General features: G+C 36.4%; 4 protein-coding genes across 5 annotated transcripts; all 4 read right to left on the bottom strand.

Annotated features, from left to right (window-relative positions):
* Nucleotides 1–39,281: 39,281 nt before the first annotated feature.
* LOC132307755 (G-type lectin S-receptor-like serine/threonine-protein kinase At4g27290) lies at nt 39,282–43,800 on the bottom strand. Of its 2 annotated transcripts, none has more exons than XM_059805602.1 (7): nt 42,002–43,798; nt 41,574–41,690; nt 41,253–41,377; nt 40,957–41,167; nt 40,586–40,823; nt 40,360–40,510; nt 39,282–40,253 (listed from the first exon to the last, which is right to left on the bottom strand). In XM_059805602.1, the coding sequence occupies exons 1-7, from the start codon at nt 43,290–43,292 to the stop codon at nt 39,948–39,950; spliced, it is 2,439 nt and encodes an 812-aa protein (XP_059661585.1). In that variant the 5' UTR covers nt 43,293–43,798; the 3' UTR covers nt 39,282–39,947. The 2 variants fall into 2 exon arrangements, with proteins under 2 accessions (XP_059661585.1, XP_059661586.1); XM_059805603.1 differs by having other exon boundaries at nt 40,086–40,253; nt 40,347–40,510; nt 42,002–43,800.
* Nucleotides 43,801–54,758: 10,958 nt separating this feature from the next.
* On the bottom strand, nt 54,759–56,377 carry LOC132309767 (uncharacterized). The gene is made up of 2 exons (XM_059808049.1): nt 54,902–56,377; nt 54,759–54,812 (listed from the first exon to the last, which is right to left on the bottom strand). The coding sequence occupies exons 1-2, from the start codon at nt 56,375–56,377 to the stop codon at nt 54,759–54,761; spliced, it is 1,530 nt and encodes a 509-aa protein (XP_059664032.1).
* Nucleotides 56,378–59,370: 2,993 nt separating this feature from the next.
* LOC132309766 (G-type lectin S-receptor-like serine/threonine-protein kinase SD1-1) lies at nt 59,371–61,337 on the bottom strand. The gene is made up of 7 exons (XM_059808048.1): nt 61,334–61,337; nt 61,023–61,139; nt 60,665–60,789; nt 60,522–60,582; nt 59,999–60,236; nt 59,772–59,922; nt 59,371–59,676 (listed from the first exon to the last, which is right to left on the bottom strand). The coding sequence occupies exons 1-7, from the start codon at nt 61,335–61,337 to the stop codon at nt 59,371–59,373; spliced, it is 1,002 nt and encodes a 333-aa protein (XP_059664031.1).
* On the bottom strand, nt 61,247–62,734 carry LOC132307756 (G-type lectin S-receptor-like serine/threonine-protein kinase At4g27290). The gene has a single exon (XM_059805605.1). The coding sequence runs from the start codon at nt 62,731–62,733 to the stop codon at nt 61,378–61,380; it is 1,356 nt and encodes a 451-aa protein (XP_059661588.1). The 5' UTR covers nt 62,734; the 3' UTR covers nt 61,247–61,377.
* Nucleotides 62,735–72,089: the final 9,355 nt, after the last annotated feature.

Raw genomic sequence — 72,089 nt, 5'->3', positions numbered from 1 at the left:
GATATTAGTGATTATCTTGCCATGTTCTTTAACATATATTAAATTTGGAATTAAATTGAAATCTAGAGAATTTAATTATTTTTATTTAATTAAATTCTAATCTAATTACTCCATGGATTTAATTGTATTTTGGAAGTTGTTTTTATGTTTAAATCATGGGCTTAGACTTGTTGTATATTCTCTTGGTTACGTTTTGAGCATTGGATAACATTGTTGTTACATGTATATTCATGAGAACTTGTTTTCCTTATTGAATATATTGTTGCCTTGTGTAATGAGTTGTATACCTTGTATTTGACATCTTTCATGCCATAGTAGTTGGGGACTTAGAGCATGTATTGTATGTGTTTTCAAATTCAGTTGTGCATGGTAGATAGTTGATATCTTGTATATACATGTCGATATATACGTTGTTGCATAACTTGTTGATTTTGGAAACTTGAGGATGTCGTTGTTTGGTTACGGCTAGGACTTAGGTCTAGTACGGGGGATTGTCCCTCTACAGTCTAGTGCACACTTAGGGAGGTTACCCATGGGCTAGTAATCCTAAAGTAACCATGGTGTCGGCCTGATCCGGTGTGACGTCCAAGTATCCACCTTATTTGATTTCGCATTTCATTTCAAGTTGATAACTAGATGATGTTATAACTTGTTGTTCATTATTTGATTTCCTATTCTAAGTTCAAGATGGTAACTTTAAGAATTTATGCTTTACGCGTTCTATTGGAAGTTCCAATGTTGGTTAAATTGCATCAAAATTATGATTTGTGTTTTATTGTTCTGATGTAGCCTATGACGATTCTTTAGACTCATTTGGAACATAAAAGCTACGTGGCATGAACCACTTTAGTGGATTTCGTATCTTGGATTTCAAGTGAATGATTTTGAGGATCTATATCTTATTGCGTTGTATAACATGCTTCTATATTGTTCAATTGCATAAATATTGTAGTTTATGCTAGAAATGAGCTATGATAGCTTAGGATGCTACCTGAGTCTCACCTTAACATAGACGTTAGGTGGCATGACCCCTTTTGAATTGTTTCAAGTTAATGTAAAAATCTATAAGAATATTGAGTCGATGCATGTTCATTCTCTACCGGTAAACTTGTTTACTCACCCTGAAGTTACCGGGGGTTTTGTTAGGTACGGATGCCTTGGTGTAGGATGCACAAGATCCCGGGATTGTTGCGATGAATTAAAGTTCCTTAAGTGTATTCTTGTTCATAACTCTTGTAAAGGTTGGCTTGAAATGCCACTTGTAGTCTTTTTGTCAAAATGTGTATATTTGATTCATATATGTAATGTGTACATAAGTACACCTTTTGTACTGTATTTGACATGCATGAGATGAGGCCGGAGGCCAATGGCATTTATATTGCGTCCAATGTAAATTTTAACTTCATGAAATACTATAAAAATATTGAAAAATTCATGCATGGGGTGTCATTTTGAGTTTCCGCTTGTTTTAGCATGCTCTGGATGCTTGAATGAGGTTAGGGAATGTTTTGAAACTTGTCTGGGTCAATTAGGAAGCATCTTTAGCCTTAGAACTCAGCCCGCACACCGTCAAACAAGGCCCGAGGGGGAACCTGGCGGGGGCCCGCGAGGGACCAGCAGGGCCCCGCACATTTCCCATGGTTCTGCCCATTTGGGCGGGCGCCGGCGGGCTTTAGGCAGGCGCCCGCCTTGCTTCGGGGCTCTGCACCTCCAACTTCGAGTCATTGTATCTCCCTTGTTTTAACTCCGAATTGGTCCGTTCTTGAGTCTAAATTGACCATTTCAAAATAAGCTTTCCAATGGTACCAATTAAAGCTTTAGATTCTATTTGTAACTTAACTTATTCATGTTTTAGTAAGATAGTGTCTGAATATGGTTCGAACCGGGATAGGGTTTCCCTTTTTTCGACTTCAGGACTTGATATCTTTGTCATCCGGACTCCGAATCATGCGATTCTTGAGTACATTTTAATTCATTTTTTGTTGTCTTTCCAATGGTGTAAATTTGGGTTTTAGATTCTTTTCATAGCTTGAGATATCATTGTTTTAGTGAGAGGGTGCCAGTTTTGGTTCAAGTCGGGATAGGGTTCATTTGGGATTTCACTTCCCTTGGCCTTGGTACTTCATGCGAAGTTACCAAAGAATGTTTTTGGATGTTTTTGATCTCATTTGACTTGTTGGAAGTCAAATTCCTTCCTCTTAAGGTAAAATGATCATTTTACCCTTGGTCCTTCTTTCGGTAGGGTTTTAATACCATTATCTCCGTTTTGCTTCCGTTGAGTCTCAAAACTTTTTGAAAGTCCATTCTTGTGTCCTAGGGATAACATACATCTCTATGGACTTGTTTTTGTTTTGCTTTCGCATTCTGGATCCGCTTTGGGTCATCACATGATACACTGGATTGAAAAATTCAGGGTCGTCACATCTTGTGTCTTTTCTTCTTAGAATGATGGTTAGGGACTTGATAGGTGCATTGACCTGTGATTTTCTTGTCTTGCCTTGGATAGCTCTTACAAGCTTAGGTTGGGGTATGAATGGTTTCGTGTAATTAATTGCATTGCATTGGTGCAATTAATTACTCTCCCTGGTCCTTGGAGACTTGGGATTTTGCGTTTAGAGGTCCAGTAGGATCCTGTAGAGTTCTCATCAAACTCATCGACATCTTGAGTTGATTTCTTTTGTTGGTGTCTCGTAATGGTTAGTATTGGGACTACCCATTACATCGTTGTTTGTTTTGTGTGGCGTTAGGATTCTATCTTGTGTTTGAACCAGTCTTAGGAAAGACTTCCAGGCCTTTTGTTTTTGGAACCTTAGTGTTCATTCTGGGGAGATGATTCCCTTCCTCACGAAGAGAGATCGGACTCATCCGGGTTTTCAGATTCCTTTTTGTGAGTTATCCTTCTGAGAGGCATTCCATTCCTTCTAGCTTTTGATTTTGTGGAATTGTTATTTGTATAGTCATTCTTACATGTTTATATGCCTTGTTGTTTTGAGCATACCTTAGAAACATGTTAGGGGATGTGACTATTTGGTAGTTGTGTAATGATATAGATGATGTGTTTACTATTTACTATATCTGCTTGTCATACTAGCATCATAGGTGATGTGTAGCCTGTCTCTGATGCTTGACCCCTGTGTGATAAGTAGCCTATTTGATTGCCCTTGTACACTATGTGTTTAGTTGTATGGTGCGTGGACTTTTATTTACATTTAGTATACTTGTACCTAGTATGCTTGCACGTTGTATACTTCATTTCGTTTTGGTTTAGTATACTTGAGCCTGTATACTTGTCTACCCTGGATTTAGTACTGCTTAGTATACTTGTGGATGTATACTTGTACGTATATATATATATATTGCGTTTCTGTTTCGATTTTGCTTAGTATCCTTGTGTACACTTGCATATGTATATATGTTTCATGACTAATTGCTTTATTAGTTCATTTTTTTAATTATTATTTTTATCATTCTGTACTATACTTGGGGTTGTATGACCTTGGTTGTTGGGATTATGTGCGTGAGCTTGATCCGATGTCTTGATTCCTAGGCGTAGCCTTGTAGTAGGTTAGTTTTAGGATGACGTGGAGGATTTTGGGTGTATTGTCTTGTTGGGAGTCGTTATGGCTAGGGCGATGATCATATTATTTGATTTTGTAAAGTCTAATCCATTAGCTTGAGGGCATAGACTTGTCAGGCTTTGGATTCATGACTGATATGGTTGACAACGATGTTTTGAGACTTGGGGTTGTCAGTTTTTCCAGTATTGAGGATTTAAGGCCTTAAGCGTAGCGATGCCTATGACATTGTTGTCAGAGTTTTGGATTGGCCAGAATGGTCCGGCCGGACATTTTGGACCATATCTCAACTCTCACAAAATACTTGGTTTCTGTGGTGCTTTTGGTAATGATTATTTGACATTGATGTCATTAATATCAATAGGTTTCATAGGTAAGCTTGTTGGGGACAGGTGACGAATTAGGGCTTTATACTATCATGCTACCGTACAAGTTATGTGTGGTAGGTGAGTACTAGTTGCCATCGATGCTACCTTGCATTACCTAGCTAGTAATGTAAGTGTGGGCGGGCGCTTGATGCTATCGATGCTACTGCACCTTGGGTACATTGTGGGTGGGTTCTAGTCAGTATTCGTGTTGCCATGTTGCTTCTGGTTATGTTCCTTGTTTAGTTATGTAGTTGCCTTGATCTCATTTAGGTGGTTGATATTGGGTTGGTATGTCAATTCGTTGGAGAGGTGTCTCACGATTTGTGGTTTCGTGTCTTTTCGTTGATCTTGAGACCTTTAGAGTTGTCCTTAGGTACTTTATGATCTGTTCCTTGGTGTGACCTTGTGTATGGTCCTTGTTCGGTTCTTCTGGGAGTTTTCCTGATTTCGGGGATGAAATCTCTTTAAGGAGGGTAGGTTGTAATGACCCGATCATTTCCTTCCTTTCTTTTTTCCTCAAAATTTTACGGATGAATTTTTTTCGTTAAAATCTCTTTTTTAAGTTTGGTTTCTCGTCATTTAGTGTCGTTTTGAGTGCTCGGAAATGGTTTCTAAGACTCTTCCCTTTGGATTGACAACTTCCTTCGAGGACCGAGTCATTTCCACATTTTTTATTTTTTGACATTATTCACTTTTCGTCATTTTCCCTGTTTTGTCCTCTTCCCTATTTTGTCTTTTCCCCGTTTGTCACTTGGTTGGCATAATCTTACTCCTTGTGTTCGGAGTTGGTTTTTGACTTCACGTATCTTCATTCTAAGTGGTTTCCACGAAATATGTATCTTTACTTTTGCAGTAAAGTACTCTAATTGCTCCTGGTGCCCATAGAGGCATGGATGCACAGTTCTTCAGAATCTTTTTTCTTTTCTTTGGATGTTTTTCATAAATATCTTTTGAAGATATTTTATTTTAGGGGTATCTAAGAAAATATCTTTTGGAAGATATTTTCATTCCAGGGCAGTTTTGCAGTTAACCCTTTTTTTTAGGGGCTATTGTGCAATTAACGAAAGTTATTACAAAATACCTTGTTTTGAGCCTGGATCCTCGTACAGGATTCATTTTCACATTCCGTCAAGTCGTGTACTCAAAGAATTTCCTTCAGGTCATTTTTCTCCAGTTTCAGGGTTTTTGGACCCGGTTGCCGCTGAACTTCTTTATGGCATATCTCACTGCTCGGGACTCGATTTTTGACGTTATTTCTTCTGTTGTTCATATTTTCTCATTTTGAATCTTTTTCGTTCATAGAGTTTTGCCGTTTGAGCATGTCTGCTCAAATTTCACTTTTCCGGACCCGGCGGGACCCTTTTGGGGCACTTTTAGGGTTTTTCTATAAATAGGAGGTCTTAAGAGAAAAACTCAGATTTTTCGCTCTCTCTCCTCTCTCTTAGCCGGCAGCCATGGTAGCCAAGGGGCTGCCACCCTTCTCTCTTCTTTTCTAGCCACTTCCCTTGGATAAAAAGGTGTAGTGCCTTAGTGTTTTATGCTCGCCTTGACGATGCGCATCTTTCCCCCTTATTAGAACCCATTTTTGATCATATTCTGAGTTTGGGTTTGAAGGCAAGTTGTGATTTTCATGGGGCTTCCTTGGGATTCATGTTCATCGTGTTGTCCACGACAAAACCTAGGAGTTTCGTCGGATTCGGAGCGGTTTCAATTCGGTGAGGATTTGAGATTTCATCTCAAAATGAGGTAAGGGATGTCTTAGGGTTATATTAATGTTGTATTTATTGTTATATGAGCATATACAACTTGTAAGCATGCCGTTGTTCAAGTTTTAGAATTTAATTTAATTATTTTCTATGATTAAGATTTAATTCACATGGATGTATGTAGCTTAGAATTAAATTGTGGCATGCTAGTAATTTAGGCCTTGGTATACTTGTTGACATAAATTAAATTGGGAGCATTTGAATGAGAATTACAAAATTTATTTAGTATTTATTTTTTATAAAAGATTAATTTACATAGTTGTATCAAGCATGAAATCAGCTTGTAATATGATATTAAAGTAGGCCTTGGTGAGTTCTTCAACATATATTAAATTGAGGACATTTGGATATATTTGGAAATCTAAAGTAAAATTAATTAATTAGCTTAATTAATTTTATTTTAACTGTTGTAGTCACTTAAATTGATTTTGGGTATGATATATGTGAAGACCATGTTATAAGCTTTAACATAAATTAATTTGAGCCAATTTGGAATTAACTTGAAGTCTAAAGACTTTTCATGTTAGGTTGACAATCTCTTGAAATATAATATGTTTAATAACCTTGTGAGCATGCTACTAACTTGTTGTAGAATCAGTGTTTGTCGTCTCTAAAGATGGCAATTTGACTTAGCATGATATGTGATATCATTGTCTTGAATAGCTTATTTAAATATATCTTGTGTAGGTATATAGCTTGATATAATATTACAATTGTTTACCTTGGAACCTAGTTACTAAATTGAAGCTTATTTAGTACTTATGGCTTAGAATGGTAATGTGGTTCAATTGTTGTAAAACATTTTTACTTTATGTATAAATTATATATTGGAGACTTAACGTGTCATATGCTATCTAGACTTGAATTCTAGGACATGGTTTATGTTATTTGTGTATGGAAGATGATTTTATGCATTATTGGATTTGATATAAGCTTTGTTTACTTATTGATTTTGGTATAAGTTTTGAACTTACTGATTTTGGAAAGTTGGTAAGGACATATTCCATGTGATGGCTAGGGTTTGGCTCTAGTACGGAGACAAGAGTCTTCTAAGTCATAAGTGCGCACTAGGTAGTACCTTGTGGGTCGTAATTGCCCGAAATAACTTTTATATCTGCGCACTAGGTAGTGCTTTGTGGGTCGTAATTACTCGGAAACACTTACTTGGTCTAGAGACCGCATGTCTTAGTCTGTCCATTATTTGATTTCGTATTTAATTTCAAGTTGTTAATCATGGATTACTTGTAGCTTGAGAATTGATACTTACTTTGGATATTTGGATCCTATTTAATATACTTGAACTTGTATACTTGCTCTGTGAGTTTATATTTCATTTAGTATGCTTGTGCCATGTATACTTGTTTTAGGCGTTTCTCTTTTAGCTATGTATACTTGTGTTTGTATACTTAATTTACGAGATTTTCATATAAAATGTATACTTGTGTAAGTATGCTTAGACATTGCATGACTTGTCTTAATATGATTTAGTATACTTAGAAATGTATGTTTGTATGTTGTATAACATGTTTTAACATTATTTAGTATACTTAAGCATGTATACTTGTATGCCGTTGTTCACTTTAAATTTCATAAGTAGCCTAGGGTGTTCCCTGAGTCTCATTTTGACATAGACATTAGATGGCATGAGCCCCTTTGACATGTTTCACCTTAAGGTGATATAATTGTAAAATGCTAGGTCGACGCATGCTCATCTCCTACGAGTAGCTTTATGTTACTCAACCACGTAGTGGGGACATTTTTCAGGTACAGGGACCTTGATTTGGGATGGACACTATGCCATGGAAGTTTCGCAAACTTCAAGTATCATTTTGTGGCTTTGCATGACAAAACTTGTAATTTTGTTCTAAATATGTAATTGGTACATAAGTAAACTTTTTGTAATGTATTTGACATGTATGACATGAGGCTAAGGGCCAAGCATATTTATAATTGCACTTGTATGTAATTGGTGCCATATTTTGCTTGAAAAATGTATTTTTATCAACTTTGATGGTTTGGTATGTCAAATCTTGTAAATGAATTGTAATAAGGCCATGGGCCATTGTAGAATGTCTAAAATATCATATTACACTTACGTGTATGTTCACACCATCACTGTAGCATATAATGCAATTTGATCATGCATTAGGAGATTCATTTGAGACTTAGGAATTTCTCTCCATTTTTGGTGCATAGCAGGTTCATTCTTCACATTTTCAACGTGTTTCGGTCGACCGGTGGCATGTTTCGGTCGACCGATGCTCTTTTGGTTTTAGTTGTACAGTAAAAAGTCCAATTCCAGTAGCCATTTTTCATCTCGAGCCACAAACCGGTTGACCAGTTTGTCATTTTGGTCGACCGAAATGAAGGCTCATTTTTCTCCTTTTTCCTGGCTTACTTCGGCCGACCGAAACTCCATTTCGGTCGACCGAAATGGGGCTGCCTTGTGGGTTTTGTTTGGTTTGTTGCCTAGACATGTTAACTTTGTTTGTTTATTCCCACAAGACCTTGTTTATCTTGTTTGAGCCAGTCTATGGCACACATGGTCTAGTTTGAACTAGATCTTGCTCCTTTGGTTTTTATTGGTACCATAGGGTACCAAGTGACCCCTTTTCATTCTAGCTTTCACTTCCAATTATTCCTTTGGGTTCCGTGACCTCATGGATGGTCATCTTAGGGTCTTAGAGGTGTGTTATGCCTTGAGAGACTATTATCTTGTTTCTTTTGCTTCCACATCTGGATCCATTATCGGGTCAATCTTCGGTTCATCACAGCACACTGGGTTGAAAAATCTAGGGTCGCGACAAGGCCGGAAAAGAAAATAAAAAGGAAAACAAATAAAATATAAAATAAATATATATAAGTCGGCTATCTCAACCACGTGATTTCATATTTATACATAAAGCCCTAAAATTATATTAATTAGATTAACCCTATATACATATATACCCATATATATATGTATAACCTTCCATGGGTAAAAACTGTACCCAATTTCACTATCCAAATAGTCCGTTGATCCTATCCAAGCCCAACTCCGATTAAAATAAAAATAATACAATTAATTTAATATTTAATTTCCACATAAGCACACAATTCACTTAAAACAAATAAATCAAGTTAAACAAATAATTATAATCCACATAATCAATTTAAACCTGTAACATGAAACCACATAAACACATAGCCACGTAAACAACTAAAAATGCACAAGAAATAAAAATTTAAATTTCAATTATATCCTTTTGAAAATTAGTGGTATTACAATTACTATTATCCATCTCCATACTCCTTAAAACAAAAAATAAAATAAAATAATTAAAATCATTCAACCCTAACACAAAATTACTGTAAAACAACACATCATCCAAGCAAGTTAATTACTAAATTAATTAAGATATAACATTTAAGCACACAATTTATTTAAACCATTAAGCAATTAGCCAAGTAATCAAATAAACTCATACCCACATAAGCAGATAGCCACATAATCAATTAAAAATGCACCAGAAATAAAAATTAAATCCCAATTATATCCTTTTGAAAATTAGGGGTATTACATTCTTCCCCTCTAATAAAAAAATTCCGTCCTCGGAATTCAGGAAACTCTAAATCTTTTCTTTTAAATTCATTTACGTTCTGTTGTGGACTATGCCTGTGTGTATGGGCTCCACGTAATTCCAAATCCTCGTAAAAAATTTATGGTTCCTATATTGAAGAAACACAAAAATATACTACACGAAGGTTGTATTGAACAACAACTAATCCTTACCCAATATGGATGCAAGGGTACAAAACCACATTCCTCCAAGTTTCATAGGATATAGCACAAAATTCCTATGCATCCAGCACGAACAAGTTGATAACGCTAATTGATAAGCTACTGCCTCAATTTATAAACACAATCTGTGAAAATTTAATTTAACACGGAAAAACTAACCTTCCTCCAAAAAAAAAAAAAAAAAAAAAAAAAAAAAAATACATTACTTCCAATATGAAAGACATCCCAAACAACCGTTTCCTGATAGGAAAACTCTAGTGTACATGTTTAACTATTTATAACATCCTACTACCGCCTCCAAACCGTGCATAGTCCATTATAAATGAGAGTATATCTCTCCGATGTATCCTTTAATGAAGTCAAGGTCAGCTTATACAACCCTTGCTTTCATTTCAAACCAACAGGTGAGAGGTCTGCACTAAATAACATACAAAACCACAAACATTGTTACACTAACCTCCTTGTGCCAATAATATGACACACAACAATCTGTAACTCTAAGTAACCACTTCCAGTTATTCATGGAAACCTAGGATATATGTCCCAAGCATATCCTCCATGATCAAATATAAGTTCTTGATCAAATCCTCCATCTAGAGATATAAAGCAAAACTGCTGCTCCAAAATCCTCATAAAGTTCATTCTAAATTGCACTGTTCATCCAGTATAATGGACATCCACATGCTATAACACTACTATCAGTGCGATGTAAAACTGATATAAAGCTCCAAAGTGAACACTACTCAAATATTGTCCATAAGAGAACCTGCTCAATTCACCATTCTTTAACCTATATGGAATCAAAATTCCAATTTAATGTCGATAATTCCTACCGACCCTCCAGTCCTGATTAGTCCTACTCCCAATTTGAGATAGGAAGTGGCAAAAACCTTTAATAATATCTGATTATGAATTTTCCACCTTCCTAACAGGTGTTACTCTTAGAGACAGTTATGTAAATGTCCCTATCCATACCGGCTCACCAAAACTAACATTGGATGTCTTAATATAACTTATAACCATTTGAGTGCACTGTGAGAAATTTACAAATTTGATATCCCAGTCACTCCAATATCATTCACAGAATCTACGAATCCTCCTCTAGTGCCTTAAGCTCTATCTAAGTAAGGTAGCACCGCCTTCAAGGTCAGCTCCGATATTCTAAGTTAACCTCCTTAATTTCCTTGGTAATAGTAAGTGTTATTATTACACAAGCTAAAAACTTCAACTGCTAACTCAACAACTAACCGAAAGATTTAAATATCATAATAGTTGTTGAGAGCGTCCACTTCCATATTCCCTTCCACCAGACAGAACTTAATGCAAAGTGTGAATCACCACTTCTATCCACCTAAGATGCCTCGTGATCCGTTCCATTCATATGAACTGATATCTTTCCAATTCAAAATAGACAAAAATGAAACTGATTTAATTTATCAGTCAACCCATATTCCAACCAAAATCCTGACCCTTGTATAAAGTCAGCAATCTCTCAACTAAATCTGTGGAAAAAAAATACTCTGTCATTTTCACTTCAGTATAGGAAATGGCTACAAAGGGTCCGGTGATCTCTGATGGTCCATCTCGACTATCTAATAAATATTAGACTAGGAGACTAAATCACTATATCCCTCCTCCTACCTATCATCCAAACATCTACGTCATATCGTGAAACATCATGTTTCCACCAAGATGAGACAAAAACTAAGAGTTGTGAAACTCAGTCATTGCATTCTCCTTTCAATTTGCACACAGAAAGTACTGTTAGTCTGGTACCACCAGCTTTCATCTGCACCCATTGTTTAAATTAGAGCATCATCAAAAGCTAATTTTGTAACTGAATCTATGCACCACTGACCCGTGATAAACTTATTGATATTGGAAAAGTTAATCGGTAATTCTATTTATCAAAAGTCAACTAGTTATAACCTTTCCACACACACTGTGCACCTTTTTCTTTATTAAATAGGTGATCAGTCTCCTCATCATGTCTTGACACACCCTACTTCTTTAATACAAGTAGGTGTCAATCAGACATCTTATCTAACTTCAAATGAATATAGAACTTTTCCATCATCCAAAAAAGTCATCAATTTCCTAGCAATAACTATTTGTTGCGAACTGTGACCTAGAAAAATTCTTCATATTATTTGTGCAAATGAAAAGACTTAGTTTTCCTCTCTTATGTGCAACACCGGTAACGCCTCCGACTAACACCCTTGTGAATAGTGTCTTAGTTAAGAATAGACTGATAAAGATTTAGTCAGTCTACTATCCACTCTCGGCGTCATTCCAATAAGTACCTAAACCAGTACGAAACCCTCCTTCCGTCTTGGTGTCCACTTCTGAAATCTCTAAAAAGATGTTCTGCCACTCCAACACCTCTGATAAACCATCGTGGTGTTATCGTGGACTTTATTTACCACTACTTCACGAATATCTAATAATTAACAACCACCCTTATTATGGCATTGTAATATGCTATGAATCCAAACCTAGCATAAAAGATATCAAACTAATCGTACTAGATTATTTGACTCGTAGGGATGGTTTAACTATCCCATCCCAAATAACATACCATAATGACACATGTCCAGGTTTAATAGATTGACTAAAATTATGTATATCTACCAAATCTTATTACCACATGCTCACAATCCAAGCGTAACCAGCGTTATTACTCCATATTATTTAAAACAGTAGTTGACTGATCACATGCTTGTGTCCCCAACTAAACCACATACCTAATCCTGAACAATAAATAAAAATAAAACATGTATGATACACAATAAAACAAAATAATAATAATAATAATAATCCTACTTAAGACATTATTCTTTCTAGAAAAGAAAGTCTCCTCTAACATCAATCTTACCAGATTATTTCACAATTTCCTTTTATAGTTTCGTAGATAATCATCCAACCTCGAAACAGATCCTTTAATCATAGCTTAAAAGCAACATATGTTTGCCTAAGCAAATACCAAGAGCTTAACCTCCATCTTCCCTATACACAGAAAGTAAACTGTCTAACTTAGCTTTATAAAGCAAATTAGAATGTCACAACATAATACCAATACCTTCCTGAATGTGATACAAAATCAAACGTTTCATTCTAATAAGAACTCCATCCGATCCCCAAACTCCTAAAGAATACATTTTATATATCTCTTTTAAAGATAATACGAAAGCTGAACTATTTGTAGATTGATCAACCCCAAACTCTACTAATATTATTCGCTATACTAGCAAATAAGATCATCCTCGATCAATCATTCATCTTCTAGATTCAGTACCCTCTTTCTTGGATACGCTGAAATTTCCTCCATTAAGATCCTTGTCGGACTCTTACACCTCGCTTGTCTCCTTTTTTAGAACAACTAAAGTCGTGTTGGCCCCGATGTGCAGTGACCTAACATGTACACCTAATTCCTTCTTGGCTTATACTTTAAGGTAGTGCCAACCAGAACTACACCTTCAATCCTTACTTCTGCCTTCAGGCAAATGATCGATAACGTACTCCTTTACTTCTTTGGGTTTTTCTCGCTTTCACCTTGGACCTCATCCTCTTCCTACTGTCAACCATTCCGTAACTACGGAATATAATTGACATCAACTCCTACTAACAAACTGTAAATATAGGATAACGAATCCTAATATGGGCTCTAAGTTTTAAGAGACGCAATACGGAAATCATATAATGAAAGACACTCATAAGGACACTTGAACCTGGATGGCTCTAATACCAACTGTGATACCGCCCAGATTTCTGGATCCGGGTTGGCAAGGCCCATGCCCCGAATACCCGAGGATATAAAAAACAAAAGGTAATAATCAAACACAGAATACAACAAATGAAAACAAGAATAACTAGAATGTTGATCAGAAACAAAAATGATAAATAACACCTCATAATAAATTTCCATTAATAAATTCTACAGATACAAGAAAATCCTCCAATTATACAACTCGAGAATCCATAAAATGTGAACCCCTGGAAAACCAAAACTGAACAATCAACGGCCTACAACAAGATATGAAAATAAAAAGGAAACTCCTATATAGACAACCCAGAAGAATGATGTAGACGATCTCTGCTCAGCTTGAACAATCCTAACTCCTAACAAATACCTGAAAAATGATGGTGGGTCAGGCCCACAAACAAGTTCTACTCTACTACAGTACGAGCAGAGACCCGATACACAGATACATCCTAGATAACTTAATAATAGCTATATAGTTCATAATTATATATATATATATATCCACACTAAAGGACTCTCACTGGACTACAAAGGAGGTCTCAACCTGAATAGAATACAACAAGCAAAACACACCTGAAGTGGGCATGAGTACCTACACCTAACAAGGTACACTGCTACCTATCATAGCCAGTTATGCATCCCAATGCATATACGCTCCCTAACCATCAATCCTGAGACTCATACTCATATTGTGGTACCATAATCATATATATGTAAATTCTATCCCATCCATCCATAACTAATCTAGTTAGTCAGTAAACTTATTCAGTTGATCTGACTTAAATATAAGTAGCAAGTAATTCAGTTAGTCATTGATCGACGGATCGATTACAATTATAAATCAACCCATTTTGCAATAGCACAAATCATTGTAAAATAGGGCTATTGGTCAGGTAAGTCGAACCACTAGGATTGCTAGTTTATGGCAACTTAGGTGTCTAGAGTCATTTTTAGAATGATAAAGGGGGGTTATAGAGGATTTATTGGATTGTCACTAAGATTATGAATTGAAAAGTGTATAAAACATTAATGCTAAGAAGTAAAGAGGCAAAAATAATTAAAAAAGGAACTAGGGAAGTGAATCCACAACCCATCAACAAGCATGTTGGGACATGATTTACTTGGGGAAATATATATATATAACCATGGAATGCAACAACATAACATTGATACATTATCTTCAAGAAATATATGAAAACAAGATACAAGAATAACCTATCAAGGCACTACATGTTTTGGTCACCTAAACTAGGATGCAACCTTAGACAAGATCACCAAGCCATAGATTATCAAGCCTCTATTCTCATAATAAAAGCACATGAAATAGAAATCAAGAAGAATCTATCAAAGGAAAGCCCTAAGTAATAGATTATCAACATTCCCAAATATCATGCCAATAAAAACACTTCCATGAACTCATCTCCATTGTCACTATGAAAATGTAGCAATATAATCATGAGAGAAAAATAATCCAAGACAAGATATTTGACTCAAAATGATCATTTATAGATAATGAGATTCATTATATCATATGAAGTGCTCTAGTTCATGGAAAAGTTACATACATATATTATACCCCAAATATAAATTAAAACATAGCAACGCTTACAAAATGAGGCTTCATCACCTACCTAGATAGGGATTAGTTACCCATAGGAGCAATGAAGGGAGAGGAAGAGATGAAGAAGAACTCCATTTTTGCCCTCCAACAAGCTAGAACTCCAAATCCCTCAAGAATACTACTTTCCCTCTCTATAATTTAACAAAAATTATAAGATATATCCAAAATAATGAGCTTTTTCTCTATATACACTCAAAACCTACTCCCCATACCTAAAATCCCGAGCTCTCCCATCTGCATGAAGCTAGACCACATAAAAGAAGGATAAGGGGACCAAGATGCTAAAATTCAGGGGCAGTTAAACTGCCTACTGCAGATCGGCGGGTGCCCACGAGGCGCTGGCGGGCGCCCGCGGGGGCTTCCAAATTCGAAGAAGGCACTGGCGTATTTGGTGGGCGCACGCGGTGGCTAGCGGGGGCTCCCACGGGCGCTGATCAAGGGCCCGCGAAAGTTAGCAGAGAGTAGGGGGGACTGGCGGGCGCCCGCCGGAGCTAGCCATTTGCAGCTTTAAACCAAGGCTTCTCATAAGCCTTTCCGAGCCGGAGCACTAACGTGGCTTCCACTATGAACACTAAGCCACGAACTTCACAAAAACGGCGACTGAAGAGGTTAGGTCCCGAAGATGACTCCCAGACACGGCGCACGTATTTCAACAGAAAGTTGTCAAAACCGCTTTTTTGATCATTCTCGGGAAAAATACCTAAAATTAGAAAGAAATACACAACTGAATTAAAATTATACATTATCCTCTAATAATGGACTTAACTAATGCAAGAAAGGGCGCTTGAATATGTAATATTCGGCACTTATCACACCCCCAAACTTACATTTTGCTAATCCCTTAGCAAAACAAGGCAAAGAGCTTAATGCAAATGATGACTAATGAAATACTAACACATGCATCAATCATGAAACAAAAATATCGACGAAGCTCAACTATGATTTGGTACACAGAAAATTTTGAAGATAAACATTAGGCAGACTACCTTGCATATATGAAGCCTTAATACAAAATGACAAAACAAGTTCAACTTAAATGCATCAATCATCAAGGTCTATATAAACACTTCAATTGTCATCTCTTAAATAACATGAACTCTAACTTCAGTGAAAGTGAGCCAGCTTCCTAATATGTGGCTTTTATCCACTTTTTCCAATCTCAAGAACACATTTTCACATCCTTAAATCTCCTTCTAAATGAGGTCTCCAAGGCATAACTTTATTAACTGAACAACTTTTGTTGCTTATTGACAATTTTATTGATCAACTCAAAAGATCACCTACTATGGTCATGCAATGTCGATAATTCATTAAGCTTTCTAACCAACCCATGTAGCAAGTGTTGGGCCAACAACTCCCAAGCTAGATGGCTTTAGGGCGCTAAGTGTAAAGACACTCCTAGGGCTTAATAACTCGAATTGGAAAGGCTACGAATTTTGACGAACCATCTTTATTTATTTTTGAACAATCGTGCAATGTCTAAGTTCTTTAAGCTTTTTAACCAACCCATGTAACAAGTGTTAAGCCAACAACTCCCAAGCCAGATGGCTTTAGGGTGCTAAATGTAGAAACACTCTTAGGGCTTAATAACTCGAGTTAGAAAGGCTACGAACTTCGACTTGTCATTGATTTTTTTATTATTATTATTATGCCAAGGATATCCATTCATTAGGGTCATTCATTCAGATCACTGAGTCCTGATCAGGGTCAATTTGGGTTGCAAACCTCACAATTAGGTTTCCGGTGTGCAAATGTGCAATGTGAAGTATAACAAAGTATGAAATCCGACGAAAATTTAATTAAAGTTTTTATACAAACTGATTATGAATCAACATGTTTAATTCAAAAGTTTCTTCATACACAAAGTATTAAGCACATGCTTCAACCTTCAAAAAGCTCCCTTTAAACAATATGATTTTATTAACTTACAAGCATAAAAAAAATGAGCAAAAATATCAAAACTACAACAACATGCTCATGCACTGTAATACCCCGTATTTTATTAAAAAGTTTAGTTTATTTAAATTCATTTATGTGTGGATTTCTTTACCTATTATCGTGCATGCTACATTATTATATTAAGTTCATTTAATGGTGCATGTAAATTAATTGTATATGTTAAAATAGTAAATTTATTCATTTAATTGTGCATGTATTATTATTAACAATTTTATTTGTTGATTATGTTTAATTAAGCAATATTAGTTAATTAAAGTATTATATTTATGTTATAAAGTATTATGATGATATAATGTATTCTTATGTAGTAATAATAATAATTATAATAGTTATTATTAATAATAATAATATAATAATATTAACTATAATAGTTTATTAATAATAATAATAATAGTAATAATAATAATAATAGTTATAATAATAATAATAGTATTAAATCATAAGTCATGATGAAATTAGAGATTAGGATAGGATTTCATTAATATTTATAGGTAGGACTTGAAGCCATATGGTTGGGAATGTGGTGAGTTTAATGTAAATTTAGATATTTGTAATATTTAAATTATATAAGTTATTTATATATAGAAGTTAGCCCTTTAGTTGAGGATTCACATAAGTTGAAGAAGGAAATAATAAAAATGAGTTCTTGTATAAGACCGAAAGGAAAAGAGAGAAAGAAAGGAGCCTGGATCGGTGTAGGGAATTTACCCGATTACGCGCAACCGGCGGATTTATTTTAAATCCAAAAAGACAAGTTATTATCTACTTTTCCCCTTTGAGTCCATAAATTATTCATTACATTTATTCGGCTATTTTTGAGGTTAGAAACCATGCTAGGACAATGAGAAATTAATTATTTAATTTATTAAAATAATGAGATATAAATTATTTAAGGGTTAAATAATTTATTATTAGCCTAGGTAATTATTTGAAACTTAGGAAGTTGTTATTTAAGGCTTTAGAATTTTTTCTAGAATTTTTGGGCAATTTTCAGAATTTTTCTATATTTTTCGGCGACCCTCAGGCGAGTTTTCCGGTCGCCGGCAATGGGGGAGATGACCGAAGTGATCCGGTGTGATGCGGCGCACCATAAGAGGGTGTGCGCTCGCATCTTGGGCCTTAGATGAAGCTGATTGATCCGGTGCATCGCGGTCCATGTTACCGCGGTACACCCGGATCTATGAGCATAGGATTGAGTGATGAGAGGGTGAGATGATTCAATGTAGCGCGCCCATAGTAGGATGATGCAGCCAACGAATTAGGACGAGCCACGTCATCAGGATGCATTAGTGCGGGCGTGGGAGGGCGTGCGCGCGCGTGGCTGATGCCAGACGCGCGTGGAGGCGCGTGGGAGAGTGGGGAAGGTTGGGCTGCGCGTGGGGAGGCTCTGGGAGGCGCGTGAGGGCGCGTGTGGGGTCTCTACAGCTACTGGAAATTACCAGAATACCCCTAGGGCCTGTTTTGTAAATTCCAGAATCTTAAACTTGGATTTTTAGGTACTGTGTTGATATTTACGGGTTTAACGGGCCACGAAATTATTATTTTAATACCTGTTACTTATTCTTATGACCGATTAATCTTTTCTAAGCATTTATTGGCTCGTTCACAGTACGGATACTAATGTGATTTATTTAACGACATTGTTAAATATAAATAGTGTTATTATCTTATTAAATGGTATCAAACATTACTGTTAAATTAAATAAAGCCATGGTTTTCGTCAGATAAATTATCCATGATATCTTATGGGATGTTTATACTATTAAATGATATATAAACCATGATTATTATGCTATGTGCATTTCAGGAAATAAATGGACTGTTTAATTATGTCGCATTTATATTATATGGATGTGTTGCCATATAGAACCATATGAGCTGGCTAATAAGTTTAGACTCATTTATACCTTATGCATTCGTTGCTATAGACAGATGTGTGGCTGTCGGGGTATGTGGTTTAATATTATTGGCATGTGTTGCCTAATTGACATGCTCAGTATATTTAGTAATATTATTGGCATGTGTTGCCTAATTTGTATGCTCGGTATATTCATCAGTACTTTGAGAGGTGTTATCACTGTGTAGTTCATTATAGTCTGTGTTGTCAGTACCGTGCACCATGTATAATAGCTGATTTCCCGGGTAGGGAAAGGCGACACTTAACCACCTAGTGTGAGTCTAAGTGATCACCGTCTATTCTGGTTGAGGTCCTGTTATACATTGGATAGTTCCCTTAGGATGTATACAGATATAGTACTCATCCGATTCATAATGATTAATTTATTTGATTCTCTGATTTGGGTCATAGTAGAGAGGACTTGCTCGTGGGGTTGACCCACCATTGTTGTTATTTCAGGATACGGTCAGTACCCGTTCCAAGGTTGAGGTTAGCAGTGAGGGACCACCATCCGAACTCATCTACTCTTACGATCCAGTTCAGGGTAGAAGTTTTATGTATTACTTCAGTTTCAGTTTTTATTTACTTTTGACGTTGAACTCTCAGGGTTATATTTAGGGATCCTTGACATAGGATTTCCAAGTTGTAATGGAGTACTGTATTAAATAAAGGATGGATGGATGTTGTATTATTTAGTGTTCCTTTCCTGTCTAAATTTTTTTATTATCATCACTTTGTATTCCATGCTTATATATTGCCAATTGTTTTTGATATCCCTCGTTTTTCATGTATAAGCCTGATCAACTTATGCGTGGAAAATGTGGGGGTGTTACATGCACCAAAAATGTAATAGCATGCACATGCACCCCCAAACTTGAATGTCACATTGTCCCCAATGTGAGAAGATAAGGGACAAGCAAAGAGAATGAACAAAAGGGGAAAGGAACAATAGTACCAAGTTGAGAGGATTGGAGTGGCGGTGCAAATATAGGCCAGCTCGTGAATTCCAGGAGCATGCCCCCAAACTTGGTTTCAAAAACCTGTCAAAAAATATCTATACAAGGCAAGAATCATATGAATCCAAATTCGATGAAAATAACTGCAATTTATTCGACTAAAAACTATAAGCCATGCAAAGTAGCAAAAGTGATGCAGTTATAAGTGCAAAAGAAAAACTGAAAAACAAATGCCAAACGCGACCCAAAATAAGTCTAAAAATTACTCCTGAAAAGGGAAATAAGACAAAAAAACATGAAATCACTCCACCATTGGAGTAGAGGAGGAAGCACTAGGTGGGCCAGGTGCACGGTCAATCAATGACTGGAGCATAGCCTGCAGAATCTCTTGATTCTCCTGAGTCTTCTGGACGGCACCCTCTATAGCATCAAAGCGCAAGGAAAAGGCTTCAAGACGAGCATTCAAGGTAAGATAATCGGCGTGAGTCATGACATCTGGTGGTGATACAAAAGGAGCAGCTGGAGAAGCGGGGGCATCAGGAGTAAGAGGAGCAGGAGCCACAGGGGGGGCCGGAGCACCCCAATCCAACTCGTCACCAATGCGGGCGTGACGGGACGTCTGAAGCTGAGCTGTGCTGGACTTCCAGACCCTAAGGTTAAAGTTCAACACATCTTTTTCTTTCTGCTCACCATGGGGAGCTCGGAACCCCGCATTTTTAAGCAACCTTGTAATAAGGTATGGAAATAGGAATGCCCAGGTGGTGGTGGTGCGCGACCGAACCAAGATTAATTCATTGTATATTTTTAGCAATTGGTCCCAGACAAGCTGTGGGACACAAAACCAACACTCCTTTTCAGTATAGTAGAGGGTTTTTAGAAAATCCCCCTTACACTAGGAATGGCCTGGCACCTGTAGGACGTTCTTGGCCAGAACCGAATCAAGAAACCACAGCCGGCATGGTAAGAAAGATTTATTGGTGCTTGTGGTTCTGTTGCCGGTGAATTGACCATGACAAATTTCTCCCACAATGTCCGCTAAGGTAAGCTGATCGGGACCTTCAACATAAAGGGCGAGGCCCGCCTCATCCACCGGTGAAACCAAGGGGCAATCCATAGCCATAGCAAGGTTATCGAGGTCAAATTCATAATTATAGCCATCAATGGTGGTTTTGAGTTTGTCCGGTTCCTCACATGAGTGGAACATGTTGGCGTAGAACAGACGGACCACACACGGGTAGTAAGAATGAGCGCGCGGTTTGAAAAGAGAGGCGAGGCCACGGACCCTCAATTCACGGACGGACCATGCGGTCTCCAAATTGTTCTCGAAAGTATTTGCAATGTCAAATCTGGCTTCAGTTTCAATTGGCCATTCAGCCCAATTTGGGGTCGGAGGAGCATTAGAAGGGCCCTCAGATGAGCGAGCACGCTTGGAAATAACCCTAGGAGCCATTGAAATGAAGAAAACTGGTTCGGGAATTTCTACGAACACCTGGCATGTAGCAGAATTGGGCAGAGAGCAAAAGTAAGGTTAGAAATGCAAAAACCCCAAAATTTTAACCTGTAATGGACATTCAATCACAACTCAACAATCACCAATCCCTCAGAACAAGAATCCCATCCTCCTTAGTGCAAAAATTGAAAGAAAAAGAAAGGTAGAAACACTTACCCAAAGTGTAGGACTCAATCCCCTCAAGCTTGAATGATGGATGATGAGGATAGAGATTGGAAGATGATGATGGGTGAGATGAATGAATGAGAGGATTGGGGAGGAATTGGGAGAGAGAGTGGGATGGTTTGAAGGTTTGAGAGGGATGGGGGCGAGAGTAGAGAGGGAGAAGGGTTGAGGGAGAATAAAAGAGGGAAAAATGGGATTGAAAGCCCATTTAAAACCCTACCAGCAAAGGCGGCGGGCGTCCGCGGACGCGCGGCGGGCGCCCGAGGAACAGATGACCGGGGCCCGCGCGGCTTGGCGGGGCCCCGCGGAGGTTGGTTTGCCACTGCCCACTTTGGCGGGCGCCCACGATGGTGCGGCAGGCGCCTGCGGGGCCTCTCTGTAGCTGCCTTGTGCAGTTTAAGCTTTGGCCTACAAAGGCCAGGCCAGGGTCGAAGAATACCGGATTTGAAAATTTAAGTGTCTAAGGCTCCGTGACACCTCGTAGAACTTGCGGAATAAGAATTGAAGCGCATTTTCAAAAATGCTAGACTTGAGGTCCGAATCTCCCGTTATCTTTGGATTTGTCGAGAAAATTACCGAAATGACCTTGTAAAAGTCCAAAAATTTCACCGAGACCTTAAAATGACTAAGAAAACCGCATGTGACTTTTGGAATGCAATTTGAGACAATTCTGTAAGAGGTCACATTTTAGCTAAACTTAGCGAATTCCCAGAATATTTGTGAAACGAGGCACTTGGAAGAAGAGAGCCCGAAAAGTGGAAGAATTTCTTCCATGAATGCTAAATTTGTTGTCGATAGCTAGATGAACCAGGCGTTGCATGGAGCACTAATCCTCGTAGATTGGGTCCGTCAATAGGACTTTTTCAACTTTTTGAAAAGGGACTATGCCACCTATCGCTAGATAGTTGACAATATCCACATACCAAGGGAGACTGGAATGGGAAATCTGAAAAAGTTGCTCATCCGGAAAGGAATCAAGGACTGCAGCAAATTCAGAAGATTTTTCAATAAGTAAACGAGAGAAATGGTTTGTGACAACATTGTCAGTCCCTTTTTTGTCCCGGATTTCAATGTCAAACTCTTGAAGTAAGAGTATCCATCGAATTAGACAGGGTTTGGTCTCTTTTTTAGCGAGTAAATGCCTAAGAGCGGCATGATCCGAGAAGACAATAACCTTGGATCCAATAAGATAGGAACGGAATTTATTCAAGGCATACACTACAACTAGCAATTCTTTTTTAGTGGTGGTGTAATTTAACTGAGCATCGGAGAGAGTCTTGCTAGCATAATAGATGACGTATGGAAGTTTTCTGCCTGTTGGCCCAAAACCGCGCCTAATGCATAGTCAGATGCATCACACATGATCTCAAATGGAAGAGACCAATTAGGCGATTTCATAATTGGGGCAGATGAGAGAAGAGTGCGTAGTTTCACGAAAGCTTCCATACAAGCTTCATCAAAATTGAATGGAACATCCTTGGTAAGAAGATTACACAAGGGCCGAGAGATTTTACTAAAATCTTTGATGAAGCGATGATAGAAGCCGGCATGTCCAAGGAAGGAACGGATTTGACAGACCGAATTTGGAGGAGGGAGATTAGAGATTAACTCCACTTTGGCTTTGTTAACCTCAATTCCCCTTTTTGAAAAGACATGTCCTAAAACAATGCCTTCTTGGACCATAAAGTGACTTTTCTCCCAACTTAGAATGAGATTTGTTTCCTTGCACCTTTGAAGTACAAGAGATAGATTTTGGAGACACAAGTCAAAGGAGGATCCAAAGACGGAGAAATCATCCATGAATACTTCTAAGAATTTTTCAACCATATCAGAAAATATGGACATCATGTATCTTTGGAACGTGGCCGGTGCATTACATAGCCCAAAAGGCATGCGTCTATAAGCAAAGGTTCCGAAGGGGCATGTGAATGTGGTATTCTCTTGATCTTGCGGATCAATTGCCACTTGGTTATAGCCGGAATAACCATCAAGGAAACAATAAAAGCTTTGGCCGGCTAACCTCTCTAGGATTTGATCAATGAATAGGAGTGGAAAATGATCCTTCCTAGTGGTAAAGTTAAGTTTCCGATAGTCAATGCAAACACGCCACCCGGTGGTGGTGCGTTGTGGCACAAGCTCTCCCGCGGAATTTTCAACGACGGTGAGGCCGGATTTCTTAGGAACCACTTAAGTGGGACTCACCCATTTGCTATCGGAGATAAGGTAGATGATTCTTGCATCCAATATCTTGATCACTTCTTTCATGACCACTTCCTTCATGTTGGGATTCAACCGGCGCTGCACCTCTCTAGAAGGTTTAGCGTCCTCCTCCATATGGATACGATGCATGCAAATAGAAGGGTCGATTCCTTTCAATTCAGCCACTGCCCAGCCAATAGCTTCTTTGTGCTCTTGTAGCACCGCTAAAAGGCTAATTTCTTGATCCTTTAAAAGGTCAGAAGCAATGATGACCGGAAGAGTTTGATTTGTACCAAGAAATATATACTTGAGGTGAGCTGAGAGCGGCTTGAGTTCAAGTTATGGAGGAGACTCCAAGGAAGGGACCGGAGGAGTAGAAGAAAGTTGAGGAAGTGGTTCTTTTGGAATTTTCCAAAGAGGAGTATCCATGACAGCATTAATGTCAATCAAGGAATTTACTTCTTGAATTGATTGGTCAATATCAAAGTTTGAGAAGTCGAAATGAGACATGCAAGTTTCCAAAGGATCTTTGCTTAAAATGAAGGGGAGAGATTCTTCGACCACTTCATCTACCACATCGATAAGGAAACAATCATCCTCATCGGAAGGAAGTTGAGTTGCATGGAAGATGTGGAGTTTGACTTGCATATTTCCAAAGGCGATATCCATCACCCCAGTTCGGCAATTAATTGAAGCGTTAGCCATAGCTAAAAATAGCCTACCGAGGATAACGGGAATATACTTCTTTGGGTCATGGACCGGTTCCGTGTCGAGAACTACAAAGTCTGCCGGAAAGTAGAATTTGTCCACTTTGATAATGACATCCTCAAGAATGCATCGTGGGTGCTTGACCGATCTATCGGCAAGCTGCAAGACCACGGAGGTTGGCTTTGGATCTCTCAACCCAAGCTGTAAGTAAACTGAATATGGAATCAAATTTACACTAGCTCCTAAGTCAAGGAGAGCCCTTTCTATCTTGTTATCGCCAATGACACACGAGATAGTTGGAGTGCCCGGATCTTTATACTTTGGAAGAGCACTGTGTTGAATGATTGCACTCATATTTTCAGTTAATCTCACCTTCTTTGGCAAATAATTTTAGGAAGTGCGCTTTTGAGTGCACAAATCCTTGAAAAATTTTGCATAGGGAGGGATTTGCTTTATAGCATCCAAGAGAGGCAAGTTGATTTTTACTTGCTTGAAAACTTCCCACATGTCTTGAATTTTTCAATTCTTGTTCCTAATATGTGTCGACTCTTGGAGACGTTGAGGAAATTGAGCTTTAGGCTCATAAGAAGTTTCCACATTTGGGGTGACAAGCTTGGGATTTTCATGAGTACGATTTTCATGAGACGTTAATCACGTGCATCCCTCGAGGATTTTCAAATGGTTGAGCAGGAAGTTTACACTTGTCTTTTTGGAGCAATTGATTCATGGAGTTAGCTATTTGGCCCACTTGATTCTCAAGCTTAGCTATGGACTGGGTATGAGAATGAACCATTTGGAAAGTGGGTTGTAAAGATGTTAAGAGTTGTTTGTTGGAATCCATCATTTGCTTATTCAATGATTCTATCATTTGCTTGTTTGCAGCCACGATCTCATCAGTTGGGAACACATGGGGTTAATTGGAGACATTTGGATTGTATGGAGGACGGTGGCTTGAGGAGGCCTGAAATTGCCTATTTTGAAATTGAGAAGAGGGCTGATTTTGTTGCCCTTGATTTTGAAAATTTGAATTTTGTGGGCTTGTTGCCTCCACGAAAAATTCGGATGATCTCTCCAGCCAGGATTGTAAGTATTGGAATATGGATTATTTCCAGGCCTCGGGAACATTGCATTTACTTGCTTTTGATTGGAATTAGGAAATTATTCCGGTATGGGACTATTTTTTGAGAGATGGAATGGACTAGTACATGATGCACAAACTGCACTTGCCAAATTTTGAGACAAAGAGGGGGAGAGATGTGGTGTCATCAATTGATAGAATTTATGAGCTATGGCATCCACCTGGGAGGATTCCTCCCTCAGTGTTTTTGGTCGACAAGGGTTGGTGCTCTTTGTATTGGTTGAGGTTGGACCACTACGAGAGTTATGTTGCAATGAGTTTTCACTCAAATTTTCAAGTAAGGTCCATGCCTCATCCGCACTTTTAGAATGAACATCCCTCCACAAGATAAGTCAACCATGAACCTATATGGGTTGGTTAACTCAGCATAGAAGGCTTGCACCAATTGCCATTTTGGAATTAAGTGGTGCGGACATTTCCTTAAGAGGTCTTGAAATCGCTCCCAAGTCTCATGGAGTTGTTCCCCCTCGCTTTGTGAAAAGCTAAGAATGGAACGCCTCATTAAATTGGTTTTACTCACTAGATAATATTTCTTTAAGAATTCTTGCTACAGTTGAGCCCATGTGGTGATGGAATTTACAGCAAGGGAGTTCAACCAATATTTTTCCCGTTCTTTTAATGAGAATGGGAAGAGATGCAATTGGAGAGCATTATCAGGAAAGGCCCTCAACTTGATGGTAGAGCATATTTCAAAGAATTCGTCAAGGTGCTTATAAGGGTCCTTATTTTCAAAGCCATGAAAAGATGGAAGCATTTGGATGGTGCTAGATTTGATTTCATATTGAGCGGCCTCAATATTTGGCATCACTATGCAAGAGGGAGAAACATAAGTGGTAGGGATGAAGTGGTCCCTAAGAGTCATGGGAACCACATTTGGAATTTCGACCCTATCATTATTAATCCCCTCATTTCTGACATTTCCTACATTTTCATCCATTGTGTTAAATTCAGTTTCAAGCTCTCTTATACGAGAAGATTCCCTAAGGGTTCGTCTAAGAGTTCTTTCAAGAGAATTTATATCAACTGGCGATTTAAGAGTTGGTAAGGAGAGTGATCTACGGCCAAACATCAACAACACACCCCACAATCAATACAATAAATCATCACCATCAACTCCACATACGATGTTCCCTTTCTCCTCAATTATCAAGGCAGAAATTAAATGGCCACAACAAGGACCGATGCTTTGCAATTGAAAATAAACAAGAAAATAGCCTCAACAAGGGCTTCACATACACGATATTAACAATTTCAAAACTAGAAGGCCAAGAGACTTACCTGGAGTCCTCTAGACTTACAATTTTGCTAGCGTTCCCTCGGCAAGCATCAAGTCCCTAGAATCTCACAAACAACTTTTAACACCAAGATGGTCAAAACCACACAAGAAATATTCACAAATCACAATATTGACAATCAAACCAAAATTAACCCTAGAACTTCAGTTGCTAAACCGTGTGCAAGTCCCCGGCAACGGCGCCAAAAATTGATCAACAGATCGATTACAATTATAAATCAACCCATTTTGCAATAGCACAAATCATTGTAAAATAGGGCTATTGGTCGGGTAAGTCGAACCACTGGGACTACTAGTTTATGGCAACTTAAGTGTCTAGAGTCATTTTTAGAATGATAAAGGGGGGTTATAGAGGATTTGTTGGATTGTCACTAAGATTATGAATTGAAAATGCATAAAACATTAATGCTAAGAAGTAAAGAGGCAAAGACAATTAAAAAGAGAACTAGGGAAGTGAATCCACTACCCATCAATAAGCATGCTGGGACATGATTTACTTGGGGAAATATATATATATAACCATGGAATGCAACAACATAACATTGATACATTATCTTCAAGAAATATATGAAAACAAGATACAAGAATAACCTATCAAGGCACTACATGTTTTGGTCACCTAAACTAGGATGCAACCTTAGACATAATCACCAAGCCATAGATTATCAAGCCCCTATTCTTATAATAAAAGCACATAAAATAGAAATCAAGAAGAATCTATCAAAGGAAAGCCCTAAGCAATATATTATCAACATTCCTAAATATCATGCCAATAAAAACACTTCCATGAACTCATCTCCATTGTCACTATGAAAATGTAGCAATATAATCATGAGATGAAAAAAATCTAAGACAAGATATTTGACTCAAAATGATCATTTATAGATAATGAGATTCATTACATCATATGAAGTGCTCTAGTTTATAGAAAAGTTACATACATACATTATACCCCAAATATAAATCAAAACATAGCAATGCTTACAAAATGGGGCTTCATCACCTCCCTAGATAGGGATTAGTTACCCATAGGAGCAATGAAGGGAGAGGAAGAGATGAAGAAGAACTCCATTTTTGCCCTCTAAAAAGCTAGAACTCCAAACCCCTCAAGAATACTACTTTCCCTCTCTAGAACTTAACAAAAATTATGAGATATATCCAAAAGAATGAGCTTTTTCTCTATATATACTCAAAACCTACTCCCCATACCCAAAATCCCGAGCTCTCCCCTCTGCATGAAGCTAGACCACACAAAAGAAGGACAAGGGGACCAAGATACTGAAATTCAGGGGCAGTTGAACTGCCTACTGCAGATCGGCGGGCGCCCGCGGGGGCTTGCAAATTCGAAGAAGGCGTTGGCGTGTTTGGCGGGCGCCAGCGGTGGCTCGCGGGGGCTCCCAAAAGCGCTGATCAAGGGCCTGCACAAGTTGGCAGAGAGTAGGCGGGACTGGCGGGTGCCCGCGGTGGCGCGGTAGGCGCCCACAGGAGCTTACCATTTGCAGCTTTAAACCAAGGCTTCTTGTAAGCCTTTCCGAGCCGGAGCACTGATGCGGCTTCCACTATGAACACTAAGCCACGAACTTCACAAAAACGGCGACTGAAGAGGTTAGGTCCCGAAGATGACTCCCCGACACGGCGCACGTATTTCAACATAAAGTTGTCAAAACCGCTTCTTTGATCATTCTCGGGAAAAATACCTGAAATTAGAAAGAAATACACAACTGAATTAAAATTGTACATTATCCTCTAATAATGGACTTAACTAATGCAAGAAAGGGTGCTTGAATATGTAATATTCAAGCGCTTATCAGTCATTTAACTTGTTCAGCTGATCTAAATTAAATATAAGTAGCAAGTAATCCAGTTAGTCATTCAACTTGTTCAGCTGATCTGACTTAAATATAAGTAGGATTTAATTTTATAATCCATTCCCTTATTTCAGAATAGGTAGGAGTTAGCGTTGTGATCTAATCCATACTTAATATGCCACCATCTCATACCAGTGCATATAATCCACACATCCAATAATTGATACAATAAATGATAAATTTAGACATCAATTAAAATCCAGAGCATGATATAATGATAATAAAAAATATAAACTAAGCACATTATATTAAATTATTTAAGAATATATCCATGTCATTCAACTTAACTTGCTAGTACAAACGACAAGTAATTAAATCCTCCAAAACATTGACACCATGTAAATCAGTATATAACTTCATGATGTCCAATTTTAGTATAATAGCATAAAGTAACAAATTCTGGGATTCCAATATGTTTGTTTAAATTATTTAAAACCCCTTATCAAAATCCAGAACCACATTTCAGCCCCTAGAGTTCAAAAATTTCCAGAATTACACCCGTAGGTGTATTTTAGCAAGGGAGCCGGATCCCTACTAATGGGAGCCAGCTCTCCCTCATGGAGAGCCGGCTCTCTCTCTTACAGAGAGACGTGGGCTGAAAATAAAGGGAGCCAGCTCCATCCCTTTGAGAGCCGGCTCTGTCCCAGCTTCCAATCATCTTATTCGCCTCTGGTGATGTCTAAACCTCTCTATAATTCTTTGTTAATGTTCTAGGGTTCCATCTATGTCCCAAATTATCCCAGAACACATAGAAACACAGTATACATCATTAATAACAATTACAATTACAACCAATGAAACAATTAATACAATAAATCAGTTTCAGGTAACAATATATCATACTGTTAAAACTCTAAGTTAATATACATACAAGTTCAGTTTTAAAGACTGATTTAATCCTAAAGATTATTTAGGTATGTACAGAACACAGGTCTAAGGGAAGGAACAAGAAATAGAACTTGCCTCTAGGTTTCGGATTGAAACCTTAATCTCTACTTCCTAACTTTTCTGGTGATCCTTGGCTGAAGTCAAAGCCTCCTACTGCTCTGGTTCCAACCCCCAAACCGCCCTCAATCTACCTCCTTGGTCCTACCTACAATCTTTGGCCAAAACCCTAGATTCCTCTCTTGGTTTCTCTCTTTTTCTCTCTCTGTTCTCTTTTCTTTTCTAAGTATACTATATCACGTATAAAAATATTTCAGCCTCCCTAGACCTATACTATTGTATATTTATACATACAACCAAAAAAAACCCTAATCCTAGTTTAACCCTAAGTCTGCCAACTTAAGAATAAAAAAAAAAAAAAAACGTAACATAAAATAAAAAGGAAAATAAATAACAAAAATAAAATAAAATAAGTAATACATATATATATATATATATAAGCTACCGAACTTACATGATTTATACATATGTGTATAAAACAAGCTATATATATATATATATATATATATATATATATATTTAATGACTATTAACATATTATCATTAATATTAATTATTTAACAATAATGATAATACTAATAAATTATCCTCCTATACATATATACTCATATATATATGTACAACCATCTATGGGTAATATTCGCACCCACTACACCTCTTATCCAAGTAGTCTGTGAGACCCAGTTGTTTGGTCCATTACTTCTATCCATCTCCATACTCCTTAAAACATAAAATAAAATAAAATAATTAACATCATTCAACCCTAACACAAAATTACTATAAAGCAACACATCATCCAAGCAAGTTAATTACTAAATTAATTAAGACATAACATTTAAGCACATAATTTATTTAAATCATTAAGCAATTAGCCAAGTAGTCAAATAAACTCATACCCATATAAGCACATAGTCACATAATCAATTAAAAATGCACAAGAAATAAAAATTAAATCCTAATTATATCCTTTTGAAAATTAGGGGTATTACAAAGATTAACTTCTAAAAGTGGATCTTGCACTTCGGCCTTAAAATCATCGAGCTTCATTGGTGCTACCTTCAAGTCTATCAGCTGGATAGCATCCAATTTGTCTTCAATATCTTCCATAATCTCTGAAACATTGGTAGAAAATGATGTACTGGCACTTGCAGCCCTTTCCAACTGTAGTTCAGCTAGGTATGCTTTCAACCTTACAAGGCAGCAATTAATCGCCTGGCCAAGTATTCTATCTTCTTTAGGTTTCTCTTCCATAAAAACTTTTGTTTGAAATACAACATTGGACACCGGCCTTGGGTAGAATTGTTAGCCTTGGTGTTCCTTAGAAAAGCTCCCTTATATTCTCTTCGGTGAGAGTTCTACTCATTGTGGCCTTCCTTGGACGACCCTTGCTATCCTTTCTAATAAATCTGATTGGAACGAATTCTTCGCTATATAACTAAGCATCTGCATGGTATACCCTTGCCACAAATGGCCGGTTATCAACCTACACCACTTTTACCTTATCTCCATCCCAAAATATCAGCATTTGATGGAGTGAAGATGGAATGCAAAACTTTAGCTGAATCCATTTACGGCCTAAAAGCAAATTATAGGCCGTTATGGATTCAATGACGAAAAAGGCTGTGATTGAAGTCCTATCTCCCACCGTTAATTCCCACGGTAAAATTCCTTGTGTCTTCACTATTCCTCCCGTGAATCCACTAATGGATACATTAGTTGGAATGATGTCTTTAGGTAACTTTCCAAGCATGCGCATGACATTAACTAGAACAACGTTCAATACTGAACCATTATCTACCAGAACTCTTTCCAAAGGTCTCCCTTCCACCAGTACCTTGATATATAGAGGCTTGAGCTGCTGAGTCATGCTATATGGTGGCTTTTCTAGAATGATCTTCTTTAGTTTCGTGGGGTTGTTTTCTTCAATCGTAACTCCCTTTAATTTCTGAAGATGCTTAACTTTATCTTCAAAAACCTCTTCTATATGGATATTATTGTTTGGTTCCATTATGAATGGTTTGGAACTAGATTATCCAGGGCTTTCCATGAGAGGACTTATGTCTACTACATCTCCTTCTATTGAAGTTGGCTGATTTGGCTATGGCTCAAAGAATAAAGGAAGAACCACTACCATATTGCAAGTAAACTCACCCAGAAGGCTGCCAAAACAAATCTTCTTGCTGCTGCTGGAACTGTTGGAGATTTCCATGTCTGATTTCTCTTTTGTTGGAGGGTTGTCTATCATCAGGGAATTTCCCACTTCTGAATTAAGATCTAGTAAAATCATTAGAATCTCTTTCCTTTCCTTTGGCTAGAAGTTTTGATAAATCTAATGGCTTGGTATTTTTCTTTGGCCCATTGGACCAACCATGGTCTTTCTCCCATAATTTTCTTCTGTCAGCCCTTTTCCTTTACTGCCTTCGCTTTTGTATGCAAGTTAAATAGGAATCATCATGAACAGGAAAGTTGGGATGATCAAGCCTCTTCCACCTTTCATTTTGCGAGGTGGAAGGCTTAACCACTCTTGGATGGAGATGCTCATTCCTCTTTTTGATCCATACTTCGGAGGCTAATCTTGGCCTAGAAAATATGTCACCTTCAGAGGTTCTGCCTTGCCACCTGTTACTTTTATACCTTCTACTAGGATGAGGGATTGCCTCATAAGGAACCCTACTCCTTTCCAAACTCCTTGGAAGGAATTTTGGTTTCCTTGCCAATGACCTTCTTTCTGTATAGACTCGGTTTTCCTTTTCTAGAATGGTTACAGTAACTGTGTTTTCCATATTTTGGAAAGTTAGCCAGTCATGAACCTTCCTTTTCTGACCTCGGTCATCATTAGAAAGCTTCTCCTTCTGCTTCTCTTTTGGAAAATCTCTATGGTAACCTTCATTCTGAATTTTACACTTGGGGCAACAACCTTGCTGGATTAAGGCAATCTGAGCCTCTCGGAGCTGCCTTTCCAACTCAGCCACTGTTCTCTCCTTGGATGCTGCTACCCTAGGAGTTTTCAACTTTCCACTAACCACTGGACCTATCAAGTCCACCTTCTTTTTGGGATGTTCCGGGACCATAGAAGCAACATTTATTGCAACGACCTTGGGGAAAGGATTTCTATCAACACCCATCATCTCTGATTTTTCTGGACACTTCAGCCTGCCATCTTTAATTACTTTTTGAACAATATTACAAAAAACTACACAATTATTAGTGCAATGGCTCCACGCATTGTGGAATTTGCAATACTCTTTCTCGGCCATTTCAGAGGCTGTTGGCATCTTGTGGCCTGCTGTGAAGATCAGTCGCTTGTCAGCCATGAGCAAATTAAAGATTTGCTCGGCTTTAGAAATGTCAAAAGAGTAACTCCTAGAAGAGTCTGCCCTTTTCCACTTGGAATCAGAGGTGGCCTGCAAGCTAGTCGTGGCTGATTTTGGTTTTGCCAAAGCCTCACAAGTATAGGCCTTTTTTATGTTGAGCTCAGCTATATTAACTTCCAAATCTCCCTCTGTTTCAGTGGCAAATACCTTATAGTTAGGATCACGATAGTAAGTACCCTTGGAAAAAGACTTATAGTCTTACTCTTCACGAAGGAGGTGTTCGTACTTAGCCACCCTGCTAGCCAAATCGAATAAATCATAGAATTGCACTCTTTCAAACTACTTACGAAGTTCAAATTCCAAGCCATTAACGTCCATTTTGACATACTCTTCCGGTGACAAGGACAAATTGCATTTGTATTTAGCCCTTCTAAATCTAGAAAGGAAACTGATCACTGACTCTCCAGGTAACTGATAAAGTTTGGAAAGATCTATCATGGACACCTCAGGCTCGATACTATAAAACTGAGTATGGAACAAATCCTTAAATTGTTGCCAACTTTGGATGGAGTTGGCTGGCAAGTTAGAATACCACCTGAAAGCATAGTCGGTCAGTGTATTTAGAAATAAATGTACCTTCAGCCATGGATTGGCTGCTGCTTCTCCACATTGGATAGTGAAATGGATGATATGTTTCAATGTGGACTGTTCACCCTCTCCATTGAATGTTATAAATTCTAGAATTCTAAAATTCCTTGGATACTCAACTTCGTCAATGAACTCTGAATAAGGCTTTTTATAGGCTGGTCTTCCACCCTTTCGAGTTAGGCTAAATTCCTGTTGGATGAATTATACTAATTGGCCTTTATCAAGTGCCATGGGCTGTGGAAGGTTGTTATATGGCCTCACTTGAGGTTGGCTGACCCCTTGATGCCCCCTACCCACCGGTAGTGGGTTGGCGTCAAGAAGGTCATTCCTCCCATAGTTTCTTTCTCCTTGGCCCGAAAGTGGTTCCTTGGAAAAGGTTGCCCCTCAACTGCTATTGGCATGGCCACATGAGGCCTTGGAGGTGCAGGTGCAGCTGGCTGAATGCTCATAGGTGGAACATTCTGTTGTGTTTGAGGAATGTGGAATGATGGTCAGGCTGATCATGCCAAGTCTGCGGTGGAAATGCCACAGTTGGAAAGTTCTGAACTTGCTGAGTGGCTGGCATGGGCACTAATTAGGGAATGGTCATCTGTGCCACATGAGTAATCATAGGTGCAGCTGGAATGTACGTTTGTGCCATTGAAAGGGACTGCATCTGCTGCAGAGTTAGAAGGAATGAACCTGCATGTTGTTGAGAGGGACTGCCTTCAACAAAAGTAGCCGGCCTACCGACTTGGAAAGCCGACTATTGAGTCTTTTCAAAATTACTTTGCCGACAGGCCATTACTTGTGCCAGGCTTCCAAAGGACCGCTCCAACATAGACTTAAATCTATAGGAGATTTGGTCCACCATTTCAGTTAGCTTCTGCTCGTTAACAAGAACGGCTTTTGCATGATCTTGGCTAGCCTTAGATTGGTCTTGTGCAACTCTGGCTAAGTCTTTGGTGATTCTTGTTTGGTCTTACGCAAACCTATATTGTTGTATGGCTATCATATAGATGTTATCCATGATGGGACCATTTGTCATTGTTTGGGCAAACTTTTCCACCATGTCACTTTCATCAAGTGCAAATCGTGAACCTTCAGCTGAAAGTTCACTGGTTTGCAACTCTTCAATCTCAGCAGGGTCTTAGACAGACTTGCCTTACTTTCTTCCACCAGCCATTGAACAACTATCTAGATGTCCCGCCGGGCATACCAACAATGTTCAGCTCGTAGGGAAGTGCCGGTTCCATCTTCCAGATGCATGGAATATGGATAGCGGAATGGAATAGTGTGGTGTACGGGCGGGCTAAGAACTACAGTAGTTCCAAAGTAGAAATCTAAATAGTAATCCAATTGGAAAGTTGTAGGGATCAGGCAATTGTACGAAGGTCTAGAATGACCACCTTCGAAGGGTCTTTTTTGCCTTTGAATAAGGACTTCAAACTATTCTATGGCTAATGGAAATGAAGAAGGTATTGAAGGTGCAAAGCTGTAAATTAAAGTCATTTAAAGTGCAGGACTGAAAATTAGGAAAATTGAAGTACATGACTAGAAATTTAGAGACATGAAAATGCAGTGCTCGGCTGGAAGAAACGGAAAGAGTACTGGACTTAACTCAAGCATTATGAGAATTCATTGTATGGAATGAATGCTATATAGAATAGCAAAGTGTTGGACTCAACTTAAAAGAAATGTAAATTCATTATGGAATGGAAAGTACATGAATAGCAAAGATGCTTAATTGATGTGTTGTGTGCTGGGCAGGTAAGCTTTGCAAACTATCCTTAAATGCTCTATTTATAGAGCTCTTCCATGCATGCAATAGCTGAGATGTGGCAACTTCAGCAACTTCCACATGGACAGATTTCGGATTGCCAAGTGCCCCATGTTCTCTTGGCAGTTGTAACTTCTTCCTTCCATCTTCTCCTCTTTTGTCGCAGACTTCTTCCATCTATATATCTTCTAAGCATGATTCCAGAACACGTTCTCCAAAATTCCCATATTTATGTATACTCCTAGAGTTAAATTTCCACTTGTCCTTTTAATAAGTCAACATTTGTCCTATGATTTCTCATTCTCTTCTTTCAGATACGATTTAGTTGAACTCATCACCCATATTCTCTGACAACTGTTTTAGTTAGTGGTAGCAATTGCATGCAATACCGCCACTTTCAACTGATATACCTTTGTTTTGCCAAGTGTCCCACGATCCTTGTAATCCCTTCTTTCTTTAGAGTCCTTCTCTCCCCCTAATTCCATATACCATGCACATATATGGAAGTTATTTTAAGATCCACGTTTCCCTCATTTGACTGAACTTTCCTACTTAAGTCTTCCATAAACATCGTGGCCTCCTAAATTTCAGCGTCTTCCTCACGTCGTGGGTTGGCATCCTTAATTCCTGTAACTTCCCTTCTTCTACTACAATTCCATATATATCATATATAAGGATGTTACTTGTAGACCCACGTTCCCTTATTCTTTGGATAACTTCCTTCCAGTTGGGCTTTCCTGTTTGGTTTCATGGCGTCATGCTCTCTGAATATCAGCGACTTCTTTACATCGTGGGTTTAATCGGATACATATATATATATATATATATATATATATATATATATATATATATATATATAATAGATTAAACCCTATGCCTGGCTTAATTTTAGCAACGAAGTTTGACTAGGTTTAGACAACCCGCTGAAGATTCCTAAAAAGAAGGAGAAAATATAAGCGTTCACATTCTCCTTTTCTGACTTGGTCAACTTTACAAATTTTGGTAACTCTTCAAGGGTTTTGAAGATATGTGATTTGCCCACAAAATTCACCCATTAATTCTTTAAAAGAAATAGTATCTTATGGTAAGTTCCATAAAACTCGCCATGTGTCGAGAGCTAATTGGTTGAATTTATCTTGAATAATTGCATGAGATTGCATATATGGTAGTATTTCCATAGAATAATTCATTCATTACAAATAGGAATTTGTAGGCCATCACTTTAAAGATGGCAAGTCATAATAGGACTCACCTCTTTTCTTTTAGGATAGAAAACTCTATATGGTAGGATTGTACTGGCCTACTTGTCTTTGATTGCTACGTAAAATTAAATAGCTTTACTACTCCAATAATAACTTATTAGAGTTGCGATCCAGCATGGTAAGTTCCATTGGAACTCGCCACATATCGCTTTTCCATTGGGCCAAAAATAATGGAGTAAACAGTTTTTGTGCAATATGCAAAAGATAACTAACTAATAAATAAAAATCTATCAGCACCAACAAATAATTATGTGTGCCTGCGTGCAATGTACATATTCAATATTATTAGGAAAAAAAAAAATTCAAATAGAGTAAGCTAGAAGAAGAAGAAGAAGAAAAAAAAAAAAAGAATAATTATATGAAGTTGGTGTATTGTAATTGTGAAGTCCATGAGCTTAGAATTTGATTTCCAAGTACTAATAGGCTTTTATTTTTGGGTCATATTTGTCCAAGTACAACGGGCTTTTATTTTTGGGCCATGTTCAAATTTTGAGGCCCCCCAAATTTGGTGGGCCAAGCTAGGTTGGCCCTGTATGTACACGCCAAACAAAAGCTTGGACTATTTTATTTTTTGGTGTAGTTCTGTTCACCTTTTTTCTTATTAGACCAATTTCATACGGCGTTTATGATTTATGCAACAGAGTCCTCCGCCTATTTTTAAAATGATAACTGATGTAAAGCTTATATGGATGGAAATGTCATGCAGATCAAAATAAAAGACTAGAACTTCCATGGCAAAAGCGATTTGAAATGGCAATGGGCATATCAAAGGTACTTCTCTACCTTCACCAGGACTCAAGATTAAGAATCATTCATAGGGATCTCAAAGCCAGCAACATTTTACTAAATGATGAACGTCCCAAGATTTCAGACTTTGGGACAGTAAGAAGTTTTGGGAGAGATGAAATTGAAGCCAAAACAAAGTGAGTAATCAGAACATAGTTTGGCTCTATTCCATCTCCATTGAATTCTCGGCGAATCCTGACACGCCTGCACCTTCCACTTGAAACGGACGGAATTTTTGTGGTCAAACAACATGGATTGTTTCATTTTTGAAATCAATTTTCCTGAAAAGTTAGCTTTGATTGCTGCTATTCACCCATTGCAGAGAATTAGACAGTGAGAAAGTGGTTGGGGTTGACATATTATTCTCACATCAAATTGACTATTCAACTGGAGGATTTTCTTATTTGTTTTAGAGTTAATATTAAGAATTAAATTAACTTTGTGTCTAGAAGATAAACCTACCTTCCTGAAAATATGATGGAATTAACCCTACAAGCGGAGTTATCGTGGAATGGTAAATGTGTGCCTCAGCATTCCATGTTCCAAGTCCCTACCGGTGTAATTATTGGTGTAATTTCTGATGAGACAGTGAATGTGTGTTATTTACTATCATAATATCTTTTTTATAATAATAAATAGTGAAATCTCTTCTCTTCATGGACATAGGTCAGGTGGAACCGACCTCTGTAAAATATTGTTTTTGCTTGTGTATTTGTATTTTTCTTGTTGTGTGGTGTTCGAATCTTCATTTTGTTTGTCTTGTTTACGTTATTGGAATGAATGAGGGATTAAGACCAATTACCTAACAATAAAGACCAATTAGTTTTTCTATAATTATCAGGTTGCTTGTTGGCTGATAAGGTTCCTTGTTTATTATATACTACTTCTGTGGATATGTTATGAAGCATTGTGTATGAAAATTTTGGCACATAAATTCCTCCCAAGTGTTTTCAATTACTTAAATTCCATGTCACCCAATTCTATGGATATCCACCTCCTATCATTAAGGTATTCAGACTTGATACCAAGTTCAAGGAGTCTAATCATCAGAAGGGTCCTCTTTGGGATGAAATCTCTAGGTATACATACATGCATATATATATATATATATATATATATATATATATATATATATACCCCCACCTCATGAAGTGTATATGTGTTAGGTGGTGAAGAACTGAGTTGTTTGATCAGTTCCTAGAAAATTGAAGCAATACCCATTACTAGTTGGCTTAATTTGTGGTAGGAGAATATGAGTTATCGGTGGGCTTTCTTGCTCGTTTTCTGGAATATACTTGAGCCCAATTTATGTTTTTCACTAATTTTGTGCTAGAAATTATAACATTGAAGTAGGGTGGCAAATTGGTTCATGAGTAGTGACCTACTAATCTGTTCATATTCGATCATTTAAAATGAACTTGTATTAACTATTTTAAAATATGAATCAAAATAAGTTATCCATATTCAACATATTTTTATAAAGGATTAAACTGATTAAATATGGGTATATATTTCACCCATTAAATTTGACCTAAATTCATCTATTTTCTCTCTAATTTTCTTTCATTTGATTCCAAAATCTTTCTCCACTTCTAAAATTCTCTCTCTAAAATTCTCTCTCTCATCCTCTTTCTCCCTCTAAAATTCACTTTGTGGGTGTAGTGGTTCCATGCCCATCACCCAATTGAATACGTGTAGTACTATTTCTATACGCGGAGTAATAGATAGAGAAATAGTACTACACGTGATGTGATCACCATTTTCTTACTAGACTAAATTGAAACCTGCCGTCAATTTGTCAACCAATTCCCATGGCTTAAATTTAATTCCGTCAGAAAGGTAGGTCATCTTCTAGAAACAATGTTGACCTGAATTCTTAATTCTAAAACAAATACTCCCTCCCTCACAATTATCTATGTGAACAACTTTTATGATACAGAAGGAATAAATAAGGGAAAATTACATATAAATGGATTCAAAGTTTCATATTTACTTAGAGACTGAGTCAAAGTTTCATATTTCTCTAAAATGGATTGCTGAGGTGGTACATGATTTTTTACTGTTTAAAAAATTGTGGTGCCTAAAATGCCCTTCCCTAATAAAAAAGTAGTACCTTCAGTTCAAAAAAGTAGTACCTTCAGTTCAAAAAAGTAGTACCTTCGGAGAAAAAGTAGTACCTTCGCGAGTGTTTAAAAAACATGGTACCTGGACGCCAAAAAGTAGTACCTTCAGTTCAAAAAAGTAGTACCTTCGAAGAAAAAGTAGTACCTTCGCGGAAGGGTATTTTAGGCATCACAATTTCTAAACAGTAAAAAACCATGTGCCACCTCAGCAATCCATTTTAGAGAAATATGGAACTTTGACTCAGCCTCTAAGTAAATATGGAACTTTAACTCCATTTATATGTAATTTTCCCAATAAATAATTCCTCTAATTGTATATGTATATTTAATTTAATGTGAAATGGCAAAGTAATCTCTCCAATAAAAAAAAAATAAAATTAAAAATGAGAATATGTCAACCCTCTTCTCACAAGAATGTGATTTCAAAAATAAAATATTCCATATACATACATTACAATCTTTCTTCTTCTTTTTCCCCTTCTTGTACACCAATATGTAATAGTCACAAATTCTATCTGGCAAAAAAAAAAAAAAAAAACCTTCTATCTGGCTTCCATTGTTGTTACTGTCAATTCATTTTCAGTATGACAACTCTCACCTGTTGATGTCTCTGCATCAATGGAACTTCTTTCTACAAAGAAACCAGGTTGTTTGGGTTGAAGCAATGCTACACCTTCATTACCCAACATGAAAACAATTGATGACATTGTTGGTCTGTCTTTGGGCAATTTCTGAACACATAGTAGTCCCACTTGAATACATCTTAGTACTTGAGATTCAATGTATGAATTTTCCAAACATGTATCCACTAGTTCCAGGGCTTTTTGTTCATTCCACAGCAACCAAGCCTATAACAATCACAATCCTCAAACTTGGTAATTCACATAAAAAGCTAGAGAGAAAAATGAAATAAAATAAGAATATAATATAACATATTTCACCATAGATATTTACATGTCCCAAAAGCGAATGATAGTGATCAGGATGATGAAATCTCCTGTTCCTCTTGCCACTCACTATCTCCAGTAAAAGCACACCTAAACTAAATACATCAGATTTTACTGAAAATTTTCCATCAATGGCATACTCCGGCGACATGTAACCACTGCATAAAATTATCAAATTTAAGCATTTGACAATCTTGAACAAGTACTATATGATAATTGTTTGCAAAACTTACTATGTTCCAATTACTCGCTTTGTTTTGGCTTCAATTTCATCTCTCCCAAAACTTCTTGCTATCCCAAAGTCTGAAATTTTGGGGCTTAGCTCATCATCTAGTAAAATGTTGCTGGCTTTGAGATCCCTATGAATGATTCTTAATCTTGAGTCCTGGTGAAGATAGAGAAGTCCCCTTGATATGCCAATGCAAATTTCAAATCGCTTTTCCCATGCAAGCTCTAGTCTTCTATTCTTATCTGCACAACATTTTTATCCATAAAAGTTCTAAATCAGTTCACTTTTATGATAGAACAGAGGAATCTGCTGCATAGATGCATAAACTACACTATGAAATTGGTCTAATAAAATAAATGGTCAAGAGAACTAGACCAAAAATGAAATAATCCAAGCTTTTGTTCCTCATGTACTCATATACTAGCATCCTCTCTTCTCCTTCAATGCAACTGCCCAATAGCCTAACCAGATTCCGGTGTTGAAGTCTGGAAATCAAAATAACTTCATTTTTGAATTCTTGTACACCTTGTCCAGAATTATTCAAAAGCCTCTTGACTGCTATTTCTTGTCCACTTGTTAGTATACCCTACAATTTTTTGTGAAAATAAGTATTAACATGATGAGATCCACCTTTTTTATTACATATTGAACTAAAGATTTACTTATTAAACCTTATAAACAGGACCAAAACCACCCTCTCCGATCATATTTGTGGAAGAGAAGTTCTTAGTGGCATTTGCAATAGTGGCCAGATCAAAAAATGGTAACTCAATGTCTTCATTCTTAGTTTTCATACCTGCAAAATCAAAATTGTTATAGATGCAACTATATAACTGCTGTCATTCAAATAACCGTCTAGTACACTTAGAAGGAATGAAACCATATAAAATGTTCAAAATGTCCCATCCAAGGCATCACTTGTCTAATATTCATGTGACAATAACTACCTTAAAATGTATAGATAATCATACCAGAGAGAGGAGGTGGTATACCTATTTTCTTTCTCCTCGTCTTAATTATACACCAAGTTAACAAGCTGAGGACAACCACCCCAGAAACTGTTGATACCACTACAATCAGCACCAGTGTCTTCTCCTTCTGATTATGCTCTAAATTTATGACAAAGTTAGTTCATCATTAGTCGTAAACCCTCATTTGTTGGGCATGCCTTCCGAAAAGCATAAATAAAGGAAATTCTAGAAATGAATCCTAAACATTTCATTTCAAGACTGTCACCGTACAATGAAAAGAGATTATTGAAATCTATGTCCTAATATATATAATGAAATGTGACCTATGTGCTGATATTTGAGCAAACAAACTGGTTAAGTATTAGTAAGAGAATTTAAGGGGCTGACATCTAAAAGAGTAATAGCAGAATGTGAATATTATTATATAGTATAGCAACATGTATGCTTACTGAGTTCCGAAGCTGGCATTCGAATGTAGATATCTTGGTCGCCATTTCTGTCACTGAACTCTCGAATATCAACTAAATTGTCAAACCACATCAAACAGCCACTCCCTCCTCCCCTGATATCTGAATTAGCATAAGCTGTACAAGAACAATTCTTCAAGCACTCTGCCTTACACTCCTTAAGGTTCAGACTCTCCTTCAGCCAAAACTCTAACAGGTCTGGCAATTTCACATTTTTGAGTTTCAAAAATCCATCCCCGTTGTGGCAATCCAGTGATGTCCTCCTCACGCATCCGCTGGACCAATCAAGCTGATCCCATTCTTCCTGTGATTTTGGAATGAACCCCTCCAAGCACTCACATATTGGCCTATTGTTAATTCTGCAAATACCGTTGGCACCACAGTGTCCATAACCATCACAAGGATCGTTCTGTACTGTATACATAATAGCCCATTCAGAGCTCCCTTCATTCAGGATGAAGCGTTGAACAATACCAGTTTGATTCAGTGTAAGTCTTGTAAAATACGAGTCATTGCTAGACTCGTAAATATAATACACCTCATCTGCATTGAATATAAAACTATGTTTAAAAACCGTGCTTGACCGCCAACCAGTACCACTAAATCGAACTCCATTCCATGGCCCAGAGCGGAACATCTTCTCTGATGATCCCTTCCAAAGAACAACCTGAGGAATCCCAGTAATTTCAACTCCATAAGTAAAGTCTCCAGGAGATGGGTCAGTGGCATCTCTCCATGATGTCAAGTATCTATTTAGGCCGGTCTTTAAGTTCCATCCGAGCTTCATGCCAGGTAAAAGTGTGTCTGATGGGAAATCAAAGCTTTGCCATATGTAGCTACTTTCTGTATCAGCATCAGTACTCTTCTTTTTGAGGACAAGGTTTCCAGAATTTAGTAGCTGTGCAACGGATGAACTTTGCACAGTTGTTGAAGAATTTGAGGACCAGTTGACATCCTTTGTGGCATTGAATAGCACGAGATTTCCGTCGTTGCTGATAGTTAAATTTCCATATGAATCTGTAATTGGGTTTTCCCTGTTTGCTACCCACACCACAGTTTGTGGAGAAATTTTGTAGTACCATATTCCCAAGAACAGGAGGTTCTTGGAACCACTGGGAGAAAAGAAGCCCAGTTCGAAGCTTTGGCCTGAGGATACTAAACTCTCACCAATGGTGATTGATTGATATGGAGTTAAAGTATCAGCTGCAGTGGAGAATTCTAAGACGGAGAATGAGATTAGTGAGTAAAAGATGATGAAAGGAAAGATATCCATTGCCAATCTCACCCAAGAAATGGTGACTATGTCTTGGCCATCATCAGAACAATATTGGAAATAGCCACATTAGAAACATCCACATTTGTGGGCACTGAAGTCCATGTGGGCCAGGTAAAGGAGTAAAAGAAATTACGAAAAGTCCATGTGGGCCTGACTATGTTTGATCATCTCACACCGTCAGCATTTACTACATTAACTACGGTAATAAGTGGTCATGGATGTATGTGAAAAATGCGTATGAAATGACAACTGTACTCCTGAATTTGATAAGATTTAAAAATAAATAAATAAAATATCTTGCAAATTAAATCACTGTTGTAAGGCTTGAGTAGATAATAGAGGTCCACGGCCAGAACCAGTCCCACCACCAACAGTGAAGACCAGAAACCCTAGAAGCCCACAGTGCAGTTATCTTTAGGCTTTCTTATGTGATCAAAGATACAAATGCACAATCTCTTTACCGATTGTCCATCACCAATCATCAAAAGAAATGTTGGTGCAGCTGATCGCTGGACATTGAAAGACACACTTACACCAATCTCAAGGGCATACTCCATGAAGAAAGCTCACAAACAAAAACAAGCAATACTACAAATTCTGTTCAAAAAGGGGATTGTGACACCTTGTGAGCTAACAAAATTGATGGGTTACGGCGGCAGCGGTGGGTAGTGGAGGTGGTGTTTGTAGGCGGAGACAGTGGAGATGGGTAGACCCTGCTCAACAAAATCAATGGAAGGGGTAAGAGAAAACAAGATTAATTTACAAATTTAGAGAAAACAAGGTATATAGCCATTAGCCTGGAAGGGAAAGGGCAAGGGCAAAACCGTCAAGGAGATTTTGGGTATCATTGTAATTTTAGTATATTACAATTTCTTTTTCTTTTTTATCAGCAAGAAACAAGTCGACCTTCTTTGAAATGCGAGAAAGTGCACTTACTCCCCCAAAAGTTTCATCAAGTTAGAATGAGAAACCCTAAAAATAACACATTGGCTACCACCAAATTTTGAGAGAAGAACCCTCTTTACCTAAATCGAGGAATTGACTGAGAGTAATGATTTTCAATGCACCCCATGAATGGTGCACCGTCACGACCGTCCAAATTCGCGAACACTAACAACGTGCCCGGTGCACTCAGCCGTCAACTACGAATACACACTGGCTTTGACAATGAAATAAGTTGTTTTTCAACTAATAAATTCCATTATTTGAGGTCCCCTTTTATGGGTAGAGAGCGACTCCGCATTTTATTTAGTTGATTCATGATAATCTTAGTTTATTAATTATTATTATTATTATTTTTTAGTGTCATTTGGAACATGAAAGGAGATCTTCAAATCCCAAAAGATAATGTATTATAAGATAATGACAATAAAAAACAACTATGGATATATAATAAATTGAAACCTGCCGTCAATTTCTTAACAAATTCCCACTGCCTAAAGTTGATTCCCATGAATTTTTCATTCTAAAACAAATTAAAAATTCAAGGAAAGTTTTCAAATATGAATAATAAGAGATGAGAATATGCAAAAAAATAAATAAATAAATAAATAAAAACCCTCACACACACAACAAGTGCATTACGATGTCATTCAATTAATGGGTAAAATAATAATTTTGATTGTTATATATATTTCTTTTGTTTTGGCAAGAAATTTCACGCACCACTCACAAATCTACTTTACTCATTTGGAGACTTGAATTATTACCACCCACTTCTAAAAATAAAGGAGATATTATTAAAGCTCTCAATATTTGTCACATATATTTCACACAGCAAGTTATTGTATATTCCGTTAGTTTAGGGATATTTTACAATTCAAGGGTTATTTACAGACTGGTAATATAGTTCGGAGAGTTGTATAACTTATATGCAATTTACTTTTATTAGCAAATATATATATATACATATATATAATATTTTTTTTATTAGTAAGAAACACACACCCAATTCAGACACTCACTTTTATATATATATTGTGAAGAAATAATTCAATTAATCAAATCTAATAATTTTTTCTTTATAAATACTTTACGATTTTGAAAGAGAGAATTTTAAATCACAACATAGATTAGAAGACATGTTCGGCAAATTCAAACATTCATAATGGAAAAAAGTAAGAAGGTTATCGTGATTTAAGATAATCGTATAATAAATTAATCTCAATAGTTTGAAAAAAAAAAAAAAAAAAAAAAAAAAAAAAAAAAAAAAACAGATAATATTGTCATTCATATAAACAACAGGGCACCAAGGGTTGGATTGTGAGATTTCGAATCTTTAAAGAAACAAAGTAAATATGTGAATAGTTTGGGTGAGTTTCTTATAAATGGGAAAAAAATAAACATCAAGGCTAACATTAATTTTGATGCAAGTAATTAGATTCAGCCCGTGAAGATCCATTCTCACGGCCTTTGGGCTTTGGTAGAGCGATAAGTTGTTTTTCAACCATAGCCCATTCCTCTAACAACAAAGCCAGGCCCATTTTCCAAAGCCACTCTTTTTTCTCTCACACTCACTCTTTATGTTTAAAAGACAAGGAGATCGAGGTGCTTTCTAATGGAAGTATGAAAATGGTTGAGGTCTACAGAGACACCTCTGTCGAGTGGAAGCCATCCCACACCAGAGCGGACAGACTCTCAAATCATCGCGGTTGGCTGGCACTACCAATTGGTACTTTTTTTTATTTTTTTCAATTAGCAGACTCAGTAGTTCTACTCACATTATTTACTTAATGATTTATGTTGTTTTTTGGTTGGCGACATTGATTAATTGTTGGCTTAGAATATACATGGAAACACCAATTCAGAGTTTCGTCCCTATTATATTGAAATTGATTATTTTGCTGGTTCATTACTATAGATTTCGTTGTGATTGCTGCCTTGAAAATAGTCTAACATTTTAATTTTGTGTTAATTCTGGAATTACTAAATAAATTGATCCGTAGCAGACCTTTCTTTCATATGTTTCTTTTCTTTTCTTTTCTTGATCTTCCATGTTATATATATATATATATATATATATATATATATATATATATATACTAGAAAATCGTACATGCAATTGCACGTAATTAAAACTAATATGTATAATGATAAAATTAAAATTAAAAAAAAAAAAAAAAACAAATATGTATATATAAATAAATAAATTAAAATGAATGAGTTGTATCATTACAAAAGTATTGCATATAAAGTTAATTAAGAAATAACGAGGTGGTACAATATACAATATATACATAGTCAACAAAATAAAAATAAAAATTCATAAATTTGTTGTCAAAGCATGCAAAAAAAAAAAGGAATTTTTTTCCCCCTCAAATACACATATTCACACTGCCCTTTCTTTATTAAACCAATACAATCTTTCAAAAATAGTTGGTTTCTCAGTGTTTAGGATTTACACAATTTCAAGCAAATTAAACTAATCATGTGATATGTGTTCTACGTGACCACATAAAAAAATAATATATTTTTTACTTTAACATAAAATGAATCAAATATTATGAGAAATACCAATTGATGTGACTTTAGAAGAATGAATTTGGTAGTGCCTCCTTGAGAGATTGACCGTTTCCTTTTTAAGTGGAGGTTTGTTTCAAACTTTTTAAATATTGTTACTGAAGGTTTAAATTTGCAACCTAGCTCACATACAATATTAAGAAAAATAGATGTATCCGTGTCAACTAAACTATGATCACTAATACTCTCTTAATTTGCTGCTAAGAAGACTTAAGAAAAGTCATGAATTAGAATTTTATACATTAACTTTTTTTAAAAAAAATGTATGGCCTTTCTAGAGATTCTATTGATTGTAGGTTCTTAATAAAAAGATAAGAAACATAAGGAAAAACGAAACAGAATAGGAACAAATTAAATTTGCAACCCAGTTTACATATGATATCAAGAAAAATAAATTAAATAATGTCTCTGTGTGAACTAAACCTTGAACACTAATAATCTGTTTGGTTATTCAAAAGATCAAGTCGAAAAAAGATGGATTTGAAGTTTTCTAACCTTCCAAAAAATTAGAGGTTTGAGAAATTTGATGCACAAAGAAATGCTGTTTCTTCGTGAAAATGTTGCATTACTTGTCACTGCACTTGCAAGGCTGAGTAGGGCTATGAGGAGATAATTTTGAATTCCCATTACAATTACAGTTTACTTTTTGGTATGATACCAATGTTAGCTCAGTTGCGAGTAAAGGGAAGCACAAGCTGTGCTTTATAGAGAGCAGCACAAGCTAGGATGGAAAAGATGATCTCATGATCTTGTTACATCTAATAGTAGAAAATATAAAATATATTAAGTTGTGTTTTTATATAAAATCTACATGTCTAACTGAATGGTATAGGCTGCTGACAGATCGAACCTCATCCATGATGGAATTGACAGAGGCACTCCAAAAAGGGAACCATGGAATCTAAGCTTTCTATGGAGTTAACATAAAACTGACCCTTCTAGTATGTTTTGATAATGTAAAAAAACTATGAGAGATTTCCATAAAGAGGGAAAAGCCACAGCTTACTGCTTACACTATTAAAAAACGGACCCATATGAGCAGTCTTATTCATATTCATTGATAAGGGATGATGAGTAAGCTCTGAAGAACCTACTAATGTTCTAAGAGAAATAGAGCTTGTAAAGTTTGACTTTTAGAGAGTCATTTGTGACTCCTTGCTTCCCTGGCTTATCAGGAGAAGGCATAAAGAGCAATCGCTCTAGACAGCGCATTTAATTTCTGAAGACCATACAATGATGATGATATATTTTTTTTTCTAATTACTTGCTTTTATGCATTCTATATATACATTGAAATAAAGTATGAAAGTGGTTTTAATGTTAAGGAAAAATAAATTATTCAAGACCTTAATAAATACTTTAATTAATATTTAATGCAAAAAAAAAAAAAAAAAAAAATTACACATAAGTTAACATAATAGAAGAATTTTTATTAACTAAAAGCGAGATATATTTTTTTCACTCACTTGTAAATTTTCTCCCCCCTTTTATTTGAAATTAGCATTGTATTTTGTTCAACTTGCATACGTCCATGATATAAACATAATTAGGTTAGTATTTAAAAAAATAATAGATTTACGGTTCATGCATATAATGAGATTGACGAAACTTCCGTGTCTCATTCACATAATAAGTAAGCATAAAGTAATTTAAGATAATTGATGAAAATTCTAGGGAAAAAATGCCAAAGTTAATCATTAATGATATGGAAAAGAAAATGATAAGTGGAAATTAGGAAAATGAAATCAGAACTCTTAGAAATAAAAATAGGTATAAATTTGTATCACTTAAGTAGTGTATTAAATGACTCACAAAATAAAAAAAATTAGGAATAAATTTGTTGATTGAAATGAGGTATGATACTTTTTAAGAATAAAAATAAATGGCTAATTTTGGAAAAGAGTGACAAAAGAAAATAGAGAAAGAAAAAGTGTCAATAAAAAAAATAAAAAAATAAAAAAATAAAAAAAATAAAAAAACATGATACATCATGATAGTATTACAGTATCACTCAACAGGCTAACAACATCTACTAAATTGATTAACATTTAGGGTTTTTTGAAGTTATTTATATTTTATATATCAAGGAAAGTGAATGCTTCTTATAAGCACACAAATATATAGTAACAAGAAATCAATAATACTTAAAAAAAAAATTAAATAAGAAATCAATAATATATATATTTTTTGATAAGTAAATAAGAAATCAATAATATAAATAATCAACGTTGACTTTTTATACAATTTTTACCTTTTGATTATAACAACGATTCCAACTGCATCTTGTTAGACTTTATTTAGATTTTGGAGGAATATAAAAATGGTTTTAAGAAAAGGTAAAGAGAGTTCGTCTGATGACATGAAGGTTTAGAAAGGAACAATGAATTAATTAAAAAAGAAAAAGGTTATTTTTGTAACGACTCACTCCACCACATGGTATGATATTGTCCGCTTTGGGCCTGAGCCCGCACGGTTTTGCTCTTGGGTTTCACCCCAAAAGGCCTCATACCAATTGGAGGTGACACACTTACATATAAGTACTTCACCTTTCCTCTACCCAGGCGATGTGGGACTGTGCACCCGTAGCTCGCCAGTGTGGTAGCCTGACAGTGTCTCTCGCACCCGCCCACGGCACACCCGCCCACAGGGTCATCACAATCCACCCCCCTTGGAGGCCCGACGTCCCCGTCGGTACACTTCCGGCTGGGTCAGGCTCTGATACCAAACTGTCACGCCCCAAAATCCTAAATACATGAACTCTTATCTCGTATTAAGATTTGACATGACTTTCCTTACATAACCACAACTTTACAATAAAAATAATTAAATAAAGAAGTGGATGAAAACCACCCTCTAATTTATTAAATCGATACAACCATAATATCAAACAACCTTGTCAAAAATAATCCATGATAACTGGACAAAATGAACTAACTCTCAAAAAAAATATCGTCATTCTTATTACAATGCGAAAATTGAACTAAACCAAAGAATGTGACAAACAAGCCAAAATCCATCACCATCATGTAATCCCATCACGTTCCTACTCAACGTGTACCTGAAATGTGATAATGGGGTGAGCTCACAAGCTCAGCAATAAATGCTAAACACAATCATCGTTCAGCAAATTAACCTTACCTTATATTCCTGTATATATAAGCAACTCAAATAAGTTCATTATTCAAATGTGTATAACCCAGTTAATTATAAACTTAATAAATAACCATCTTTTATTTTTAATAAATCGGCATATCTCACATGAGCCCCGGGCTCCCGTCCAATAAAATGGTGTGAATCGTATAGTCCCTGACTACCAAAAACACACGTGTGGCTGGATTGTACGTCTACTTCCCAGATGATCCCTGATCACGTCCACACAATAAGGGCTCATTAGACCCATGGCCATTAACAAAAGGGTAGTGCACTCCCAAATAGGTAGGTCCCTGACCATACCCATGAGTCATCATAGGGTCGGTCCCTGACTGCCCTCCGACTAATCCAAACTCATCATTATTAACTATGGTGAATTATGATAGACATTATTAATTAATAATTTAAATTAATAAGCAATACTCCCGAACACACTTTTAATTTAAAACAAAACCCTAAAGACCCAACTAGTGGGAGTACAGAAATTCTGGACATGCTCTAATATTATATATAAATCCCTGTAACATTTTTGAGTCAAACCTTTAATAATTTTTCCGTACTCTCCATTAATTGTTTTTTTTTTCCAAGTTTTAGTTTGGTTAAATTATCTAAACAGTATCTAAAAAACAAGATTTCATCACAATTGATTTCAATATGCTTACACAGAGTAATATAGAATTTCCTGTAATTTTGAAATATGATCACTATTTTTCTTTCCTAATTTAATTAAATCAAGATCACTTAAAAGAAAATAATTAAAAATAATATTGAATCTCTATGGACACAACAGTGAACCCAAAATAACATATTTAGGAAGTGACATGGAAACCCAGTTAAAAACGCATATGGGTCTCTCTCTCTCATTCACTTGTCCCTTGACTGCGAGTGGTTACACAAACCCACTACATCACCATCATCCGAATATGATTCCCAATATGCTATTAGCAATTAATTATGGAAATCTATAGTTACATCTAATCTAACCCACTAGCAGGCCCACAAGAAGTTACTGGAGTCATTCTAAATAAAATTACTTATATAAGAGGTCTAACATGCATATATACGTACATAAATATTCATATATATATATATATATATATATATATATATATATATATATTTGCACCTTCACAGTACTCCAACAAAGTTAACAGAGCAGGTTCAGGCTTCTAAATTCCATGATATGCTTCCACAAATCTCCTTAGTTCTTCAACCATATATGCCACATATATTATATCACATATATACCAATAGATCATAACAGGAACCCATCTATAATAATCATTGAAATCCTTTGAATGGAAACTGTACATTGCATTATGTAAAACTTTAAATTCAACTTACCAATAATAACATGCCTAGACTAAACCATCCTAACTAAATCCTTGATTTTGAGTTCTACGATCAAACTTAATTTAATTATTTAGAACAAATAATTTCTTTTATTGGAACCTAATAATTTAAGAAAGCAAGTGCACAGTTGTACTAGTATAATCCTAACTTTAAGAATAATATTTTTACAATTTATTTAAAACACACAAATTAGATTTTTTTAAGATTTATCATAATCAAGTTTCAAATATATATAAAAATACAATGCAAGATTAACTTGCCTGGTATAAATAATTCTTCCTTTCTACGCGACTTCCCGATTACCGTTCCTTTCCCCCGGCTACTGCAGGAAAACACGACGTCAAATCACTCTCTCTGGTCCCTTCTTCTCCCGTTATCGTGCTAATATATCTTTTTTTATATATATAAATAAAACGTATTAGAGAGTTATAGAGATATAAGGAGTCTGGTGAGATAAATTAGTTTTTTTTTTTTTTTAAATTTAAATTATTTAACAAACTTTATCACAATCACCCATTTAAATTAAAACAGAGATAACCATTAAATTATATTAAGTAAATAAATATATGATATAAATATATATATATGTATTTTACACGGGTCTTACATTCTACCCTCCTAGAAAGAAATTTCGTCCTCGAAATTTGCGTACCTTATTCGAATAGATGTGGGTACTTTCCCTTCATTTCTGACTCTAGCTCCCAAGTAGCCTCTCTCTCATCCTGATGATTCCACTGTACCTTCACCAGAGGTATCTCTGCCTGCCTCAACTGTTTCACCATACTGTCAACAATGCGAACAAGCGTCTCAACATAGGTCGTATTAGGGCAAATCTGGACCTCTGTGCAGTCAATGACCTGAGTTTCATCCCTCAAGCACCTCCTCAACATAGAGACATGGAAAACATCGTGAACAGCTGATAGTCTAGGTGGTAGAGCCAATCTATATGCCACCACTCCAACCCTCTCTGTGATCTCAAAAGGTCCAATGAATCGAGGAGCTAACTTCCCTTTCTTCCTACCAAATCTCGTAACCCCCTTCATTGGTGATACTTTCAAGAAAACCAAGTCACCCACGCTAAACTCCAAAGCACGACGGCGTCGGTCTGCATAACTCTTTTGTCGACTCTGAGCTGTGCGAAGTCGATCTCGAATGATGGCAACCTTCTCCGTAGTCTCTTGCACCAACTCTGGCCCCAAAAAACTACCATCACCAACCTCAGCCCAACATACAGGTGAACGACAAGGTCTACCATAAAGTGCCTCATATGGTGCCATGCCGATACTAGCCTGATAGCTATTATTATAAGCGAACTCAACCAATGGTATGTGATCCTCCCAACTGCCCCGAAAATCTAGCACACAAGCACGAAGCATATCCTCCAACACCTGAATGACCCTCTCAGACTGGCCATCGGTCTGAGGATGAAAAGCAGTACTCAAACTCAAAGGAGTACCAAAAGCTGCTTGGAAACTACTCCAAAATCGAGATGAAAAACGAGGATCATGATCTGAGACAATAGACACCGGCACTCCATGAAGCTTAACTATGTCTCTAATGTAGATCTTACACAATTCCTTTACAGTATCAGTAGCTCGAATGGGTAGAAAATGAGCTGATTTAGTCAATCGGTCCACTATCACCCATACTGTATCATGGTTATGTATCGACCTCGGTAACCCCACTACAAAATCCATCGTCACATGCTCCCATTTCCACTCAGGCACAGGCAAAGGCTGTAATAGTCCTGCTGGTCTCTGGTGCTCAGCTTTCACTCGCTGACAAGTGAGACATCTAGATACAAACTCTGCCACATCACGTTTCATGCCTTCCCACCAGAACTGCCTCTTAAGATCATGATACATCTTAGTGCCACCTGGGTGCACTGTGTACCTAGAGTGATGTGCCTCCTCTAAAATCTCTCTCTTGAGGTCTGCTAAGTCTGGAACACATAGCCTACCTCGAAATCTCATACCACCATCAGCTCCATATGTCCAGTCAACATTACCTTCATCATTAACAACCTCAACTGCTTTGGTCTGTAACCTGTCATCCTGAGTCTGAGAATGAATGATCCGGCTGATCAAAGTAGGTTGTACAGTCAAACTACAAAGAAGAGCCCCTGTACTCTGAAAACTCGGCATTATAGAAAACTCTGCCAATGCCTCTAACATCATCCACTCCTGAATCATCATAAAGGCAACTAATCCTCTCGGTTTTCGACTTAAGGCATCCGCTACCACATTAGCCTTTCCAGGATGATACTGAAGGGTCATATCAAAATCCTTCATCTTCTCCATCCACCTCCGTTGCCTCATATTCAACTCCTTCTGAGTGTAGAGGTATTTGAGGCTCTTGTGATCAGAGAATAACTCAAATTCCTCGCCATACAAGTAATGCCTCCACACCTTCAATGCAAGAACCGCTGCTGCCAATTCCAGATCATGTGTAGGGTAATTCTGCTCATGTGGCTTAAGCTGCCTAGAGGCATACGCTACCACCTTGTCATCTTGCATCAAAACACAGCCAAGACCCTGATGTGATGCATCTGTGTAAATCACAAATCTCTCACCATTAACAGGAATGGTAAGAACTGGTGCCGAAGTCAATCTCGTCTTCAGCTCCTCAAATGCCTGCTCACAGCGGTGATCCCAAACAAACTTCACATCCTTCCGAGTCAAACGAGTCAATGGTGCAGCAATCTTGGAGAAACCTTCAATGAAACGCCTGTAGTATCCTGCCAGTCCTAAGAAGCTACGAATCTCAGTGACAGTAGTAGGCCGTTTCCAACTCATCACAGCCTCCACCTTGGCAGAATCTACTGAAACTCCATCCTTAGAGATCACGTGCCCCAAAAACTGAATCTGCTCTTGCCAAAAGTCACACTTCTCAAACTTAGCATAGAGCTGATGCTCACGCAAAGTCTGAAGTGTAATGCTCAAGTGTCTCTCATGTTCCTCCTTAGTCTTGGAATATATCAGAATGTCATCAACAAATACCACAACAAACTGATCCAAGTAAGGTCGAAACACTCGGTTCATCAAATCCATAAAAGCTGCCGGAGCGTTAGTCAGCCCAAAAGGCATGACTAAAAACTCATAGAGGCCATAACGAGTCCTAAAGGCAGTCTTAGGAATATCCTCATCCCTAATCCTCAGCTGATGGTACCCAGTCCTCAAGTCAATCTTAGAGAACAACTGCGCCCCTCTGAGTTGATCAAACAAATCATCGATGCGTGGCAATGGGTACTTGTTCTTAATAGTGACCTTATTCAGCGCACGGTAGTCAACACATAAGCGGAGTGACCCATCCTTCTTCTTGACAAAAAGAACAGGTGCTCCCCACGGTGATGTGCTAGGTCGAATAAACCCCTGATCTTGCAACTCTTGAGTCTGCTTCTTCAACTCACTCAATTCAATTGGCGCCATTCTGTAAGGTGCCCTAGAGATAGGTGAAATACCAGGAGTGAGGTCGATGCAGAAATCCACTGCCCTCCTAGGAGGCAAACCCGGAATATCCCGAAACACATCTGCATACTCTGACACTGTAGGCAACTGTTCTATAGTCACGCATTGCTCAACTACCTCGATGTGGGCCAGAAATCCCATAGTCATGGTGCCCTCAAACTCCCCACACTTATATCGAGAAGGAAACTGTCCCGGAACTGAGAATACAATAATCCTCTCATGGCAGTTCAACTGAGCATGATATCTAGCCAACCAATCCATACCCAGTATAGCATCAAATTCTCTCATACGTAATACTATTAAATCAATAGGATACTCCAACTCCCCAATTGTAACAGGGCAAGCACGACATATTCTATCAAGTGTCGTCGCGCTCCCGAGTGGAGTTGTAATAGATAAGGCATTACTTATATGTCCAGGTTCTAATCCCAGTGTATTCACAAATGATAGTGCAATAAAAGAATATGAAGAACCTGAATCAAACAGTACTCTACCTATACTGCCATAAATAGTAAGTGTACCTTCCACTGCTGGTGGTGCACGATCCTGTCTCCCATCTGGAACAACTGCATAAACCCTTGCACCTCCTTGTTGCTGTGGTGCCTGACCTTTCTGCTGGTTATTCTTGTGAGGCTTGGGACAATTACGAGCCAAATGTCCTTGCTCACGACAATTGTAGCAATGCCCGCTGAACTGATATGGCTGTGCATCATGAGGTGTGGCTGGTACTAAAGCTGTGGATTGCTCACCTTCACCAACTCTCTGCCGTTTCCCTGCTCGCCAATCTTGTTTACCTCTCTGCCAAGACTGACCCTGCCAGTTTCTCTGTGTCTGCTGCTGCTGACCCCTCTGATTCTGTTGAGAGCTACTCTGATTCTGTTGAGTGCTGCTAGCCCCCTTACCTTTCTGTTCTGCCCTACGCTCCTTCTGTTTCTGAAAGGCAATGTTATTATTCTCCTCTACTGCCATAGCACATTCCACCACTCTAGCATATGTGTCAAAACGATGACCCACCACAAACTTCTTCACATAAGAGACTAATCCTCTCTCAAACTTTCTAACCTTGTGTAACTCATTCGCAACAATGTGAGGAGCGAATCGGGATAGCTCTGTAAACTTCCTCTCGTACTCACTAACTGACATCTCATTATTCTGTTCCAGCTGCGTGAACTCTGCTACCTTCTTCTCCTTCACTGATTGTGGAAAGTATTTGTCATTGAACCGAGTTTTAAAATCATCCCAGGTCATAGTTGTAATGTCCACAACCATCCTGGTCTCTGACTGCCACCACTGGCGCGCCTCACCAGATAAAAGAAATGCACCAATCTTCCTTTTCTGCACCTCAGTGCAGTCCATCATCTCAAAATACTTTTCCATATCTTCAATCCACTTCTCAGCATCAAGTGGATCGGTAGCTCTAGCAAATTCAACAGCCCCCAATTTGCGGATATCTCTGATAAATCCAATCATAGGATTCGGCACATGAGGTGCATCCTCCAACTGAACATCGTCATGGTTAACACCACCACGACCAACACCTCCCTGACCTCTGCCTCTAGCAGGTCGTCCTCTGCCTCTTCCGGCTCCTGACATCCTATTTTCAGTAAAGAATGTCAATGATAAGTCTCACAAGTAATTTATACTTAAACTGGAGCATGGTAAGAGAGCAATAATTCGTATAAGTATATGCTCCTATTCTTACTACCACTTTTCTTAGCCAGGTAATTCTTAACCTAGGCTCTGATAATTTTTCTTTTAAAATGAAAATTTATGTCCAACATCTCTTGGTTTTAAATTAAATATATAAAACTATAGTGTATAATAAAAAAAGAAAAGAAAAGGAAAAAAGTGTTCAACAACTCTTTAAGACAACTCTAATGAAAAGTCATTTATATTAAAATGATTTTTAATTAAATCAATTGTATTTTATAGTATAATCTACCTCAAGGTTTAGAAATGAACAAGGAATCAATCGTACTTTAAAACTACCCGTTGTTTTTATCTTCCTTCTTCTTCTTCCTTTTTTCCTTTTTTATTTTATTTTATTTTATTATTTTTTTTTTTTGAAAAAAAAGGAAATTTGTCTCTCATTCTTGTTCAAGCAATAATATATATATACATAAATAAAAGTAGAACTCTTAACCGAGGGCATACATGGTAGGGAATTCATGATCTGTATTCTTCAGATAGTATAGCATATATATACACACACATATTAAACAATAAGCATATTAGCACAACAAGAGAATGAGAACACCATGATGAATTTGGATTATGGACAACAAACTTCAGATAATTAAGAAACAAAATAGGAAAAACTTTTTTTAACACTGTTTCCTCAAAATTGACTTTCTGGGTATGCTTTGAAATAGAGTTAAATGGTAAATGTTGAAAGAAAGATGGGTAGAAAAAGTAAGAGAGGTAGAATGAGAGAGGCAAGATCCAATCTGCGGATTATATAATGTTCTTTAGATCCCAACAACCGAGTATATATGAAAGAAGAAGACGTGTCGGTTTGATTGCTATTGTTTCAAACTATCTTTAGACCCCAACAACTAAGTAGATATGAAAGAAGAAGACGTGTCGGTTTGATTACTATTGTTTCGAAGCTATGGAAAAACATGAAGTATTTTTTTATTTATTTTTTTTAAAAAAGAAGAGAAACAAAAAGGAAAATAAAACTTTGTTTATTTTTTATTTTGTTTTTTGAAATATTCTTAAAATAAAACTAACGTCGTATTAAGCATGTATGTAATGAGAAAATTGGGTAATCGAAAGCAACATATACATTTTTAAAAACGGAACCAACCCTTTCAATATATATTGTTATTATTACCAAAAAGTGTAAATTAAGGAAAACTGTTTTCTTTTTTAAAAATTCTAAAAGTAAAATTGACGGTATAATATAAATATATTTATCTTTAATATTTTCATTTTTTCTAAATAATTGTATTACCATTTACAGATTTTTAAAGGACACAAACTTCTTGGCAACCGGCAAATGAGAACATAGTCCTTTTCCAAAGAGCACATTGTTGGGTACAAGCTGAAACAGTTAGGAACATTCTTTTTTTAATTATAAATTAAATAATTAGAAAAAGAATAACTATTTTACAAAAATAAATTAAAAAATTTCATGATTTTCCATGATAAAATTTTAAAATTTATTAGTTTAGAGTTAAGAAGAGAGGAAACTAAATAATACAGTTGGAAGTGGAGAGACACGTTTAAAAAAGAAAATGTTATATAAATATTTAAGAGTATTTTGAGTGAGAGTCAAACTCTTTGAATAAATATTACACGACTCATCAGAATAAGTATTAGTTTTCAATTAACATCAAGTCCAAGAAGAATTCTTGTTAATTAAGAGATCTTGCAAAATAGAGATTGACTCCATCGTCATTTGAAAAAATAAATAAATAAATAAATAAAATGAGATTGACTCCATCTCTAGTCTAAATCTTAGAGTAGTGATATATTTTCTCAAAAGTGATATATATACTTAGATTTTTTAATATTATTTTATATCAATTCAAAAATTGTGACTCATCAAAAACATTATCATTTTTTTTTTAATATATAAAAGAGAATTTCTCCTGTTGTATAGGCCTTTTAAGTGTAGATGAGGGACTCTCTTGTTCTACAAGAGGCTCCAATGTTGGTGCAGCAATTTTTGATGTACTTTTTTTGGACATTCTGTGGGACTTTAAATCTGTAAATACAATTATTTGTTAGATAGACAAGGCCACATATAGAACCCTAAAAAAACTTATTGCTTTGTTTGGTTGATATAATTTTCAATTGGGTGTCCAAAGAAGAGAGTAAAAACTGTTAATCCGACCCTTATACAATTTAAAAAAAAAAAAAAAACTAAAAAATGAACACCATCGAGTGTAGACGACAATGTATAATAAAAAAGTGATGTTGGATTTCAAACCTTGTAGAAGAAATAGGGTTTTTTGTTTTTTAAAAATTCTAAAAATAAAACTGATGGTGTCTTAAGCAATGTGAGAAACTGTGCTTTTAAAAATCGACGCTTATATATTATTACCAAGAAGTGTATATAAAAAATACAAATAGAATATACTTTTATAGGGTATATATATATATATATATATATATATATATATATATATATATTGGGCCTTTTGGCACTTTGGCAGTATTGCAATAGTCGTAGTGAACCTAACTATAATAAAATTATATATATAGAAAGATAGGGATCGCTGGCTCATAGAATAGTCCCACACAGTGATGGAGTTACTATTTACTTAGAAGACTAAATTGAAACCTGCAGCCAATTTGTCAACAAATTTAGATAGGTTCATCTTCTAGACACAAAGTTGACTTTAATTCTTAATTTTAAAACAAATAAAAAAATTTATTTGACACAAAGTTTACCCATCCACTTCTCATTGCCCAACTTTTTAATAGCAGTCAAAAGCTAACTTTTTTTAGAAGAATGTGACTTCAAAAATAAAATCATTTGTATATATTCATTACAATAAAATTTCTTTTTTCTTGAAGTAGCAATTTCTTGATTGGCATCAACTCCATCAGTCAGCAGTACCTAATAGGCGCATCCTTTATCTTCCTTCCATTATTGTCATTGTCGATTTATTTCCGGAATGGCATCCATCACTTGTTGATGTCTCTTCATCAATGGAACTTCTTTCTACAAAGAAACCAGGTTCTTTGGGATGAGGAAATGTCACCCCCTCGTTACTCAACATGAATACAACCGATGACATGATTGGTCTGTCTTTTGACAGTTTCTGAACATATAGTAAAGCCACTTGAATACATCTTAGCACTTGAGATTCAATGTAAGAATTTTCCAAACATGGATCCATTAGTTCCAGGGCTTTGTGTTCATTCCACAGCAGCCAAGCCTATAACAATCACATCCTCAAACTTAGTAATTCACATAGAAAGCTTGAGAGAAAAATAAAATAAAATAAGAATACATTTCACCATAGATATTTACATGTCCCAAAAGCGAATGATAGTGATCAGGATGGTGAAATTTCCCGTTCCTCTTGTCACTCACCATTTCCAATAAAAGCATACCTAAACTAAAGACATCAGATTTTACTGAAAATTTCCCATCAATGGCATATTCTAGTGACATGTAACCACTGCATAAAAATATCAAATTTAAGCATTTGAAAATTAATGAACAATTACTTTCCGAGATTTGTTTGCAGAACTTGCTATGTTCCTATTAGTCGCTTTGTTTTGGCAACAATTTGATCTCTCCCAAAACTTCTTGCTTTCCCAAAGTCTGAAATTTTGGGACTTTGTTCTTCATCTAGTAAAATGTTGCCGGCTTTGAGATCCCTATGAATGATTCTTAATCTTGAGTCCTGGTGAAGGTAGAGAAGTCCCCTTGATATGCCCATAGCAATTTCAAATCGTTTTTCCCATGGAAGTTCTAGTCCTTTATTCTGATCTGCACAACATTTTCATCCATATAAGTTCCAAATCAGTTCTCACTTTTACAATAGAGCAGAGGACTCTGCTGCATAAATGCATTAACTGAACTATGAAATTGGTCTAATAAGATAGATAGTCAAGAGAACTAGACCAAAAATGAAATAGTCCAAGCTTTTGTTCGGCATGTACTCATATATTAGCATCCTCTCTTCTCCTTCAATGCAACTGCCTAACAGCCTGACAAGATTCCGGTGTTGAAGTTTGGAAATCAAAATAACTTAGGTTTTGAATTCTTCTACACCTTGTCCAGAATTCTTCAAAAGCCTCTTGACTGCTATTTCGTGTCCCGTTGTTAACTTACCCTACAAATTTTTGAAAAAAAATGTTAAGATCACGGGGTTCATTTTCTTGATTACATATCGAACCAAAGATTACTAATTTAACCTTGTAAACAGGACCAAAACCACCCTCCCCGATTATATTTGTGGAACAGAAGTTCTTAGTGGCATTCACAATAGTGTCTAAATCAAAAAACGATAACTCAATGTCTTCATTCTTAGTTTCCGCACCTGCAAAATAAAAAAGTTATAGATGCATATAGATAATTGTTATCCTTTTTACCAAATAAATAAATACTAGATAACTGTTATTATTCAAATAACCGTCTAGTACGCTTAGAGGGAATGAAAACTTACAAAATATTCAGAATGTCTATCTAAATGCATAAATTGTCTAATAAACATGCGACAACAACTGCCTTAAAATGTATCATTAATCATACCAGAGAGAAATGGTGGTATACCTCTTTTCTTTCTCCTCCTCTTAATTATACACCAAGTTAACAAGCTGAGGACAAGCAACCCAGAAGCTGTTGATACCACTACGATCAATATCAGTGTCTTCCTCTTCTGATTATGGTCTATATTTATGAGAAAGTTAGTTCATCATTAGTCCTAAACCTTCATTTGTTGGGCATTCTTTCAGAGCAGCATAAATAAAGGAAATTCTAGACATGAATCCTAAACATTTCATTTGAAGATATTCCACAGTACAATAAAAAGCAATTAGCATGATTGAAACTGACCTAAACTAGGTAGATTGAAACCTAAGTACTCATATTTGAGCAAACAAACTCTTTTGAGTTTTGTTAAAATAATTTAAGCGGCTGACATGTAAGAGAGTAATAGGAGAATGTGGATATCATAAAAGAGTATAACACCAGTATGCCTACTGAGTTCAGAAGCTGGCATTCGTATGTAGATGTCTTGCTCTCCATCTTTGTTATTAAACTCTCGAATATCAACTAAATCGCCAAACCAAATCAAACAGCCACTGCCTCCTCCTCTGATATCTGAATTAGCATAAGCTATACAAGAACAATTCTTCAAGCACTCTGCCTCGCATTCCTCAAGGTTCAGACTCTCCTTCAGCCAAAAGTCTAACAGGTCTGGCCATTTCACATTTTTTAGTTTCACAAATCCCTCTCCGCTCTCGCAATCCAGTGATGTCCTCCTCACACATCCACTGGACCAATTAAGCAGGTCCCATTCTTCCTGCGAATTTGGAATGAACCCATCCAAGCACTCACATACTGGCCTATTGTTAATTCTGCAAATACCATTGGCTCCACACTGTCCATAATCATCACAGGTATCATTTGGTACTGCATTTATAACAGCCCATTCAGAGCTCCCTTCATTCAGGATGAAGCGTTGTAGCAGACCCAATTGATTGAGCATTAATCTAGTAATATACAAGTTATTAGTCGCCTCATACATATAATACAGCTCGTCTTCACTGGCTATAAAACTCGGTTTACTAACCGGGTTTAACCTCACACCAACACCGCTAAATCGAACTCCATTCCATGGCCCAGTGCGGTATATCTTCTCTGATGATCCCTTTTTAAGAACAGGCTGAGGCAACCCAGTAATATCAACTCCGTAAGTGAAGTCTCCAGGAGATGGGTCAGTGGCATCTCTCCATGATGTCAAATATCTATTTAGGCCAGTCTTTAAGTTCCATCCCAACTTCATGCTAGGTAAAAGTGTGTCTGGTGGGAAATCAAAGCTTTGCCATATGTAGCTACTTTCTGTATCAGCATCAGTATTCTTTTTTAGGACTAGGTTTCCAGAATTCAGTAGCTGTGCAACTGATGAGTTTTGCACAGTTGAAGAATTTGAGGACCAGATGACACCCTTTGTGGCATTGAAGAGCACGAGATTTCCATCGCTGTTGATAGTTAAATTTGCATATGAATCTGCAATTGGGGTTTCCCTGTTTGCTACCCACACCACAGTTTCTGGAGAAATCTTGTAGTACCATATTCCCAAGTACAGATTCTTGGAACCACTGGGAGAAAAGAAGCCTAGTTCGAAGCTTTGGCCCGATGATACTAAACTCTCACCATTGGTGATTGATTGATACGGAGTTAAAGTATTAGCTGCGGTGGAGAATTCTAAGACTGAGAATGAGATTAGTGAGTAAAAGATGATGAAAGGAAAGGTATCCATTGGCAATATTTCTTAAAAAAAGGTGACCATGTTTTGGCCATCAGAGCACTATTATAAGCAATAATTAGGCCAAATTCCACATTTGTGTGCCACTGTAAGTCAATCTTATGTGGGCCTGACTATGATTGATCATCTCAGTTTCTTGACGAGTTCGTTTGGTAGAAATTTCGAAGATAAGTAGTTTTCAAAAATTCCTCTTCCTTGATTAAAAGGTCATATTCCTTCCTTGTGTTCCTTGTTTTGTCGATGCAAGAAAAAAAGTTGTGGAAGAGAAGGATTTTGGCGGAGATTAAATGTTGGAATGATTGTTGGTTAACAGACTTCACCAATTTTAAGTTTATCACATGGCCTCCAAATGATATCTCCGTGAATGGGAGCAGATTAGCTAATTTAAAAAAAAATTAAGTTTTGAAAACGCAATTTGAATATGAATGAAAATTATAACCACAATTTAAAATACAATAAAATTTTAAATAAAAAATATTTATTTTAAAATTATCACTTAATAAATGATAAGCATCATTTAAAATGAAATAAAATTTTAAATAAAAATATATTTATTTTTTAATTACCACTTAAAAAGTTTAGCACTTCAGTTTTAACGAACACCGACTTAATAATGAAGGGAGAGACCTATAAATCAGTTGTTTCATCCGGGGGCAAGCAAAATATTTTGACATCACTAGGAATTTCTACTTATAGGGTAGGAGGCAAGTATTGTCCTATTTAGAATTCAACCACATAAGCCACAAATAGTGTAAAGAGATATGAAAAGAGAAGCAGAGTTAAAAAAAATATATATATGGAGACTTCCATTTCATGCAAGCCAATCCACTAATCCATTGTAAATAGTGAAAAAGTAAAAATCCAAGACCTGGAATTGACAGTTCTACTTGATCACTCATTTAAAAAGTTGCTCACATACATCTACTCTCTGAAGTTCAGTTATTGATATTCATCAACGTGATCAACCTCTTTATCAGTCATCTTGCAAGTCAAAAAACTCCAAAACAGTTTGATCCTTTTTCAATAATCCATTAAAAGCTCAACGTATCAATTGTTCCAAACCGACAAAAAAAAAAAAAAAAACAACTCTAGTGTGTAGAAAAACAATAAGTAAAAAATGCTTTCAAGACAAGTTGGACAGTGTTAGAAAACCAAATTTCAAGCTTAAGTACCGTGAACAAGTAGAAGAAGAGACATCAAAAATTCGAAAAGCATGTATACACAGTCTTGAATGAAAGTTCAAGTCATGCAAGTCTTGGAAATACAACTAGGCAGATTAAAATATATTCTCTAATAGTCCCTTTACCAATAGAATATGGAGCTGAGTCTATATTGTGTTAGCCTTCTTCTACACTTGGTCCCATCCCATGGTTAATGGGGCAATTTCCAATCTCAGAGGTCAAAGTCCGGTAAGCACTCTCAATAAACCGACTCTCTCTACTGTATATTATGCGTGGATGGAGAGGAATACCTTACTGATTTCAAATGAGTACAAGGACCCAACTTCCATTGATTTTTTTTTGAAGCTGTGAGAGTAGACTTACTTCTTTATCAAATGACTATGGATAGGAGGCCATAAAAAACCTTGAATTTGGGAGTGCCCCATTTCATAGGGCACAGACTTTAAATTTTAAATGTACTGCTTCCGTGATTCGTCACGAATAAATGAGACATTTTAGTATGAATGTTATCTTTGAGTTTTGGTACAAGTCATGTAACCCGTGAACTATGCATGTTACACCACTCTACCCCCTCAACTATATTATTGATACTTGATACCCTCAACTAACCCTTTTTCTGCAAATTCATATGATCCTTGACTAGCCGTAGAAGACTCTATGTTACATAGACTCTTTAAAAGTAGTGAAATGACACGTATCCCTCGGACATGGGCATGGGATATGTGTCCGATACTTTTAGTTGAACATATACTTAAAAAGTATATCCAATCATTCAACTACATTATATTATTACTTTAAAATGAGTTAAATGTCTATATTGAACATTATATTAGATAAAAACTTTACTTTACTCTACTCTTGAAAATAAAATAAACTAATTAATAAAATGAATATTTAGCCGTGTCTGTGTGTCCTTTTGTTTGGAAATTTGACATGTCTGACGTATGGATATATACCCGTGTCCGACACCTGTACCTGAGTCCATGTAACATAGAGAAGACTAACATTAAATTTACACGTGATCGGTTAAAAAGTAAAATGACAAAACCGCCTTCTCCATCTCCACCTCCACCTCCTCTTCCATCACCGTTGCTACTACCTATAACGCCACCATACAGGGAAGTAAGGGAGTTGGCAAAGTGAAACAGGAGAACAGTGATCGGAATTGGGGTTTTTTAACACGAAGAATCTGTTAGTTAAACAAAGAATTGGCAAGAAATGGATGGTTGTTTCTACAACGTTTTTAGTTGAATTGTACATTTTCTCTCATAGATCCGTAGATTAAAATCCAAATCCTAAGAGCCAAAACACTAATTCCTGTTAAGATTTTATCTCTTATAGTACCGCTATAAGATTGAATTATTTACTCCTTGATTTAGGATTAATTGGTAGGTAATTTGTTACCTATTTTAGCTAATCATATTCTATAAATTGGATGTAATACTCATCAATGAATGATTGAATATAATTTTTAATTCTTGTATTCTTTCTCTAAATTTCAAAATGGTATCAGAGCCAACCAAAAAAAGGCTTTGAATCTCTTTGAATACCCTCGAAACGTCCGTACCTTTGAAATTCAGCCTCTTTGAATTTCTTTGAATCTCAAATACCACTAAACTCCTCCCCAAGCCCATTATTGATTTGCCCACAATTGAAGTTAAATTTGAGCATCTAAAAGTTTATGCAAAAGCTTATGCAGGTCCGTACCTTTGAAATTCAGTCTCTTTGAATTTCTTTGAATCTCAAATACCACTGAACTCTTCTCCAACCAATCAGGAATCAGGCGAATTGGATTCGAGTGGTATAAGTTTGGATCAAAGTGGTGATGAACGCCCAGAAATGGAAAGTATGGCGCCAACCCCATTGTCGTCCGAGTTCGAGTCCCTCGCAACTAATATATCAAACCAATCGCCTGCTGAGGATGTTCCTGATTTAGTGCTTGAGCCATTAAAAAAACCACCGCGTCACGCTAGAGATATTCCTAAACCCACATATGAACCCAAACTTTCTAGTAAAGTTAAGTATCCCATGAGCAATTATGTGTCGAACCATCGATTGTCAGAATCAAATTTGTCATTTGTAAATCAATTATCTACTGTATCTATTCCTAACAGTATACAGGAAGCCTTAGCTGACCCTAGGTGGAAAGCAGTTATGAACGAGGAGATGCAATCCTTACAGAAAAATAAAACTTGGGAACTCATTGATCCTCCACCAGGAAAGAAACCAGTTGGATGTCGATGGATTTACACTGTGAAGTATAAAACAGATGGCACAGTTGAACGCTTTAAAGTAAGATTGGTGGCAAAAGGTTACACCCAAACCTATGGAATCGATTACACAGAAACGTTTGCACCTGTAGCCAAAATAAACACAGTTCGTGTCTTGTTGTTTTTAGCTGCGAACTTGGATTGGCCATTGCAACAATTCAATGTGAAGAATGCTTTTCTGCATGGTGAATTATCTGAAAAAGTCTACATGAATCTCCCCTTAGGATGCATGATACCCGAAAAGTATAGTCGGAAGGTCTGCAGGTTAAAGAAATCATTATATGGGTTGAAACAATCTCCAAGAGCATGGTTAGGAATATTCACAAAGTCTATGATAGCCTTTGGCTACCATCAGAGCAATTTAGACTACACGTTATTTCTGAAAAAACAACAGGGTAAGATCACTGTACTCATTGTATATGTAGATGACATGGTGGTTACAGGGAATGATCCTGAAGAAATGAAGGCTCTCAAGAAGTACTTGTCCAAAGAATTCGAAATGAAAGATCTAAGTTTTTTGAGATATTTCTTGGGATAGAAATATCTCGATCTAATAAAGGAATCTTTCTCTCTCAAAGAAAATATGTCTTAGAACTATTATAAGAGACTAGCATGACAACATATTAACCAGCTGAGACACTAGTTGAAGAAGGACTGAAGTTATGTGTTGAGTCCAACCAAGTACCTACTAATAAAGGAAGATACCAAAGACTTGTAGGGAGATTGATATACTTAACACACACGAGACTGGATCTGGTTTATGCATTGAGCATTGTTAGCCAGTTTATGCATGATCTTGGAGAGCAACATATGAATGCAATTATACGTATTTTGAGGTATTTGAAATCTGCTCCTAGAAAAGGAATTTTGTTCACTAAAAATGCTGGTTATCAAAACATAACTGCATATACTGATGCTGACTGGTCTGGAGCTATAGATGATAGGCGATCTACTTCTGGTTACTTTACTTTTGTAGGAGGTAATCTTATTACATGGAGAAGCAAGAAACAAAATGTTGTTGCTCGCTCGAGTGCAGAAGCTGAATTCAGAGGTATGGCGCTTGCACTTTGTGAAACATTGTGGTTAAGGTTTCTATTGCGGGATTTGGGTTATCTACCTGGGCAACCTATTCGACTATATTGTGACAATAAAGTAGCATGTGATATTACCCAAAATCCAACATGATCGTACGAAACATGTTGAAATAGACAGATTCTTCATTAAGGAGAAGTTGGATTGCAAAATTGTGGAGTTGCCTAAGATTTGATCTGAGGATCAACTAGTCGACATTCTCACCAAAGCAATCTCAAATCAAATGTTTTTAAAAATTTTAGACAAGTTGGGCATGTGTGACATCTATGCACCAACTTGAGAGGGAGTGTTGAGATTTTATCTCTTATAGTACAGTTGTAGGATTGAATTATTTACTCCTTGATTTAGGGCTAATTGGTAGGTAATTTGTTACCTGTTTTAGTTAATCATATTCTATAAATTGGATGTAATACTCATCAATGAATGATCGAATATAATTTTTAATTCTTGTATTCTTTCTTTGAATTTCAAAAATTCCATGGACGAACTGTTTGAAAACTAGCAACCTTTAACACAAAGCCCATAAAAAATTAGCAATAAAAATAAAATCACTCAGCACATTAATTAAGGACCGAAAACATGTATGCTTATGTATATATACAGTGGTATATGATATAGAGAGATGACATCGATATCAGTATTAGAGGTTCTTGTCTCACAAATTCAGATGGAAAAGTTAATGGGCATATATGAGTAAGTTGGTAGCACTATCCAAAAGTTCCAAGATTTTTGGAATGTCTGACCCGTTATAATGATATCAGAGGAGTCTGGTGTTATGTCAAGCCCACTCTGGGTTAGTGTCCAAGTCGAGGCAAGAGTAGACATTAAACTTTTGGCTCAGAGGAGGATCTAAACTTTTGGCTCAGAGGACAAGCACTGTGCTGGACCCCTTGCAATCAGGATCGTAGCTTTTGGTTCAGCAATTAATGGGTAAAATGGTAATTTCCTTTGTTTATTATCGGTTATTTCATGCTGTGAGCTTTTGTGTGTGTATTTTTACTTTTTATATTATGAGGTATTTTGTAATTGAATGTGTTGGGAGGACACGCTCAGCGCCGGTCTGTTACAATCAACATATAAAGCCTAGGCCCATTGCCCATTAGCAGTTCCATATTTGTGTGCTCTGAAGTCAAACTCATATGGGTCTCAGTTTGATATTCTTGAATCCCTCTCCATTATTTTTCTTTTTACTGATGTAACTTGTAAAAACGATATAGGTTGGTGTCAATTTGTATTTGATCCATGAGGAAGTTTTGTGAAGTTTATGCATCTATTAGTGTCAAGTTGTGATAATCACACTCTCTTTCTCCAAGTAATTAATTATTCGATTCCTTTTTCATTTTTCCCTATAATAATTTTTTTAACCCATCTAAATCACAAAAGACTATGTAACAAAAATGTCATATTTATATAAAAATACTATTAAGATGCTATAACAAATAGCATTTGAAAACCCTACATTGTAGTTTAGTTAGTCAGGCCTGGGGTTTGCTCCCCAATAGTTCGAGTATCCGCAGGCCACTGAAGGTTTGTCCGGTCATTAACTTCAGGGCCTCGTGAGATTCAGGGCCGGCCCTGAGATTGAAAAAATCTTGAGAGGCCCTTGGCAAACTTTAAATGTGAGGCCCTCTATACATAAGTTTCACATGCGCAAAATATATATACATATATATAAGTGCGAAATTTTCATTAAAGTAAATGTGATCGCCTTGCATTTTGAGCTGCAAAATTATCAATTAAATTACTCAAGTCACCTTTTTCCAACACATCTTTTTCAATAGACAACATAGCTAATCTATTCAATCTCTCTTGTGTCATCGTCGACCGCAGGTAAGATTTGATTAACTTCAACTTTAAAAAACTTCTTTCAGCAGATGCAACTGTAACTGGAATAGTCAATAATACTCTATATGCAATCCAAGCATTTGGAAAACAATAACCTATCCTTTTTATAAAATTCAATACTTCAATTGCCTTTTTTGTTTCTTTTGGTAAAGCTTCTCTTAAAACTTGTAACTCTAAAAATAATTCAGTCCCATCAATATCAGAAACCATTTTATGTTTTAGAATATTTTCAAGGTTATGACATGAACACTTCAAACTATCATTATTTACAAACTTTAACCACTCCAAATTGAACAAAAATCCAAAAGAGTCATCATATTGTTGAAATTGTTCAAATCTACTCTTTAGTGAAGAAAGAGCTTAATCAACTATGTATATAAAGTAATTAACTCTAAACGATTCTTCGGCCGATTGTGTCATCTCTTCATTAGCACTCTCGTCAAATTATTTCTTTCTACGAATGACACGTCTTTCATGGAATAATGGTTCAACTTCCATTTCAGTTGCAAACTCTTTAGCCTCAATCATAGCAGATTTAAATCCATTTTCTCTATAAGTTTCAAAAAATGAAATGAGTCTTTTTAAGAGATCTATAGTAACATTAATTTGCATGTCCTCTGTTTGCATGATTTTGCTTATTTTGTTAATAGCATTCAATATATCAAACCAAATAACCATGCCAAGTAAAAACTCAAAATTCTCAATTTCATATGTAGCTAAGCACTCAACATCACTCTTTGTTTTGGGATCTTCACTAGTATTTGCTAAGTGAATTAAAGCATTTCTTATATCTGGAGCTTGAAATCTTATTGCTTTAACACTTTCTAGTTGACCTTCCCAACGTGTTTGTGATGGTGGCTTAAGTGTAAAACCTTTAACATTGTCTCTGAAACTTTCCATCATTTTGTGGAAGATGAAAACAATGAATACATACGTTGCACAATTCCAAAAAAAGATGATGCTTTAGAACAAGAGTTTGCCATATTACAAAGTGCAAGATTAAGACTATGACAACCACATGGAGTGTAGAATGCTTTAGGATTTATATCTGGAAATCTTTTTTATACACCTTTGTGTTTCCCTTTCATATTACAACCGTTATCAAACCCTTGTCCTCTTACATCACTAATATCAAGTTCAAGACCTTTCAAAGCATCTACAAGTTCATCAAAAAGCCCTTACCCTGATGTATCATCCACTTTTAGAAATCCTAAAAAGAACTCTTCTACATTTATCGGACTTGCTGAAACATTAACACATCTTAATATAAGTGACATTTGCTTTTCATGACTTGCATCCGAAGTATAATCAAGAATAACTGAAAAGTATTTTGCTTCTTTAACCCTTTTAATGATTATACATTTGATTTCATTCGATATCCGAAGAATAAATTCATTTTGAATTTTGTGACTAAGATAATGGTAATGAATTTTTCTATCTTGAATTCAACGAATGTGCTCTTTCATTATTGGATCAAATTCTGCAATCATTTCAATTATGCTTAAAAAGTTTCCATTATTTTCTTCATAAAGCTTCTCATTGTCCCCATGGAATGCCAAACTATTTTTAACAAGAGTTTTCACAATAGAAATTATTCTCAATAATACTTAATTGCCTCCAATGTTCTCTATCTTTGTTGATTTTTTCTTTCACATTTTTATCGATTGTTGCATTTTTTTTGTAATTTGGTTTCTAATTCTATCCAACTCCCCATGTTAATAATGTGTTCACGACTAGTCTCATGACTTTTAAGTTTGTCACAAATATTTTTCCAGTCATTGACTCATTTATTCGCCAATTGAGTTTTTTGTTCGTCACATTTAAACAACTTACAACAAAAGCAATAGACTCTGTCCAAAGAACTTGAATAGATTAGCCATCTCCTATCATGTTTTTCACCATTTGACAAGTGTCGAATGTAATATGTAGAAGAGAAATGTCTATTTTTTGAATTTTTAGGAAAATTTTCAAGTTTAGCATCTCTTGGAGGACCTCTTTCAACTAATAAATCTCTCATTTTTTTATCAATATCTTTCCAATTTCCTGAATCATTAATGTTCAAAGGAAGATTATCATTATCATTCATATGTTCTTCATTTACCAAATCTTCAAGTTCATTCACATTTTCTTCATTTTGATTCTCATTCGTATCTTCAGTCATTAAACCTCCATGTTCATTAAGATTTTCTTCATTCCTATGTTCTTCATTCACCAAATCTTCAACTAAATTATCAGTTTGTGCATTGTTCCTAAAAAACTTATGAATAGCACCTTTTTGAGATTGAATCAATTCTTCTTCTCTCTTTTTTCTTTTTTTTTTCAATACCCAGATTCAAATTTTCTTGTAGACATAATTGTCAAAAATCTTGAAATCTAAGTAACAGGAAACACAATCAACATAAAACTAAACTTTTAAAAAAAATTGCTTTACTGAGAAAATATGGATTACCTCAATGTCTTCAAGTGAATGATTGCTTATAAGATGTCTAAATGATGTGATTTACAGAAAAACAAAAATACCTCATGAGATGTCTAAATGGTCTTCAAGTGAAGTGTGAAGGATTGCTAGATTGGAATTCTTGGAACTCCTGTATTACAAAAAATTCATTGAGTTAATTCACAGTTCACACAGAAGAATAAAACAAATTAAATTAAAATATTTTTTGGTTTAAGAATTACTTGAATTAGAGTCGAAGTGTTGAACTTGAACAATAACAACAACCCTTGCAAGTTACGAACTGTCAAACCCGAATTGGAAGTTTGGAAGAATTTGATCAACAGAGAGAGAGGAACAGAAGCCAGAAGTGTGAGCTTTCAACCTAAAAAAAAAAAAAAAAATAGAAGCGTGAAGCCGCGAATAATGAACTATGAAAACGATGATGATTTGATCAACAGAGAGAGAGGAACAGAAGCGTGAACTTTCAACCAAAAAAAAAAAAAACAGAAGCGTGAAGCCGTGAAC

Source organism: Cornus florida, unplaced genomic scaffold (genome assembly GCF_030987335.1).
Source record: "Cornus florida cultivar Cherokee Brave unplaced genomic scaffold, ASM3098733v1 CherokeeBrave_3.0.0_Hap2_Chr05, whole genome shotgun sequence".
NCBI classification, from domain to species: Eukaryota; Viridiplantae; Streptophyta; class Magnoliopsida; order Cornales; family Cornaceae; genus Cornus; species Cornus florida.
This window is presented reverse-complemented; position numbering and strand designations above follow the sequence as displayed.

Coding starts and splice junctions, on each gene's coding strand:
- LOC132307755 (XM_059805602.1), bottom strand. CDS start 43,292: ATGGATATCTTTCCTTTCATCATCTTTTACTCACTAATCTCATTCTCC. Junction 41,378..41,573: donor GACGAGGAGAAAGAAAATAG/GTATACCACCTC, acceptor TTGATTTTGCAG/GTATGAAAACTAAGAATGAA. Junction 41,168..41,252: donor GTTTTGGTCCTGTTTATAAG/GTTTAATAAGTA, acceptor AAAAAATTGTAG/GGTATACTAACAAGTGGACA.
- LOC132309767 (XM_059808049.1), bottom strand. CDS start 56,377: ATGTCAGGAGCCGGAAGAGGCAGAGGACGACCTGCTAGAGGCAGAGGT. Junction 54,813..54,901: donor GATTTCTGGCCCACATCGAG/GTAGTTGAGCAA, acceptor TTTGCCTCCTAG/GAGGGCAGTGGATTTCTGCA.
- LOC132309766 (XM_059808048.1), bottom strand. Junction 60,790..61,022: donor GAGGAGGAGAAAGAAAAGAG/GTATACCACCAT, acceptor TTTATTTTGCAG/GTGCGGAAACTAAGAATGAA. Junction 60,237..60,521: donor TTTGAAGAATTCTGGACAAG/GTGTAGAAGAAT, acceptor AATGTTGTGCAG/ATCAGAATAAAGGACTAGAA.
- LOC132307756 (XM_059805605.1), bottom strand. CDS start 62,733: ATGGATACCTTTCCTTTCATCATCTTTTACTCACTAATCTCATTCTCA.